This window comes from Falco cherrug, chromosome 3 (assembly GCF_023634085.1).
Source record: "Falco cherrug isolate bFalChe1 chromosome 3, bFalChe1.pri, whole genome shotgun sequence".
Taxonomy (NCBI): domain Eukaryota; kingdom Metazoa; phylum Chordata; class Aves; order Falconiformes; family Falconidae; genus Falco; species Falco cherrug.
Window position 1 is genome coordinate 95,374,954 of NC_073699.1, and position 72,089 is coordinate 95,447,042.

Consider the following 72,089-nt stretch of genomic DNA (forward strand, 5'->3'; position numbering starts at 1 on the left):
GTGGGTTTGAATAACTCACCTACCTGCAAATTTAAGTGCTTCTACTTTCTATAGATAGCCTATAACATAACCCACTTCCTAAGCATAGCCTGTAGTGCCCTTAATTTTTTGTGCTGAGGACTCTACCTGTGATGTGTAGTCCTGCAAAACACCGCAGTAGTACCCACGTAATGGAACTACCACAAGAGCCTGCAAGTTTTGAAGTCATGGAGAAGCACGCAATAAGGAAACACCTCTGTAGTACACAGCCAAAAATATCCCATTATACGTGAGACTGGGCTGCAGAGCTTCTGCAGTGCTTTGGCACTGGGATGCACCATTCCTGTTCCCCAGCTGCAGACAACAGCGTGAAAAAGCCTTTTCAGAGGTTTGGTTCTATCCATGTTTGTGTTAGCACTGAGTGCCAATAGTTACGGTAGCGCTGGGGAAACGAAGGAGTTCAGGAACCTAGAATGAGGCAAAAGCGAAAAGATAGGAACTGTAGCCTGTCAAGAAAGATTCATTCTTCTACATATGGCACTAGTAAACGGATCCTATAAATGTGTCTGAATTCCCCAAGATGATGTTAGTGGCCTACTGAACCGCTCCCCAGTTGCTTCCCAGGCTACGACTGGAGCTACAGCCTCTCTCTTGTATAACAGTACCGCATTGGTCCTTCCTAGGGCGGACAGGGAGAGCACCCACTTCCATCTCCATCTGGAAAACACCTTCCATAGGAATGGCAGAGAGTTCGGGGAGACCCATGTTCCCTCAAGGTGCAGATTGCAGAGGAAGTAAACACCGATGCTTTCCTTAAACTGCGAGTGAGGCTTGGCTTGGTAAATCCAGTTTACTGCCAGCACTACCCAGAAAATGCAGCAAGCTGAGGTGAGAGGGACCTGCTGCCTGCACAGAGCGCAGGCTGGGCACGCTGGCGGCACAGCCCCAGCCAGGTGTGGTGCGCAGCCCCAGCCTGCTGCGGTGTGCAGCCCCAGCCACACGTGGTGCGTAGCCCCAGCCACACGTGGTGCACATCACCAGCCAGACGTGGTGCGCAGCCCCAACCTGCTGCCTCGCAGCCCTCTCCCGCGCCACACCAGGTACTTCACCCAGACCCAGACCACGCCACCATCTATCCCAGGACAGTTTGCAGCAGAAGCTGAACTGAGCCTGTTCCGCACTCAGACGTGCCACACTGCCAGGAGCCCAGGGGACAGTGATTTGATCAGTTTCCCCTTTACTGCTGCAGTTACAGGCAAACAGCAGATCACCCTGTGACAGGTTGTGTGCTGGTTAACAGCAGCGTTTACCGCGTGTGCGTTCCAGTGCTGCTGGGGTTCAAATGTTCAACCCGACACAGCAACTCGGCTTCAGTTGTACGTGGAACTAGGGCTGCTATACAATAGATTTTTGCATATATGCTTGCGTAAATGCCTGATAATACAGAAATGTGTTTAAGTGGAATTTATACCTGGGTTTTGAGCAAGCAGAACGGCACCTAGCACCACTGCCCACGTTCATGCAGAATGCCGAGTGTAAGGCAGCAAATGGTGTAGCGACACTTCTAACAGACACCTGCAGAGCACCTCTGGTCATCTGGTCCAACCTCCCCTGCTCAGACGCCAGCTGCCCAGGGCTCTGCGCAGACACCTTTTGAGTATCTCCAAGGATGGAGACTCCACAACCTCCCTGGGCAACCTGTGCAACCTCAGTCACCCTCACAGTACAGTTATGTGTCCTGAGGTTCAGAGGCAGCCTCCCGTGTCCCTGGTCCTGCTACTGGCACCGCAGAGAAGAGCGTGGCTCCATCCTCTCTGCACCCTCCCTTCAGGTATTTGTACACACCACGTAAGATTCCCCTGAGCCTTCTCTTCTCCAGGCTGAACAGTCCGGCTCGCTCAGGCTTTCTTCAGAGGAGAAACACACCAGTCCTGCCATCATCTTTGTGACCATTTCCTGGACTCTCTCCTGCAGCCCTGTATCTCTCTTGTCCTGGGAGCCCAGAACTGGACACAGTACTACAGGTCTAACAGAAATTACAAGGTAAAACTTCACACCTGAAATAAATAAAAAAAAAAAAAAAAAGAGGAAACATAAAACTGAGAAATCTAACAAAGAAAAAATATTTAAATATCCAAAAGCGTAGAGAAGCAATACATTACTATCACAACTCAAGGAAGGAAAAAAAAAAAAAAAAAGTGAAAAACATCAGAAACTGAGCCAAGTACAGAAAAGAAGCATTAAGTCAGCATCATATTCTAAGCTGAGTATTTGCGCCGGGATGTTCTTTATTGCATTACTGTCTTTGCTTCTCCACAAGTGAATGGCAAAAAGATATAGATCCAGCATACCACTATGCTCAGCTCCTCACATTATTACAACTCCTCACAGCCTTCCAGCGGCAGCAGCTTTTGAGCAGTGGCAAGGAGAACGAAATTCAGACCAGCCACCTGAAGGGGAATGATATCACACCTCTCCTACGGCTGCTGTGCTCTCTGGCTTGTTTCTATAGCAGTGTTCACAGAAAATGGAACAAATCAACAAGACGGTAACAATGCACACAACGCAAAGAAGCTTCAAACAACAATGCAGGAAACCTATTTTATGGCTGCCTTAATTTCAACCTTAAATTATACTAGTATAGAACACAGACAGAAATAATTTAAAATCTCTAACACCAGGGTAAAAGGAAACTGAGCTTACATTGGTACCGTTTCATTTCAGATACAGAAGGGCTCTGTTGGACTTGGGGCATGGAATAACGGAGGGTATTAACATCCATTCCTCGCTCATCACGGACTTACGAAGGCAACTTTGGGCAAGGTACCATCTCGGCTTCATCAGTGAAATGGAGATAGGATTTTTCTGCCTCATAGGCAAAACTAAAATTAATCTCTATGAACTGCCTGAATAGTCAGGAGTTTTATATTAAATATTAAAATTAATATAAAGATTTTTAAACAGGTAAAATGTAAAAGAAAAAACCCACCTTCCACTAACAAATTCTGAGCTATTACCTAAAGCACATATAAAATCCCTCCAGAAAAAAAGTACGAATCCATTTAATTACTTCCCTAACTTGTGAAGTTTACTTATTATTTCCTGCCCCCCAGAGTATACATGCACTTCTATACCTCTTTTCAGAACAGTAAACAACTCAATTTCCATGACTGAAGCAGCAGTGGTCAAACATGAGAGAAGGGCTTGTTTTTGCCTGGGAGCACTGGAGGCATAAAGAAAAGAAATAATTAAGACAAACCAGGTTAGTAAGGAAGGCACTTAAACAAAAAAAGAGCACTTGTGAGAATTTATTTCCTCTTCCTTCAGTTCTCAAAAGGCAAGCAAAGGAGAAGAGAGATTTTCTTGGAAGATGGAATGAGGTCAAGGAGCTAACTCATACATGTACTCATCAAGACCCTTCCAAAAATAATGGAAAGTGTAAAAGGAAAGATTTTTTTTTTTTTTTTTGTGGAGGAAAAAAAAGGATATAAAAGAATCATCCATCCACTCAGTCATAACTGATACGAAGCAGGAAATATGGAATGTGACCAATCTGTAATAGTATAATGTGAGCCCTTAAATGCAGGAATAGAAACCTGAACCAACCCACAGCGCACCAACAGAACACGTTACAGAGGAAGTCAGCACCCAGAAGCAAGACGGGTAAGGAAGGAAGTCAGGAAGACAAGCAGGAATGACGTGTGCCTGTTTTAGCTTAAAATGTTTGGGAAGCACACGAGTGGTAAAACAAGATTAAGAAAAACAGTTTAATGCAGTATCAGGAGCCACTGTAGGTGTGGGGGAAGGGGCCGGGGTGGCGGCTCATAGCATTAATTCTTCCACACTTGTATTCACACACAGGTATCTGAGTAATTAGCAGTTCGACAATACTGACGTGCCGAAATACTGAAGAAATCCACTGCACAGTCAATTACTCTGGTATTCAAGTGTGCCAAATAAATGCAAAAATGTAATGGGAAAGCAACAGCAGGCACATACTGATGTAGTCACGCAGAGCTCCCTGGGTCCCCCCAAGGAGGCAGGCACAGAGCACGGCACTGGGGGAGGTCGCCAGCATCAGTGGAGACCTTGGGCAGCCTCATGTTTCAGTGTGGACATCAATCCCACAATAACCAATTCTTGTATCACAGTGTTTCTGCCGCGAGGAGAAAGCCGTGTACCACAATAAGTAACTAATTCACATTATATTTAGATAATAGATTTTATGGTGACAGAATGAATGTTTTTTTTCCTGTAGCTTCATAATGCCTACTGCAAAGAGTCCTGGAGCCAAGGAGTATGAAATGCCAAAGTGACTACTATCAGCCCACACAGCAACATGAGGGAGGGTTAACCAACACCCCAATGTAAGTGCTCTTACACAAAAAATAAAGAATCTACAGTTACTTTGTGGACAAGCCCTTATTCATATTTCACAGATAACACAAAATCAACATAGATATACAGTACAGAGGATCCTAAACCAAAATTATGTAATAAGAACACTTGGAGGATTGTGAGGTTCACTTACTTGCATGCACTATAAAGCTTATTAAAAAGCCAAAGAAACCCACAAACAGCAATTCAATGAAATGAAGGTTTTCTTAAATGTCTCCATGAAAGTATGAAACTGCCACAACAGGTGGAAAACTATGAACTACTCTCGTGTGTGCATTTTCTTTAACACACATATTGTTGATCAGCAAGTACTAGACTCACACCTATGAAAATAAAAATCTGACTCTTAAGCTATTAACACTAAATCTACAATATTCATTTCTGTATAAAAATAAGTTTTAAAAGTACACCTGCAAAACGAAACATTAATTTCTATAGGTAAGAAAATGAATAAAAAATAAATCAAAACTTCCCCTAATGTGCTTCATTAACTCAGTCTTGTATACAATAGAGAATAAATTAAAAGGTAAATTACCATGAACACTACACTCTCCAAAGAGAAAACACAGAGACAAAACTGCATTAAATAAACAGTTTGGCAATCTACATACTACATTTGATTTCCACTCAAAAGCTTTGGGAGTGACCTCATCTATTTATATACGATGCCAAACAAATTGTATTTACTAAGACTTTCTGCATGTATGGAGCTTTCACATAATTTGGTTTCCTGAAATTCAGTAAAGTTTAGCAATAGTGTTTACAGATGGCAAAACTGAGACTGAAAAATTGTTCAAAATTATGCTCAAATGCTAATTACCAAGTTCCACCAAGATAGTGAACAGAGCAGTAAATGTAACATAATTAACTTTCTTTTCAATGGTTAAAAAAACGTCCCTCTCTTAAGCTTTATAGGTAACGTAACCGCACTGGAAAGAGCAACCTCATCTAGTGAAAAGAATTCATGGGAATATAAGAGTTGATAAGTATTATGGGGAAAGAAATGTGTCAATCCCCCTGACTTGGTCAAATGCCCTCTTGCATCAAATTTGCAATTGTAACCCTTTTTCGTATCTTATCATAAAGCTCTGGCTGCAACATGAAAACCGATTGACAGGGCAGGCCATCCTTCTCTATCAAGATGTATCTGTCCATCAAACTCGCACCTCTCTGCCTTATCCAGGGCACAATCAATCATGCAGCAGCTGGGAATTTAAAAAGCAAAATTGTTACACGCAGTAATTTCTCCTAACTTGACAGCATTGGGTGTATATGGGTTGAAAAGCTTTGCTGACACACCAGAGTACTGAGTGCTGGCAACAGCGCCGTTACGTGGCACTGTTCTCCACGCCACTTGTCCCATTGTGCTAAGATGGCTACGTTATTCCATGTTCTATTTCCTAACATAATATGGCACAAGCTAGCTACCAACTCAGTAAGTAAAATCTAAGGCACATTTTGTGTCTGGGGTTTGACTGCAAGCTCCCTGGAACGGCAATTCTTCCTAAGTGTCTGAAAAAACATTTTGCACGTTTTGAATACTTTAATGAAGTACTATTTTTGGCAGAAGGCAATCCTGTGAGGTACTTCCATTCTTTGTATGTTCTTCCCGACTATGTAATTTTATGATCCAATTTACTTTTGTCCAAGGTGAAAGAACACACACCAAGATGCACCTAAGGGACACAACAACAAAAAAATCATGAGCACATGAGAATGAACTGTAAGGTGATTAGTATTTTTTTTAGTGTTCTTAAAGTGCTATTGTTAATTACATAAAATGAAAGAGATGGCAAGTGATTCAAAAGTAACTTCAATATGAAAGTAAAAGAGATAAACGGACTTAGTCTTCCTAAATTCATGATGAAAAAGACAGACTGCTAGTACATTGTCTCCTCCTGTCGTTAAATAAAGAAAATAAAGAAAATTGTAATCTGTACTCTAATCCTCTTCAGTTCATCACAGGACCACACAAAGACTGACACAATACATATACCAAATACATCAGCAGATGCTGTCATTCTTTACTCCAATATTGAAAAGATTGAAGAGCTTTGATTTTATGATATGAATTTAGAGGACTTCCATGTCTCTTTACACCACTATGATACGGAGGACCACAGGCCACTAAAAATTCTGTGTTTCACCACAGAATAAGCAAATAACAGTGTGTATTACACCACTGTTTCAGTCATGACTTTTTCATTTTGTGTTCTCACCCTGTTCAGGCCTCAAAGCCCATTCCTCCTTTGTAAAATGGGTGTTGACTGCACAAACTCAATCACTTTTTTGTTACTCGCAAGCACAAGTCAAAAAGAGTAACACTGTGAGATTTCCATAAAAAAAAACCAACACAATTATCACAATAAATACCAAGTTCTGTGATGATCTAATCAATAAATTAAAAAAAACCCCAACACTTTTATTTAAAAAGAGTGACAACATACCATATTCTAAACCCTCCACCTTTAAAAGCACAATTTGGTCAACCAGTTGCTGATTAGGTTCCATTAAATGTTAATACAGTATTACATTTAAATTACCCCGCCTAAACAATTAACAAAGAACCACTATTCTCAGATCAGCCATATGGGCCATATTATTAAAATGCCCAAATTAGTCTTCTACTGTGTCCCACTTGGAGTGCAGCTTCTCAGCAGTTTGCCAGGAGCTGCTGTCCTTCATTGCCTGGTAGGGCCATCTGACAGTGGCCTGCAACACCCTTCACGACGAATTCAAGTGCTCTGAAGAGAGGGCTCAAAAAAACTTGCATTTGTAGCAAACTGCAAGCAGACAATATGCCTTCAGCTCCTTTGGTTTTAATAACGTTTCCTTTGGAAAGTGAATCAGTTGAAGACTGTTCCAATAAAATAGTAAGTCATGGTCCAGACAAGGCATAAACCACTGTCTATACAGTTTGTGACAACGTCCTTGTTTTTCTTTCTTCCACACTTTTTTTCCAAAGACCATGCAGTGAAGGCAGTTTGATTTTATCCATATTCTTACTGTAAACATTAAGAAATATACCAAGGACAACCAGTAAGCCTGACCACACGTACCTAAAGAGGAAGGAGAGGAGGGGGGAAAAAAAAAAAAAAATCATTAGCATTTTATCTGTAGTGATTACATACCGATATTTGTGGATTAAAAAAAATAAAGCCCCTACATTAAGGAAAGAAGAGTTTTAAGAAAAAATTCCCCAACATAAATTAGCGACTCAGAAAGAATTTGCATGAATCTTTATCTTTACTAGCCTTCCACCATTCCTTTTCTCATCCTGGCTGGAGAGCTTATTAAGGTGCATTTATAGTTGAATAATAACAGAACAGTAGCTGCTCTTTCTCACATGAATAAAGCAGTCCTGAGGGGTTTTACTGTTTTTCCTTCCTAAGGTTATGAGAGCTATACTCTCAATTACTGCTCCAAAATGTGTTCTCACTCAGTGCCTTACATCCACACTTCCCAATGTAAGCTCCTTTTCGTTTCAGCTCTCCATTAACTTAAGCCTCAAGATTTTTAGCTGGAATAAAATCCATTTGGGCATTTGCCTGTAAGTTTTATTCTTAAATCTCAGATAAATGTATACATAGCAATTTAACTGAACGTTATTTTGTTTCAAACTAGCAGCAATTAGGATCTATGTAGCTACTCAGCTGCATTTATCAATGTAAGCTCTTCCTTGAAATTAATAAAAGGGAAGAAAATAAAACTAAAAAATCTTGCAGTTGAATGTATCAGGATAACAGAAGCTTGCAGTTATTTAAAAGGGCTAGCTAAAAACTTAAACTTGAGCTCATAAAAGGGGAAACAATACCGTTGTGGAGAAAATGCCTTCCGTTAGCCAAATCTTCCACAGAGAAAGTACCCAAACAATTTATTATCACACACACTAGATATTACGTAAGATTTTCATTAAAAACACCCCAAAACCCACCAACACACAGAACAGCCTGTCTTCCAGACCTTTAGAAAAATGGAAACTATTTTCTCTGGCATGATTAGCATCAACAAGCCTGCAATATTTACAACAGATTGCCAACATTTGTAGAAGATATGAAATGAAAAGCATTAAAGCCTGAATATGATTAATTATTGTTACTATATTTCCATGATCAGGAATATGACCTTTTTTTTAGAAAAGATATAAAAAAAATTTAAAACTATAAATACTTACTGTAATGTGAATGGCTTTGCAAAGAACAAAAAAGAAAGCACAATGGTCATTGCTTTTCTTCCTGTTGTTACTGCAGAGGAAAACAAATATTTACTACTTTAAGAATTCAGTTGCAGCAAAAGATTGTAATACAGGCTTCAATATTAGTAGATAACCTCATTCCATGATTAATTATCTGGCTAAACCAATGACCATCCTTGGTGCAAACACAGCCTGCAGATGCACTATCAGTCCAGTGCAAAATTGTGCTAGAAACATACATTGTTTGAAACAAGTACACTGTGTCAGTACTATCAGCTCCAGTCAAAATATCTGCAGCAGAGAAACTTCCAGAACAAGACTTGCTATTTAATAACTCCATGCTAATCAGTTCAAAATATCTGAGAGCAACAAACAATTGTTGCATGTAGCTGATGGCATAAACTAATCTGTTAAAGCAGAAAAAAGTGGTATCACTGTTTGGATACACCAAATCTCTTGCCATTTCCACCTCATGTTGTTACACACAGTTCAGTGGTGTTTTGGGCTTTAAAGTGGAATGGGACCATCACCTTGTCATTCTTTTGAAGTTACTGAAAATTTACCTAACAGTGCAGAGAAATACAATTTTGGTCAGAAACCGAAGAGACCAAGAACATCTGACTTCAATGACTGCATTAGGAAGTTTCCATCAAAACCATTAAGAGACCTTCTTCTGTATGTGGTATCACTAGGAGGAATCAAGGTAGTAAGAAGAGGTGAGAACACAATCCTGTTACCAAAATGGAAGTAAACAATCTGTTTGGGTTACTCTCAAATTAACTGTAGCTCCAACAGTTATTTGAACAATTTCAATGCTATCTGCTATGAACAAGAACACAGGGTTGCTAGCAAATTGTGTATTGGGAAATCTATAAAGTTTATCACTAAACCAAAAATCAATAAATGAGTAAAAGTTATAGAAAATTAAAAAATAAAAGTAAAAATAACAACGTAGCCAGGCACACAAGTTTAGCTATGGAGGTTAAGGGTCTGAGAAGGTGTTATTCCACACAATAGTGCAGGCTTCTCACTACAATTGTCTGTACCTAAATAGACCTACATTTTTTAGCAACAAAAATTATTTTGCTTACCACAAAGTATTTTTTACTATACAATACTGGAAAGCCTTACTTGTATAACTACATCCACATGAGTTTTCCTGTAACATACTGACAACAGGAACCAAGGACTACTGATGTATTTTCATGCTGTTACGGCTCCTAAAGCAAGTTTCATTCTCCCCAACCCTCCCCCCCAAACAAATTTTTACTTAAAAGCATGTTTTTCAGCGGAAGAAACAGCCTCCACCATTGCTTTACCTGCCCTATCCTCAACTTTTTGGTAACAATTTTCTTTACATTTTAAGAAATTTATGTGTATCGAATAAAATGATTTTCTATTACATGAAAAATTGAATGAGAATGAAAAAGAAAATTGAGTTTTAATTAGAAAACAGTTTACAGATGAATAATTTAAAAAATGGTTAAATTACTTCAGTTTTTCTAATTACAATTATTTCTGTTCTTTCAAATCAGTTATTAATTAAAATATTTATGTAACCATTTCCTTCTAAATTAAGTGCCTTTTCTTCTTTTTCCCCAATTAAGTCTGACAATTTCTCATTCTGCTAATAGAAATACAATTTTCATTAAACTCTTTCACCCCAGTCCCCCCCAAGAAGGGGGAGGGTGTATGGGGGGTGGGAGGGACAGTAATGAATGTAGCATTCTTCCAAAGCACAATAAACATTTTCACATTGCTACAGGCAAGACAGAAAGGGCTCAAGTGTTAGGACTGTCAAGGTCAGGCATAAGAAAATCTGGGAAGGGTTTGCCATTCCACAGCATTCTTAAACATTTTTTAGCACAGTAAGACTTCTTTTTTCTTTCTAAAGAGCTATTTTAATGCATGAACCAACCCTCTCGTCTGGGCCAATTTCCAGTCAGGGGGCATACTGAATTTTGTTAAAAACAAACATAAAACAGAAGCACTATAGAGGAAATAATTAATAGGAAAGCAGAGCAAGCAATCCAATCCTCAGGTCGGAAAACAACCGTCTATATCCTCCTCTCCACTGCTGGGGATGAAGTGAGCAGCTTTTAAGGGTAGAGGGAAGAGAGGAAAGTTGCATCTGGCTACACCTTCCCCCTCTGGTCCTTGTGACTAATATTTGTAGTTTAAAAAAGGTAACCTCAGGAAGGAATGAGCCTGCTGTAACTGTTCTTGATAGGCTACTGTAAAGACTATAGAAATTATAGAAGCAGCTAAACAGGCAATGACTGATTCTTGAAAATACACTCAAGTTACATTTTAAGTTTAGAAGCAGCAATTTTCTACAAACAATTTTATGTTCTATAGCAGCTGCATATAGTGAACAATAATAATTTTAGGGAGAGCCTGAAAACAGGTGTACAGGAAGATGATGAAAAATGACCAAGTGTCAGACTTCTCCTTTAGTGTTGTTAGATACATAAAAAATGTTAAACATTAAATTAACTGCTGTTAAAATGAATGGCAGGGTCATTTCCTCTTATTCCTGCAGTTGAGGATATTGTGATATGTATACAGTTGAGTTACTTGACTGTTTTACAAACTCATAATAATACAGGTGACAAGCATTCAGCTGTAACACAGTTTTGTCAATTGGCTGTAGCCAGCTTTGCCACACTCGGGTAACGCCGCATGCTAAAATAGGCCACGGTCTAACAAATACAGAGGCAAGCCAAAATAAACCAGTACAAATAATTTCTGAGTTGCAATTTCTGTTGCATCTGTCTTACTATCGATACCTTTGATTTAATCAGATTCTATACCGCTTCTTCCGTTAAGGATCTCAGGCAGGTAAAGTATAGGCTGTGAACACACTTCCTTCTCTGAAGCCATACGGTTCTCCTTCCACACAGAATATATTTTGTTTTAGTATTTTTCTTTGTTTCTAAGGCACACATCGGCCAATGCACTACTAAAGACCAAGCACCACTACTCAGTGCAGTGTTGAGACTCACTGTGCTCAGTGGCTTCCTCATTCATGGAGAGCCAACCTCAGCTATTAGGATTTCAGTCTCTCCACGTGATTTTCCCAGACCGCTGATTACTCAACATAAAGGGTATGTCCAGTTGTATATGTGATAAGAGTCAAGTCTGAATATCTATAGAGGTAAAAAATCTATAATGGTTGTGACTGCTTCTTGCTTCACATCCTCCTTTTTCCTCATCCATCTGGATACACACCTGGAACATGTCAGTGCAGATAGGTCTGACTTGCATTTATCGCTAGGTAATTATTGTATTATTAGGGGAGAACACCTTATCACCAAAACTTTCATTTGTGCGTGAACTATCACAGAAACAGACTCTTTCTTAGCCTGAGGAGGATTCCAGTAACTTCTGACATACTTTAGGGACTTACATTGTTCCACAGTCACATGTGGCTAGCAGACACACCAATGAGCGGCCCAAATCTTTTCAACCTATTACTGATCAGTGTTCTTTACATTTGTTTCTTCTGATTGTCATATGCTGTACTCTAAGCATTTAACAGAAAATACAAATGCTTCCATTTTTTGTGGGACAATTACATTAGAAGCCTAGAAGAAGATCTGAAAGCCTGGACAGTCTACTTTTGTTCTTAACAATAGGCTTGTGTCTGTCCTGTGAATACACAAGTTGCAATTTAGAGATAATACAGCAGCTGTTACACAGCTCACCAGAAGCTTGTTTAGTTCAAACCATGACTTCCAAAACTAATACACACCCTTTACTCCCTTCAGTTTAGTAAAAAGAACTGATGAGACTATCACAGTGTCAGAATTTGTTTCACTTGAGTTCCTTCTGAACTGAGTCTGGAGTGTACGTTTAACACGGCTAGAGCAGCATTCCACTGAAAGTGTATGGACATTCAGGAGCTTCGGGGGAGTTCTTTATAGTTTTTCTAGCAATACCAATTGTAGGAAATCTCTGGAAATTCTGTGCTTAGAGACTATGACACTGCCTACTATGCCTTACTGGAATCCCCTTACTTTTTCTTCCATGCTTCAAATAATAGCTGTCTTTTCATTACACCTTGCTATACATTTCCATTGCACTCCTCTGTTTTGAACGGTGTTCTTTCTGCACTAAAATATAGCACAGGCTATATGCACAAGATTACTTAACAGGCTCTTCAAGGTTGAAACAGTGGAACAGAAAGAACCAGGAAGCTCTCAGACACATAGTAGTAGTGAAGATTCATGCTACACAAACCATAATGAGTCAGCACAAAGAACAGAAAAAAAGCCAGAGTAAGAACAATTCTCAAAAGCTCTGTCTTAAATAATAGAATATGACTACTTTGTGTTTTTAAACCAAAAGCAGTAAAGATATCATTTGTTCATACCTGTCACAGCCAGAAGGGCACCAAAGATTTTAATCAAAGCTAGAACAAAGGATATGCCAAAATACCCAGTCAGGGAGAAAAGGAATGCATAACCGTAAGTCTGAACTGGATGCTGCAACGACAACAACAAAAAAGCCTGTTAGGAAAATGTAAAACAAACCCTGAGGTATTGCAAAATGACATAAACTACAGACTTTAATCAACTGCTTGAGCAATAATAAGCTGTTCAACAATGCATTCATGCAAAGATCCTTATTTAATTTTAGTTAAATAATGGAAAAATAATAATGCAATTATAAGCTCATAAGACTGGTCCTGTGATTTTGTTGTTTTTTAAAACATAACCGTATCTTATACATCAAGGACTGTAACAACTTGCTTAATGTATGAATTATACAAGTTAACCAGTTTACATGATGAAAACATAACTTTAGAGAAGTAGTGAGATTTTCTAAACCATACAGAGCAAAGTTTTCCAATGAGGTTCTTCATAGAAAAAAGGAAATCTTTACACCTACCTTTGAGCAAAATGTTACTGCAGGGCTTAATCCACTAGTGCATGTTAATCCAAATAAAATATACACAAACCCTATTGAATAGGAATACAAAACCTAGAATAGTTTAAGAGAAAATAATTACCAGGTGATACTATACAAAAGGACAAAATTAAATGCTTTCAAATGCCTGGTCCTATTAATAACGTTCAACTTCTCAGAGCTGAATCTGCAGTGTTTGAAGGTATTTTTACTAGTACTTCTGTAACAGCTGATGTACAGTGAAAAGTGAGTAAGTCATCTTAAGACATTCTTCCTCCTCACGACTACATAAAAACAAGTTTTCTAAGCTAGTCAGTTAATAATATCCTGAGGTCAATGCTGACTGTGGTAAATCCTTCAAATTCAGGATTTCACAGCCTAAATAAAACTACACACAACTATGTAATTTAATAGTTTGAATAATACGTTCAACATATTTCATTTTCTGCTACTTATCCTGCATGGTAAAGATCCATATTGCATTAAATGTGCAAAGGGTAGCACATAATCACCATAATCTGCCAGAATTGTTACATGAGTTTCATCTGTCACATGTGTCACTTCTGTTGACGCACATGGCGCCCCTGCATTACGGTTATAGGATACAAAATTTTCAAATATGACCAGCTCTAGCCTAGTTCAGTACTCAGACTATACTCAGCAATCAGGTAAACTCTTAATTTTGTCTGTACCCTTATTTAATGCATAGCTTCATACATCAACGAAAGAGTCTTCACCCTACCCTTTCCCATGTAAGGGCAGCAACCGGAGCTGGAACTGCCCATCTGTACACCCTCCCATGCAGTGGGAGGCATTCGGGTGTTTGGGGGACATTTAGTGGCCTTTTCTTGTGAAAAAGGGAGACAGTGAACAGAGCTACTGTATTTACACATTACTAGCTAGAACACGCTGATCTACTTTCAAAACTCAGTGTCAATTACAGGCCTACTTCTTGTGACAAATTTAATCGTTTTCTTGTTATACAATCTCAATTATTTGCAAAAAAATTATGTAATAACAATTAACAATGCCATGAGACAACAGAACACTTATCTAAAGTGGTTTTTAAACTAATAAAATATTATAAAAATATAAATTAAAATAAATAAAATAAAATAAAAATAAAGGAGGATGACTATACGTTTCAACAGCAGAACTGCTTTCAAACTCTTAAAGAACAATGACCTGATCTTCAGAGTTCTTATTTTGCAGTGTTTATACACACACAAGTTAGTCTCTAGTTCTTCATTTGCCATCCTGCTTTTCTCCCAAACTACCCAAAGACCTCACTTTCCACAACCAGGACTGAGCATCACATTGCTACTTCCCCGTTAGGCAGTGTGATGTAAGTCACCTCCTTAGAATCACACACAAGGCAAAATTAGGTATAACCTTCCAGAGCAGGTTACTATTTCAGCTGCAAGTCATCTTTTCTCTTTTCATAACTGCTTAATCCAGGGCAAGTTCCAAATTCGGCAATGAAACAGAGATCCTGTGGATGACAGGTTCCTTCACTATTCACTTCCAGGTCATTGTTCATTAAACATCATCTCTGCTTCAGAGGACCTCTTTAAGTTTTTACCCACAGTCTTCAGTCTCAGAAGAATGATTTCTGAAATTCTGCTTGTACTTCTGCACTAAATTCTACAGATAAAATCCTGGAGTGTAATCTCTAGGCCTCAAACAAACAAAATCTTAATATCCTTAATCACACACTGATTCTCTACAAGTAGTATGAGTATGCAATATGAAGACCAACATTTGTCAGACTAGCGCAGAATAAAAAGCAAAGTTCTGGAGATAACAGGAGCTTTGTAGGTAAGGCAGTTAACAGCTGCCAGATGACTGTTACCAAGATGCAAAGTGGGCAAGAAAACAGTTAAGAAATTGTATTTTGTTTTGGATTTCAGAGATTATAGCTATAGAAGGCTGCACTGGGTCAGATGAGGTCCATGTAGCCAAAATCTCTGCCTCCAGCAGCACTCAACAGTGAATATTACGGAGTACAAAAATAAAAACATACAACAACACTTTACAGGCATATTTTTCTACTTCCCAGAAACTGGCAGCTCAAACTTCTTGAGACAACCTACGTTACTTTCAGTCTTAAATGAAGCCTCATTCTAATGAATTTGTTATCCATTTATGAAGCTATTCTCATGAGAAAGCAGATTTTGTAGTTAAATGTAAAAAATATGCATAATATGATAAATTTCAATATTTTTTAACACGTGGCATATTCAATTAATGACTATTATAATAAAATATTTTCTTTTATTTACTTGAATTTAGAGAAAACGATGCCAAATTCAAACTTAAGTTTTGTCTAAAAAGAAAAAAATTATCAGGCCATAGAAACAGATAATCCACATTCCAAATAACATATAAAAAATACAAAGCCAAGACTTTTTCAAAATTAAGTCATCGAGTCAAGAGCACACATTCATCCGTTGTGAAAGAGTTTTATGGACTTCAAAACCTTCAACAAAGGCTGCTTCTAAAATACTAGCACACTTGAGTTCTAAGTCTAGCAAATAAGAAAACCAGTGTGTTCCATCTAACACATTCTCATTTATACCAGAACAGTATATATATTTCAGACATTAAGTGCATAATCATACATAAAACACTCCATTGATTTCAGGCCTGCAGAGTAGACAAACTATTGCTAGAAATGAGTGTTTCTATAGCAGCAATATACATGTGAAGTTGCACACAGAAAACAGCACCCTTGAAAGGTTAAAAGCCAACCAACCAAAGAAACAGCAGAAGTCCCCAAACAAACAGAAAACCCCAAGAGCAGCACAGCAAGAGCTCTTCTTTACATATGCAAGAGAAAAGCAGATTGAAGTTTCATGTCTTGTCATTGTATGCCTTGTCTACGATGGAACATGTTCTTTTAAAATTGCAAATCTGGTATTTACCATTTCTGAATTAGAACCATTGTGCAACTTCATAGCTTTTTCCTGTACATTTCCTATAACTGCATCTGCGCAGAGGGCAAGGGATATTAGGACCACACCTAATATAAGAAACAAACAAACAAAAACCTGTTCAGAATATTTATCAGCAGAGTAGTGTCGAAAACCACTCTGTACTTACCCTGAAAAAAATAAAAAAATCTCAGGAATAGAAAAATAATAATAAAACCCTCTCTGTATCGTACTCTAAATGTCAGCAAAATTATTGCATTATACCAGTATAAAGCGATGTCCACCCACACTCCCTCCACCAGTTAACCCCTGAGCACTGTGTATCTCTAAACTTGATAGGAGCATCGGGACACTGGTATAAAGAAGCCAGCTGTAGTTTTTGTAGTAACAAGAATGAAAGACTGGCAATTGCATTTATTTCGGTATTTGTAATGAAGGTAAATAACCAGAGAACATACTCTTTTGAGTAGTTAATTCTAGATTATTTTTTCCCAACAAAGGCAAGTAGAAATGTTAGATGAAATGGTAAAACAAACATAAAAGATTCACAGTGGAAATATTTCGTTACCGAAACACTAATTTTAAAAAACCTACTACTACTACTACTAAAAAAAATCAGGTACAAATCCACGGGTTTAGGTTACCATATTTGTTCACAACAAAGTCACTGCACAGTCAATAATGTAACCAGCTTTCCAACAACAAAAATTAGTAACTCTTTATCCATGCCAGTCACAATTCATTTCCCAACCTCCAACGATTCTTTCATGACTGCAGCAACTGTTGTATTTAATGAAGCACACAGGTTGAAAATACCGCTTTTCTTAAGTATAAAACATCACAGACGGTAACAGTCATCACAATCATGTTTACTGTCTGATCTAGTCTTGGCTCCTTAAAAACATTTTAAGTGTCAGGGAAGAATGAGGAGAGGAAGACTAGAAACAAGCAGTGTTATGTTTTCTTGGTATTATGTTCTTACTATCGGAGGTCTCAAAACAGGCATGCTGATGGACCAAATGGAGTATAAGCTCCTGACAGAGGAAAAAAATCCCAGCTCCCAGGATTTTCAGAATTGAAAGATTTTTAAGACCAATAAAGTTTAAGGTGGCATCTCCTTGGCAAATTTTTGGATATATGAGAACTTCCAAACCAGTGTTTTTAGTTTGGGAACCATTTCCTTTTCCAGGCTAGACTTACGCAACTGAAGCAACAGAAAAAGACTCTTCATTATTTAAAGTTATCAGGCACTGGAAAAGGTACGAGTCAATGGAAATGATAAAAGACATAGATATATTAACTACATAGATTCAGTTCTGGTCCAAAGGTATTATAACACCTCCAGCTTAGCAACAGCCTTACTGCAGATCACTTCTGTAAAGTGACACAGACGGAATATGTCTCCATCTGTCTTCTCTATCATGCTTGTTCCATCAGTGCTTAATGGCCCAGGCATATCCCTGGGCAAACACATGAGTTCAGGACTGGATTGAGATGAAAAGGTTACCTGGAATCTGAAGTGCAAGTGCACATGGAAAGGAGAAATGCAGGGACAAGACAAATGTCAGTATTACATACATACACAGTTTGGAGCATTAAGAGAAGAATTACTCCACTCATTGTGATAGCACTGCACCTGCCGAGCAGCAGCAGCAAAACCACAAACGGGACCGGTAATGCTATGTAGTATGCCAAGCATGAAATAAAACTCATTGGAAGAAGTGGTTCTAAATTAGTTCTAAAAAATTAAACCTGGAGGTCTTGCACCAGCAGACTTCATTGAAACACTACATTACATCGTGTTTTACGCTATTAATGTGACACTTGAAGTCATTAAAATACTGGATCTACCAGCGTTCCTCAATAACACATTCTCACACTTGCAATCCCCACCACACCAATGTGTTAGGACCAGTGAGTTGTTTGGAGTTTACTTGCCCATTACTCCAGGTTTTTGAAGGCTGCTACACATAAGATTGTAAGACACAGTAGAGGCAGCTAACCAAGTAATATCACTTAACAGTGAAGCTAAGGACTAAACACCCCAGTCTGCAGAAGACTAAACTTCAAGTGTACAAACAGTCCTAGGGTGGAAGAATTTGCATGCAATTGATATTTTTACTGTGTCTTCCCTGAAAATAGTTAATTTCCGTTTACACCTGCAATGCCAGAACAGTAGAAGTTCCCACAGCAGCAATGTTTCAATACTGTCTCCTTCTGCACACCCATCTCTTCTGGTTTCTCTTTTGGATTATTCACAGCTATTTAGGATATCTACCACTGCCTCTCCAATCTGATAACGCTATGAGATGCTTTGAGCTCTTAGCATCAACTCCATCTTGAAAAATATACCTCTTCCTTAGTTATAAATATATACCTGTTCTGTCAGAAGAGAGTTTCAATTTCTTGGCTGACTTTCATGTGTAAACAAAATCTGTGCAGATTCCTGTTTTGGCCCAGCAATACTGGGAGGTCAGATTTCAATAGCCAGGGACAGGGGAAGAGAGACGGGAGAGATGAGAAAAGAACTTGTGAAATTGTTCATCCAGATATTATTTTATGTCTGCTCATGCACCATTTTTAGTATTTGCATCAGAAAACAAAGAGATTATATGTTTTGTTTAACTTCACAGCATGGTTTTGCTCTCTTAGTACTATGAAATGTAAAAAACCTTTGTTCTTAATGAATTAGTCTAAGTTCTATGAAATCATGCTAGAATCATACTAGTTTGCGTGGAAACAGTTCTACGTAAATGTGCATGAATCACTGGCACAAAGTCAGGAATTTACAGGGCAGTAAGTAGGCAGTAACATAAAATTGCAACTTTAGAAAACATCCTTAAATTTAACATTTGTTTTGCTGTTTTGTTTCTGAAAATTTTAATAACCTTAAATACTTTGTTATTTCTTTGAAGATCCTCTGTGAAGATACAAAATTAAATTCTGCGTCTCCGCTTTCAGTTCTTATTCCATGATTTACCTCAAGAAAAGTGTAATTATTCAAAAGACTGTGTCATTTTGCAGAGTGAACAAAGTTTTTAATAATTCTTGTAATTAGTTTTAAACTTTGGCAGCTCTGAATTTCTGCAATACCAAAACCCAGTATATTTCTTGAAGGAAAGGAGCATCTATTTCCATAATTCATCCAAGAAATGGAAAACCTCAACCTTTCTGCTTATCGTAAGTTTCTTCTGGTTAAATTAAGTGACATAGGAATAAACCAAAACAGCTCGAGAGGGAACAGAGAACTACAGAAAGAACCTTCTCAGAAGGTGAGAATTTTGAATCATGTTCCTAAGGGGAGGTCCAGACTTTCCAATTCTAACTCTATATTCTATTTCCACAGAACTAAGTTCCTCCAAATGTTAGTGCTCTAAGTTTCAATATATACAAACTTGTTTGAAGTGCTCAAAATAGATTAATAATTAAATACAACCCTGTTTATTCTCTGAAGACGGTTAAAGTTTTTTATCTTGTGCTTTGCACATCTTTGAGGGCATCAGGACTTTGGGACATTTGCTGCACTTTACCTTATCTCATTCAGTTGAAGAATCACAATTTCCAAACCTTTTCAGAATTAAATCATAGCACACATTTAAAACAATTCAAATTTTACAAAAGGAATATATTAAGATGTGAATGCATTTAGAGGACACAGTCAAAAAGGGCTGTAATGGTAACATATATCTATATATCAGAAATACTAAAATATAATTACATGCTTACCAGCACCATACTGTACTCTATATTTTTTTTTCAAGTAGCCACCCAATTACACCACACAAACACTTTAAATGCACAGCAGGTTATATAATTCACATGCTTTTAAAATTTCTTCCACTATCAGTAGCACTAAAATTACATTAAAAGGCATGAGAATTAATTTATGAGCAAGGCAAAAAAGATACAGTTTAGACAACATCACAAATTGATCATTACTAACACTAGATGAACTAACTATATTGTGAGGGCAAAAAGTATTTTCCTTAAAACTGAGAACGTATTATTATTTTTAGGAACAAAACATCCAAATCAGTGCCTCCACTATTAAGAAACAAAGGTTTCACACTGAACGTCTGTCATAATGGTCGTTGCAAGTCGTCTCAGAATTTCATAAGAAGAATGCACAAAAAGTTGAATATTCGAAAGTTTTTCAAGGTTCAGTATTAATCCAAACACTGGCCAAGTAAGTAATATGGATTTTATAGATAACCAATTCTTCTCCCCTGTCATTTGAGAAAATAATTCCAGGAAGTTTTCAAACCCAAGCAGGTTAAAATATTTTCTTTGCCTCTGATTTCACACAGTTAAAGTTAGAACGTAGGCACTCCAGCTAAGAACTACAGTGAATCTGAGTGAGACCACCAATTAATATAAAATAAATGGTTCTGAAATGGAAAAAGAATTAAAGCTTAAGACTCAAACTGGAAAAGACAACTGATGTTTGGAAGTTTAAAAATGGTCAAACTGAATTTTGTTGTATTTATTTTAACATATCTACTGAGAAGAAAGTACTTCTTGAGAACAAGCATGAGATTTCGACCTAAAGGGTGGAATATGCAGAAATTCTGAGAACCTACAAAGTAACACTTAAAATAAAGGCCTCTTCTGCCACAGACAGAGTTCTGCTGCTGCAAAGCTGCAATGAAACATGCATTTTCTATATGATACCTGAAGGCACTCCACCAAGAACTCTCTGAACTTCTATGGAACTGTTCTTGGGAAAACCAAGTATTTTGTTGAACTCTAAAATGTAATATATCTTTACCTGTCAAGTTGAAGTTTGGCGCAACTGTGCTGTCAGCTAAAGTAAACCATATCAACCCAAGACTCATACACAGGGCAGCGGACACATCTGCAATATTATAACGTTTTCCTACAAAAGCAATAAAAACAACATGAATGGGCTGTTAACACTCTCAGAATTTCACATTTATCCTGTTTAGCACACTAGAAGCAAAAGGGAAAAATGTTCCAGTGTCATTCTTTTACTTAAGCAGAAGACTTAATGCCCTGGCCTTTCATGACTGGAATTTGTTTCTTCTACAACAGCAGCTGCTAAATGGAGGAGGACCTTAACAGACAGTATCTGATTCTTGTGGTCAATTTTAGTTTTACTCCTACTGACATAAAGCACATTGTCCCTGACAAAGCACCATCTCAGCAACTTCAGGACAGCTTAGATGTTTTCTTACGATTTTTCCCTCAGGCAAGACATTTTGGCTGCCTTTACTGATCAGAGGGAAGTAATTCCTGAACACTAACAGATGATTTGCGTACTTTCAGAACGCTACATCATCTTTTAGTTTGGGAGAAACAGGATGTAAAGGAGGGGGTGCAAAAAGAAAGAAAATTGGGAAATGGAAAGGCAGGAGTTAGTATATATGGTTTGAAATAACATGTTCCTTTCCCAGATGCTATACTTTCAATATAAGCTTCCATGGTAACTTAACTGAAGTGAAAATGTTAACTGAAATTTTTTAAAGCAATAATAAAAAGAGAATAAAATCACAGCTTCTGAGAATACAACACAATATAAAGTTTCATGAAGCTTTAAGGGAATACTAGTTGCTCTACAATAAAACTATATAGAATGACTTCTGATACAAGGTAAACAGTGTGTGTGCATGTGCATATGTAAACTTGTACCCTCCTCTGAAAGTTCAGCTTCCTATTGCAACTAGGCCAGAATTAACTACACAGAAATATACAATTCTAGATTCTGTTCTGTAACGCTTGCTCATGCAGAGATTTACTTACTTAATCAATCCTTGTGTATTGAACACATAGAAACTTTTATCACATACATGAGTCTTCTAAATCCAGAAATACTGACATACGTTTATTCACATAACTACAGACTTTATCTGTGCTACTCCAGATCCCTTTTTCTGTTCTTGGAATATGAACTATGACTTTTGGACTAGCCAAAGACATGTAAAGTCAGGTGTACTTCTGATTACATGTTCTAGCAAAATTTAGAAATTTTAATTAGGAATTTAGGAACAAGACGAGTAGGGGATTTCTTCACAAATCATGGCTGGATATTTTCTTTCCCATTTCAAGTTTTCTATTTCAATACTGGAAATATTTTATTTGTGACGTGATTAGGTTTAGAAAACATCATATTACATAAAAATTAAGAAAGCATCCACTAAAATTAAGTTTTGCAAGTGACCTGTGAAACTTTTTTCCCCACATTTTCTGTTGGTATAATTGTATTTGTACATTTTCTGAGAAGATGCTTCAGAAATACACATTTTTCCTCCATAGGAAAATGCTACCTGCCCCTCTCCATTCCAAGAGCCTCAGTGAAATTTAACAAAGTACAGGATTCCATACATGCCAGCCTCCCAAAGAAAGAGCAAAAAAAAGTCATCTAATAGCAAGTTTAACACTTACCTTGTATAAAAACCCCGCCTATCATAACTGGAATCAGTTTACAGCACTTGAAGATGACTTGAGTAGGGTAATTCAGATATCCTAAAGAGGTATTGGACAAACCCATAGTTCCCACTGTTAAAAATGCTATTATCATGTAGGTTTTGCCAGGAATTCTGCAAAATATAAGCACATGAATCTTGGTATTACAGACTCATACAGAGGAGATTTAGCATGGAAAATTTAGATAAAGCAATATGTTTTTAATACAACTTGACTATCTTTCTCACTGAATTTCATTCTGTAACAAAAATTTAAAAACGCACATAAATCACTGATTTCAAATTTCATTTATTTTAATTACTGCTAATAAACAGCATTCAAATACAAGACAATAAAAACTTCATGACTCATGAAGCATTCAAACAGTAATTCTTTAACCTCCTTCTAAGAAGTTATATTATTTACAGGAAAATCGAGACAAGGTTTCAGGTAACTTATCAAAGGAAATACAGAATGTTGGTATACCAAGATATTCTGAATGTTAGTCCTGTCATGGTCACTGTGTCAATTTTTTTGGTGAAGCTTTCACATGAACATTGACATTTTTAGAATAAGGAAAGTTGAAAAAAAGTACCATCGTTTTATAAAACTCAACAGAACTAAGAAAGAAGTGATTCAGATATCATGAACGGAGAGGCTTATTGAACATTTACAGATGTACTGTTTGCAATTTGATGAAATTATCACCTGACAACAGATGATACGACAGTAATTTTTAGCAATCACTGTGCTCACTCTGTGATTTTTTTACAGTTATTGTGCATATGTTCAGCTATTTTTTCACGCATACTCAGAGTCACATTAAGCAACATAAGGAGATGTCTTGCTCTAACGCTGTCTTATCCATAACTCATTATATGATGTAGGCATTCTGTGAGGAATGCAAGAAAAAATTACAATTTAAGAAAGAGATTTCAGCATAAAAATTAGGATTTTTTAATCTTCTACAAGAAGATGCCTAAATTATAGCAAATAAAATGTAAAATGTGTTTAAGATCTACGTTTCCAACATAGCTTACTTACAGGGTCATGCTCTGTAAGCATTAGTAACTACTTGGTATTCAAAACCTAAATACCAGTTACGGAACACTCAAAAGGTAACTAAGCAATATCATCTGATGCATCTCAAAAAGTCAGATAACTTGAAATACTAAATAGTGAGTGTTTAAAAGAAAAAAAATTAAATTAAAATTATATTGTTTGGCTATAGAAGAATTCTATTACCTAAAATCAGTATATGCAAAATCAGCTAAGGCTGACTACAGGTAAGGAAAACCAGTTATGCTCAGCTAGGCTATAATACTTTAAAGAAATTTTAAAATATATGTACAGCATGACAGCCTCTATCCAAGCTTTCAGAGGGCCTCAATATACAGTTTTCAGAGGCTGTAGTTGGGCAGGAAGCCATAGAAAGGCTGCACTGTGTCAGATCAAACTATCCCATATCCACACAATTCAAGACAGCAAGAATCTCCTGGGTCAGCTGCAGTGAAAACCCAGAATAATTTTGTGGCAGGGTGTTACGAGTGCTATCTTAAATGAAAAATGCAAAAACTAAGCACATCCTTTGAAGCAAATCTACACAGCCATATGGCAAACAGAGAGCAGACCTCTTGACACTCTCCACGATGCACAGCATGCTAGAGGAACCTCTTGGTGAGGAGGTGCCGTGGGGTTTGAGGAAAAGGTGTTCAGTGACAGATGGCTTCAAGTGATGTGAAGTGCAGTTGGCCCTATTCTGAAAGTGATAATCACAAGCAACACATATGAGTCAGTCTGTATCAGCTACCTCAAGGACAGAATATGCTCTGTAAGTGGAACAAAGTGACAGTAGAGTCAACAAGACTACTTACAGGTCTGAAATCTAAGCAGGTGCTTACAAAACATTTTCTATCATTGTCCAGTAAAGTCACATCATTTTAACTATGGAACTGCTACTAATGCCTCACAGTATTCACATTCAAACAACAGAAGTTAAATTTACCACAAATATCAAATGCTTCTAATTTGATGGACAGTGGGTAAAATGCTTGGAAAAACACATACCTTCTCCTTTTGTCCTGAATCAACTGCAATTCTATTAGTCCAAAAATGGAATAAAATCCAAACTGCACTAAAGTGAGGTACCAACCAAAAGGTTTAAAACCTTCCACTGAAAATATCAATTCCTATAAAAACAAAAACCCACGAAGATCACATACATACACCAAAATATTACATCAAAACAAAACTAACAATTTTTTTTTCCTTCACGTACATGCAAATCTAGCCTTCGCAGCTGATGGTTATTAATGAGAATTTACCTGCCATACATAACTTGCAAAGTATTTTAAAAGACAATTTAGGTTCTCCAAAATGCAAAGAGAAAATTTACTGCTGGTGTAAATCCACTGAAATTAATGGATTGATTGATCTGGGGAATACATTTGATCCATTATTTATCTCAAATTAGATGTCCTCCTGTCTGCTTTTCAGTTCATTTACTTCAGTAGACTGTTTTTATCCAGAATGTATAAATAGCTCACAATAAATCAAATACAAAGTTTCTCTTACAGACATATTTACTGGTAGTTTTCATCTCATAGGAAGGCATACCTAATGTTTTGAGCGCCTACATTAAATAGCACTTGTGAGCTTATAAATTTGCAGTCTGTAGGAACATTTAAAATCAGAGCAATTTGTTATGAAAAAATACATGCACTGTATAAAGAATTATGTAGATGCGTCAGTTATGGAAACAAAAGGCTACCTAATACTTTCCTTTTTGAGACTCGGCTTTCAATTACTGGTAACTGTCTAACTCTTTGGAACTTTATTTTAAAAAACTTCTCAGCTGTTTTTGAGAACTGCATTTGAAAACATGGTGACTTTTAATTATCAGCTTTTTAAAGTCACTGCTTTATTGAGAAGACTCACTGAACTTAAAAAATATTTAGAAAAGGAACAGAAATGTAGCTGCTCAAGATAAAAGGGAAAAAGTTAGCAGGAAGAGAAAAGTCTTAACGAAAACAGCATAAGAATTATGCTTCTGCTTAACAACCAACATCATTCACATTTCAGCTTTGTCCTGAAGGGAGAGCAGAGAGCACAATAGACTGTACGGCACTCATGGACTCAAGGAGATCTAAAGGTTTCAACACCAATGAAGACTCACATGTCAGTCTGTATTGTTCTACAATTTGGTTGTTTTCAATAGACTATGAAATCACATTTAAAAAATACATATTCAAAATAATATTGAAAGGTATGTCTTACACACAGAAGTAAAAGATGAGGTCCAACTGAAGGAAACCTTGCAGGCACATAAATGGAATTTTACATTATGCAATTACTGTTCTTGAATTCTGAAAGCTTGCCTTTGCAATCAGTATCTATTTTAAATGACTATACATATTAAAATACATACTATATTACGCTATTGAAAAAGAAAACTGGGCTAAGACACAAATTCATAGGCTTTACCTGTAAATATCCATAGATCAGATAAAACATAAAAACTCCAGAAACACAGATGAAAAACTGAGTAGGTTTGTTAAATTTGCTGAGATTCATGCCAAGAACTACAACATCATCTACTGATTTGATATGAGGAGACATAGTTTGAGATTTGGAAGGTACACTGATGGAAACGTATTTTCTTGATGAAGTGAATTTCAGATCCATGATTCCTAGCTCGCTGCCTTCAGTGCTATTGTTATCTTCTTTTTGCTCTTCTATTTCCGTGGGTCCTCTGCCTGAAAGCTGAAAGAAATGCTAGTTAGATAAGACATAACACACAGCCTTCCAACAGTAACAGTAAAGAAATGTGGCATTTCTTTATATATATGGAAAATATAAAGATTTAAAAGTTTTGTTGGAGTGTTTTTATTCACAAATTTTATTTATCTTTTCTGATGTTCAAAGTTAAGATCAGTTAACGTAAGAGGCCAACAGCACTTTATGAAAGCACTTTTGCTTCATGGCAGGAGGTAGTATTCCTCCTACCCTCCACAAAACAAACCAACCAACCAAGCCCAATACACCGGCTGTATGAAACCAGCTTGAGCTTCACAACAGCTCAAACTAGCCCTTTTATGCCAGTACTCACAGGAATGACTGCTTGGGTGAGAAGTGATCTCTATGATCAAATCACAATGAAAGATCCAGTACTGAAGCACTGTGGTTCTGTCTACTCTACTTCATTTCCACAGTGAAATATACCAGACTAGTCCCCTGCATGGGAAGCCTTCCTAAAAACTATGAATTCAAGCCTATGATTGGTTACAAACACCAAACTGGAAGAAGTTATCCCCTCATTCTCACATTTATTTACTATTTCTCAAACACTTCTGAGGAAAAGAACAGAAGATGGAAACAAGAAGATTAAGTAGCCAGTCTCAGAAATTAGATTAGTTATCTGATGAGGTCTATGGTATGGCAATCCCTTTAATATTAACCACATACAGCCATTTCCACATGTAATAGAAAACAAAATTAGATCACTGAAGCCTGGAGAAGGAATTTAGCAGCTTAAAAGATTGAGAGGCAAATAATTCTTTTCTCCAGCTCAGCAGAGTATGATGTTTCAGTCTTCCCCCACGCCCCCACCCCCCCAGCCTCAAGATAAAACACACTGGTCAGTTGTCCCACGATTTTTAAGTGTAGGTCAGCATCTAGTTCAGCAAGCAGTCAGTAATTACATTGTTTGTCTCAACTATTTCCTGGTTTGTTCTCCCCAGCTCAAAAATACTTTTCATCACACATGTACAAAAAGTGCTTTTCCCACTGTTTTTAAATGGAAGAAGTGCCAGTACACAAAAGTTTGATCACGTAATAAACGTAGCAAATGTAATCTGCATGGACATTGGTAATTTATTATACAATAAAAAAATGGCAAGTTTAGCTGAAAAATGAAGGATTCATATAAAACTTGCAATGTGGTTACGTTTCCTTTTTTGATAAAACATACTATCAGGTTCGAACAAGGCTCCTATTGAAGTCAGTCCTGAAATAATAGCTTGGGGACTATTATAGGAGTTTACGGACTATAATTATTATTTGTGTTTAAATTCAGAGCTCTTCAGTTGAAAAAACAAAAGTGAGAGGTAGTGAGTTTACCCTTGTGGACTGTTAGCTAATCCCAAAATGAGGTAACCATAAAAAAAAAAAAAAAGGAAAAAGAGAAAGTTTAAGTAGACTCTTTTCAGTAAAAACAGAGAAGTGCCAGTGTCATGCAATGAAGCACTAGTGAGCCTTCACATACAGTACCATACAGAGTTCTGATCACTCTCAAAGAAAGATTCAAAGAACTGCAAAAAAGGCTAAGAGGATGGAGGAACAGATTGCCCATGTTATGAACTGAAATAAGATGAAACTGTAACTTGTCTAGCCTGGCAAAACCCCGTTGAAAAGAAAATAGACTTGCTTACAATAAAAGTATCACAGGTATTACCACTAAGAAGGAAAAATAATTCTAATTTTAAGGACAGCAGAATAAGAGCAAATGGGCACGAAGTGACCACGAACAAACTTTACTAGACGCTACCTTTTCATCCGTAGACTACCTGTATTCTAGAGCAGCCTAAAAATGAAAGAAGGAATAACTGAACTAGTTTTAACATTAAGTTTATGAAAGCAGTTATGTAGAGCTTTTAATACTGGGTGTGATGACTGAGCAGTCCCCTTTAATCCTGTGTTTATAGCATTGTACCACTAGGGAAAGCAGAGTAAAGGTGCCTGTCGAGATACTCAGTGATCCTTACTTGGTCACTATGCCAGGACTACTCTCCCCAGATGAACTGCATGCAAAGTTAGGACTCCCAAGTACAAGTCCAAGGAGTAAATCACCATACAGGAAAGACACTGTATTTAGAAATCTACCCATTGCTGACATCTTAGCTGAATGTGTAATTTCATGGGTACCTGCTCAAATGTTTCCTGACCAGTGTACGCTTCCTCTTGACAGGCACAGAGCATTTGTTAATGTCACACTTTTCAGCAGGAACAAGAGCTGAGACTTATTTTTCACCTAAACTGTAACATGACATATGCCCAGCACAAGACACAGCCATGTACTGTCATGGACTTCAAAATGGAGCGAATTGTGTAACGCATGGTTTTGTACATACATTTTCCACTTTGTCCACTAATTTTGATATTATTTGTGTGACAGCCATGTTAGGATTGGGAGAAGTAGAGGGAAGAAGAAACTGTAGCAAGTATATTTATCTACTGAGCCTGGCTGGGATTAAGTTAATTTTCTTCATAGCAGCTTGTATGGCGTTGTGTTTTAGATCCGTGACCAAAACAATGCCGATAACACAGTAACGTTTTAGCTATTGCTGAGCAGAGCCTGCACAGCATCAAGGCCTTTTTTGTTTCTCCGCCTGCCCCAGTGAACAGAATAGGCTGTGTGCAAGATGGTAAGAGGGGGCACAACCAGACAGATGACCCGAACAAACCAGAGATATTTCATGCTATAAAGCGTCATGCTCAGCAATAAAAAGCAAGAGGAGGGGGTTTAGGGAGGTTAGTCATCTTTTGCTCAAGAACTGGCTGGGCATCAGTCTACCTGTGGGAGAAGCGATTGACTTCATACCACCGGTTTTGTTTTCTGTTTGTCTTCTTCCACTTTTCCCCCACTGCTTAAACAATTTTAATCTTAACCCGTAAGTTTTCTTGGGTTTACTGCTTTTCCTCTTCCTCCATCCATATGAGCATGGGGGGGGGGGGGGGGGGGGGGAGTGAGCAAACAGCTGCATAGTGCTAAACTGCCTGCAAGTGTTAACCCACACCACAATTAACACATTTTTTTCTGACTTTCAGGCATTTACATTCAAATTATTTCCTCAGGAACAACATCGGTTTTTACAATCTGTACATTTAACTTCTTGCAGATTACTGAGTCTACTGCTAAAGTAAGAAGAAACAACACTGATAGCTCTAGTTACACCCAAGGCCATCCATAAGAAGATGATGTATAGTAATTGTTTTTTCTCTATTGTGTTCTAAAGGAAAAAAAATATTACTGTGTTCAAGAAATCCTTCAAGGAACATTATTTAATAGCTGAAGAAACTTTAAATGTATGTATCCATTTGAAACACTATCCACCAAGTAATTTCATTACCAACAGTGACAGAACTCTTCTGAAGTCCACCATGACTTCTCAGAATTATTTTTCTAAGTATCAAAAATGCTATTCACCCTCCTCTCACCAAAATAACTCAAGCAACTGATTAACCTTCTGAACAAACACGCAGCAAAAATCTGATTTATGAAGAGTCAAGTGGCTTAAGAGCTGTCCTGATGTGAAATAGCATATTCCTCTCCTTTTTTTTACTCCTGGGTAAAAATGTATACGCCACATTCTTTAATCAGAGACTTTTTGTTCCTTCCCCTTTGAAAAAAAAACAACCAACTATGCAGAGCAAGACTTTAACTTAACACACAAGTAAAATAATACAGTGATTGTATATAAAGTAATTTTACAGTAATAAAAAGAAGCAAAGAAACACGTAACTAGAAAAGCAAAATTTCTTTGTCCTCCAAAAAGTTAATGACGTGTACCAAACATGGCAAAATCATTACAAAGGAGCTGGTGTTTTTATTTAACCCTGAAGAACATCCATTAAAAATATCAGTTTGGCAGAAACTAGCATCTCTGTACTCTCAGAAAATTTGCTCGCATAAGCCATGCAAGGCAAGTTCCATGCTGGCCCTGGCCAAGAGCCATTTCCTTTGGAACCACTTCCACAAACGCCTGGTGGCAGGACAGCTGCTGGCACCTGACAGGGATGCTCCCGGTTACAGGGACACAAACATACACCGGTGAGAAACTCGAGCGGATCCTTTACTTGGTGGTCCCTGGCTCCTGCCCCGGAGGCAAAAAAAAAAGAGGGAAAAGGGACAGGGACCAGCACGACCCTTGAAGCCTCCTCCGTGCCCACCCGCCCGCGCCCAGCTCTCCGCCAGCCCAGCCGCCCGGCGCTGCCCCACGCCGCACCCCCAGGCCAGGCCAGACGTGGCTCTGCTCCAGCACCTGCCCCGGGCAGCGTACCCCGGAACCGCCGCAGGCCGCCATTCCTCGCCTCTCCCCCGGGGCAGGGCACGTCTCACCGCACACGGGCCCCCAGGGCCCCCATCCCCTCGGGCCAGCCGAGCCCCCCGCCAGGCCGCGCCAGCCTCCTCCTGCTCCGGGCCCCGGCCCCCGCGATCCTCACCGTCGTGGCCATGGCCCCCCGCTACCAGGTGACGCTCCCCAGGAAGCGACCCCGGTGCGTGGGGGAGGAGCAGCCCCGCCCCCGTACCTGTTCGGCGGGGGAGGGGCACGGCGGCCGCGGCCAACCCTTCCCCTCCGCCGGCCGCCGCGGCGCCCGTCCCGCTCGCTCCCTCCAGCCTCACGCGCCGCCGGAAGTGGCGGCGGGGGTGCCAGGGGTCCGCGCGAGCTCCGAGCGCATCGAGGGAGAGCCGCTCGCTCGGCCTTCCGCTACTCGGCCTGGGGCGAGCGGAGCCGCCCGCCCTACTCCGGCCTCACCCCCGCTGCGGGTTCCCCAGGAACCGCCCACCGCGGCGGGCCGGGGGGCGTGGGGTGGCCGGGCTGCCCGCTCCCCACCTGCGGCCGCTGGGGGCTCTCCCGAGCGGGTCCCTCGGGCCGGGTGACTCCGCTCAGCCCCGCCGGAACGCAGCCGGGGAACGGGTGTCCTGGCGTGGGGAGCCAAGGTCCCTCCGCTCGGGGGGCCGCACCTGCCAGCCTCCCCCCCCCCCGCGGGGGTGGGCGCGGCGCCTCAGGGCCAGGTGCGGGGGGCGGCCGCCGTCCGCTGAGGCGCCGCTCCGGGGCCGCCTGAATGCTTGGAAAAGCCCCGGGAGAACGGGAGTTGTGTTTCGCACCGCGGTGAAATCGAAATAGTTTGGAATCCTTGACAAGAAGTTTTGTTCCAAGGTTTGGTTAATGCTCTGCTGTTCCAATGTGAGTAGCAAATCGCCCACCAGAAGTTGCTGCCTTCATAAAAGTCGCAAAAACGCGTTTTAATCCACAGGGAGGCCTTCTTGCCATCTTTCCATGTGAGTCTGCAGGAGGAAAATATTTAATAATGGCAAGTGGAAACGTAAACGAGAGCAATAACAGCAAAACGCATAAAGAACGTAATGGCCAAAAGAATCAGGTAAAAAACATACAAGAGAGGTAGCTAAAGGCGTTTTGGGGATAATATATGAATTAGATGTAACTTGAAAATACGTAAGATCTAGTTACTAATCATATCAGGCTATAAAATGAAAGTACTGCGTTTCTGGTAACAATGTGCAGAAGTACTTAACATTATACATAAACATATATGTATTGCCCTGTAGTGTTTGGGGAACTTGAGGTTTTTATGTTTGCAGTGTTTTAAAAGTTTACCTTTTCCAATGCTAGCATAGTAAATCACTATGTATTATGGATAGTAGCAACAAATGCAGAAGCATTTAAAATATTTTAAATGATATTTATTAAGTGACAAACACCAAAAAGAAGGCATGTGCTTGAGGTTGACTTTAAAATTTAAAGAAAAAAAGAAATCTGAATTCCTGCAAACCCTTCAGCAAAATAGCTGTTCCTGAAAAAGGGGTTAGTGATTGTTGAAAATATGGAAGCCATCCTCTTGAGAGGTTCTGGCGCTTCTTGGTTTGGGTTTCTTCTGTCTGGGCTGAGTATTTGCACATTTAGCAAAGAATTGTGCTTTTTTTGCAGCAATATTGGGACGGTGCTTTTCACTGTCTCCATGAGAGAAGCAACTACCCCAATAACTCAGGTAAACAAATTGAATCTTGCCTGTAGTCAGCTGGGATTGTCTAGGTTCCTGTAAGTAAATTCTCTAGATATGTCATCTGTAATGAACTTTACTATTACGGGTGTGAGTGGAGAGATAACTTGTCCACAATATTTTTTTCCAGCTAGTGCTAGGTGGGAAATAGGTATCAAGAGTGCAAAGCTCCCAACTTTGTGAAGTTTGGAGGCATGTTACAATCTATAGGAAGCAAGATGTGGAGTGGAGTGTGTCTGAATAACTCGGTGGAAGCAGGCAGATAGGAAGAATCAAACTGCACCACTAAATGGGATTGACAAGCAACCTTAACTGGAATGAGGAACCTGGGAGTGTGGGGCTCTAGACTAGGAAGAGCACTGAGGAGAGACACTGCCAAATGTGATACTGATATTCCCTAACATCTGAGACTTTGCAGTCTTGTTGCTTTCTTATTGTCACGTGTTTTTATTCAGAAATGTAGAAATTAGACAGTGTAATTTCATCTTGGAAGGTCTCTTGCCTACTGGTAAAGAACATGCATTTTTCCACATGCAATGCATTTTTCTATTTCTGTTATCCATATGACATCATTCAAACTGGGGGAAGTGTAGAGGGGGGTGTATGCTGTGGAATGTTCTGTTTAAATAAAGAAGAATGAACAATGAGCAGGATGTTTATTATTGATCTCTCCGCTGTTCTTGCAGTCTGCAATATGAACACGTATGGATTACTGGTAAAGCTGGAAAGCAAATTGCATTTTCTTTTATCGTTTTTGAAAATGAAGTTAGGGCTTATGAAAGGTAGTGAATTCAGACTCTGGGGACAGAACTTCTCTGTTTATCCAGGAAATGGATATTGTACATCACAAGCAGAGGCAGTGGAAAGTATTAAAGATCTCAAAGCTCTCATGCTGCCTGTCTGTACTTCTTCTTGACCAACTCAAGGTACTAACAGGTAAGCTTACTCTGTGCACAAACTTAATCCTATGTCTTTGTTCTGGAATACATAACTGAAGATACACAATAATGCTGTTGACTGTAGTTTTATTGACAAGAACTTTTGTTCACTACGGTCTAGCTTAGAAATGCCAACTTCTTATTAGGTTTTGTTGTCTAGCCTAGATCGTTTTCCAGTTCTTTGAATATGAGCCTTTCTACTTTTTCAACTGTAGAATGGTGTACCTGTATCCACGCCCTATATAGTAGGTTGGGAATTATGCGTAACACCTTTGTTCTGTTTTTCTTGTTTGTGGAAGGGAACACAAATATGGAATGTTTTTAACAGGGCACATCTTGCTTTATGCTAGTGGATTATGGGAAGTGATATCTTTGTGATAACATGTTCTTATTAGGAAATATTTTTTACTCCTTCAAATTCTCATGTGTGTAAAACTTACCCAATACAGTTATGTTTCACCATGAAACATGTACATAGGTATACCATTAGTGACAGAAGTATCCACAAACATTTTCATCTGGCTGATAAATAAAATGAAGTTAATGAAGGAAAAAGATGACTTTTTTGTTATATTTCAGCATGAAAGGCGAATTAATACCACTTTCAAAAGCTTGAATCCACCTCTCAGAGCTTTGTGGTTTTTAGCTTTGTATAAATAATTTTACAATCTGCTATGCTGACTTAAACATGATGTGTACAAATGAGGATGCAGTTTATGAGTCTTGATACAGCTAAACCCAATGTAGTTTACTGGTTTATTGTCTTTACCAAAAACGATGGGGAATTACATGCAAAGCCTCCTATTTTTCTATGAATTGTGCTTTAGGGTTTGCATTCAAGATGACTAAGTGTTACGCAAAAGTCAGTATTTTGGTTAGATGAAAGCACATTTTGGCTGTTGTAACTTATCTGCTGAGTTTAGGGGAGTTAGGTGAACCTAGAAACTTGACTGACAAAAGCGAGGCCATTTACCTCTGTAGCATGGGGAAGAGGGTGGAAGAGCAATAGTTCCCTTCTCCTGTTGACAAGTACAATGGTGTTACTGATAATTTAATACTGTATGTTTCACCGTAAGATTTTCATGCTGGCTTTATACAGGTTTTTATTGCTGTTATTCTGAGATGCTCCGGAATGAGAACCAAATAAATAAGGCACATGTAGAAGAAAGACTTGATCGGCTTTTTGCTGGGAATATTTTTTAAATTAGGAGTAAGTGCTCATCCAAACTGGGGATGGCTAGGTAAGTATTGCAATATCAATACATTTAAAAAAGCATGTATTTTACCTTAAAATGTATATGTTGTTTAGGCTTCTCTAGTAAATGTTTTCTGAATCCTTTCCTGTAACTTTCTGTACTGAAATTCCAGCTGCAATGATTTTTCTTAGCCTAATTTTTAAAACCTTTTCTAACGTATTCCTGGTACGAATGCATTTTGCTGCCTCAGAAACTAAATTGCAGTTTTAACAGTAACAAAAAGCTCTGTGATTATGGAATACCCAGTTTGAAATGTGTGATACATCACTTCATATTCAGGGGAAAGCTATTGTATCTGGAATTATAAAGTTAAATCAAGGTTCTGCCTCTGACATTACAAAGTACTGTAATAGTGATTTTTAAATTTTTAAATTGCACTTAAAGCATGGAACATATGACCAGACAGATAATCTATCAAGTGTTGCTAACTGTCTGGATACAACTTCATTATTTCTGTGTTGTCACTGGTGCATATACAAGCTAGTACTTGGAAATGCAAACAGTAGGTAATTTTTTCAGAGAGACTGGATGTGCAGATATATGTTCTACCACTTGTTTGGAATAAAATCATAGAGAATTTTGCAGTCGTAACTGGTTGATAATCAGAAAAAATTGTGCTTAAGTGAGGATGTATTCAAATTCTTTTGTACTTTGTGAGCTGAGGAGGTTAAAGTAACTTTACCAGTCAGTTTAAGTCACAAGCAGGCTTCTTTAGAATAACTTCTTTTTATTTGTAATCAGTTCTGAGCAGGTGTATGACCTGAAATTGACAGCATTACATTGATGACACTCCAGAGCATGTGAGTAAAGCTGTCTCACTTGTGCCTGCAGGTCTTTTGTTACACTGGAGACAATGGCAGAGTAAGTACTAGTGAGGCAGGTTGATTGATAGAATGTTTTCCATATAAAAATTTCTCACTGTCCTATCACATGATTTTTGTAATAGTTTAGGGCCTTCTAGACTGTAAATAATAGGGTGTGTCATGGCTGTGAAAAGTCTGAATTCAGGCCCTGCTTCTGAGAAGTGAAGAGGTGATAGATGTTCTTTCTTGAAGTGCAAGATTGGGATGGTTTGCTGAGTAAGCATGTGGTTTTTTTATACGTCCTGGAGATACATGATGTCTGCTTTGAAATGTTGAGGGATATCTGGGCTTGAGAACCAACCTAAGAACAAATGCTGGATCAGATCAAAGGTCTGTTTAGTCACTCTTTCTGATGGAGTCTGTGGAGCTGAGGACACATTAAGCAGTTCTCCTAGCGTAGCCCCCTGGCTTGTGCTAGTAACTTGTGTGGAGCTTGTGCCTAGATTGTTTAATGGCCACTAGTAGACATCTCCTCCATCACTTTGTCTATCTTGCTTTGAAGGCATTTAAGTTCTTGGCCTCTCTGATGTTAAGGAGCTGCCGAAGGGAGCTTTAACACATTCTCAGTGTGGATATATCTGAGACTGAAGAGGACTGTAGCAGTCATGAAATGGGTAAGTGGAGACATTATACAGAATTTTGAGGTACGTGAACTTGGAAGGTAGGTGTTTGATAAGCAAGGTATGTTCCTGGAAGACAAAACAAACGGCATTTTCGGTGTCAACTGGGTACTGGAAAGGAAGGATTGATATCTCTCAAAAGAAGGAAAGGCAAATACGAAGTCCATTTTATGCTTCTGATTGGTGGCTTTGGAGAGTAGGTTTGGACAGACTTGGCTGGAGAATGATACTTTTAGTTAAGCATCAAAATACGTTATATTGTGTTGAAATATATTTGAATAAAAATTCCTGAGTTTCTGAAGTTTGTTCATCATTACATCTTAATTCCTGTTAAAAAGGCGGTTGAAGTAATTTTTACACTTCTGTGGTTTCTTCGGCTGAATTGGTTAATGATATTAGTTAATAATTTCGAGTCAAAAAACTCTGTATAATTCGCTGATGTGCCAGGAAAATAAAGTCAGCTAGGAATTAGCCACAATTGCAGTTAAAAGCAATATACTGTATTTATTACTAAAGATTTGGTACAATAAATAAAGGATTTTATATGTATTCTCAAATTTTCTGAAGGCAAGAAAGACTGTGGAAAAACTCTGTAACATAATGTAATCTGAAGAAACTAACATGTTACGCATGGGAAGGTTTTGAAATGAATTCTCACATCGCTTGTTTTGTACTCATGGGTGTTTTTATGATATTTTATAGTGTCTTATGAGTATCTTTCAAACATGAATTGATAAAACAGCACTCCTGTGAAGCAGTTTTGTCACTGCTTTATGGGCATCAGAACTGGTATGCGACAAGAGACAATGATATGTCCAGGTTTATATGGACTTCAGCGGCAGAGGTAAGAAGGGAAAGAAGGGAATGCACATCTCCCTCTTGTGTTAACTCTTCCTCATGTTTTACAAGGATTGAGAACTTGTCATCAGTGTGCCAGAGCATTTTAATGAAAAGTTCCATTAAGCCATCCTAATCTCTACCCTGTTATCTGAGAATGGATCCATATGACACACTATAGCAAAAAGTATCTGCTGAAAATGCTTACGATTGAGCCTGCCTGTTTCTCCTTGCCTCAAATCAACATAAAGTTATATCTTCAATGCATGAAAATATGTTTTGTACTGGAGTAGTACTAGAGTAGCCGGACAGTCATTGTCAATGAATGTTCCCTACATGTTGTTGGGTGGAGACTTTTGAACTGACATGTGCCATGTTCAGCTTCCTCTGGTCCTGTTGGTGAGACCTGTGGTTCCATTTCTGCAACAGGCAGGTGATCAAAGCTGTCAAAGTCAGAGACTTATTTAACTGCCAGCTTCACCACCTGACATCTTTTGTGCTACAAAGTTGCATTCTGGTTTGGTTTGTAGCATTTGGTGTCATCAGTACTGTTTTCTGTTAGAGGACATGGGTCTTATCTCTGGTTTCCCACAGTGTAGAACTAATGAGGTAAGTGATGTGTTGAGCATATCCTTCTTTCTCTACAATCTCACCATCGTTTGCCGTATGTTAAAAGGCCACAGGAGAAATCTGTGTGGGCTGATGGTTATTGTCTAACATCCAGATGTCTGCACCAGTGGTGCTGGACCTGCAAGAGCGTGGCTTTGCTTACAAGTATTTGTCTTACTTTGAGATCCTAGTTTTCAAGACCTTACCTACTCTGTTACGCTAAAATGGCATGAAGACAATGAAAACAACTAAAACACCTTTAGAAACGCGATTTGTTCAAGTTTTGGAGCTGTACAGAAGAGGAGTAGGGCAGCTGCAGAGCAGACATTTGTGTCCATGTGCCCCCCTTTCTCCCCCAAGAAAAGTAGTTTCCCTCAAGAAAGGTATGCCTAATCTTCTAAATGCTGCATTGGCTTTTGGTTTTGTGTGATTTCAATGTTACTATGATGTACAGAGACAGCAGGCAGAGTTAGTTGATGCTTTTCAGTGCTACGTTGTCAGTGCACATTTACTGCCTGTTCCACTTTCCACAACAGTGAAGAGAACCTCTGATTTCTTGTGCTAATGGTCTGGTCAAACCAGTTGGTGATACTTGGGTAAGGCAGCAGGGTGCTGCATGCTTTCAGACATCCACATGATCACTGTGCAGCTACTGGCTGGTGTAGACTCCTGAAGAACCATCTTTTTCCCCGTCTTACAGCAAACGGCTGCCTGTGTTTTCCAACTAGGTGAAACCCTGTGCATGGAAATAAATAATCAGCAATACTATTGGAGACTGCTACCTTAAAGTTGTGAGTGGAGAGACAGGTTTTGATTTTTAAAAAAACAACAACCCCCACCCACTGCAAACCCCAAGAGCCCCCCACCACATTCTGCAAGCTTAACAGTATCACAGATACAAGCAGAAAATGTTTGTTATGTAGATATTTCAATGTATGAAGAAGGTATGCAGAAAAGACCTCTAAGCATTTTATTTCTGTAGTATTGTCCTTTTATAGCAGTATTTTTTTTTAATTTCTGCACATTTGCATAGTAAGTATCTTTTTCCCATTAGTAAGAAAGGCTCCTAATTATGCTTCAATCTTCTTTATTCTTACTACTATAGCATCTAGATTCTTCATGCAAGACAGGATTTAAGTTGTGTTCGAGTTTGTGTAAACTTAAATAAACCTCTCTGACCAAGGAAGGTTGTAATTTGCAATAACTTAGGGAAAAAGAGAAATAAATACTAATTCCCATGATGTATGGCCCATTTCAGCGGGGTCACTTTTTATTTGGGTATGTTCTACTGGGCATAAAGAGAGTGCAAGCATATGATACATAACTTTCGAGTACACAGCAATTATCAACTGCTAACGTGTGGTGGATAGCTAGGGCTAACATGCCATGAAGTGAAGCATTAATCTCACCGCATCCAGTGCAGACGGCTGATGAGCTTTCTAGGAAAGGTATGGAAGTGGTTTCACTTCAGTTTCTGTTTCTCCTTTTCCTTTCCTGCATGGCTTTAGTTTACATAGTCTTTCACAACTTAGTAAACCTGAATAAACATTACACAGTGTGCTGCTTAAAACTTGACCTTGACTCACAGATATCTGAGTCCCTGGACTGTGGATTACACTTGGAATTTTATTGCTTCAAGAAACACCCGGTTAAGAAGTATGGCTAGATCCTTTAGTGTGCTGACAAACATTACAGCTCTTAGCTTGTGAATCTGTGATTTTAAGTACCAACCAAACAGGAATCAACCTTTCCACACATTTTGGTAAATAACCGGAAGGACAGAATTTGTATGTATACCTTCAGGCAAAGAGCACAGTTGATTCTTTGAAGGTTGAGCTTTATCAGCACTATTGGCGTTATGTTGATTTCTTTTTATTAGGATTAAGTATATCGGTAAACTTTCTTTTCTCCTTCTAAAGCATTGTATATTGTCTTCTTGAAATACAGTAAGATTCAACGTATCCAGAGTCTATCTAAAATGCTTGAACAGAAGAATATTTTGTGGCATAATTAATGCAGCTGGCAAAGATAAATTGATAACTAGAAAGTTATCTTCAGTGTCCTAAATATTGTTTTGTATTTGACTTCATTGCCTTAATTAAAAATTCTTATGGATGCATCTCCGGCACCTAACTAGACAGGGACAGTGCCAAACTTTGGGCTCAACTCATTGCGTAAACATTTAGGAGAGGACAGGATAAAAACTGTTTTAAGTTCTAGAAGATAGCAAGAAAGTGCAAAACCCATAGCAGAGCCATGAAAACATTTGGGTATTATTTATATTAAATTCTGAATGTTCTCTTTTATAATTTCATTTGCATCATTTTGACAGCAACTGAGTTACTCCTGTAGGCATTAAGTAATTTAAAAAGCATTACATTTCTTTGAGTGCTTATTGAGTCGTCATAGGTACTTCATCTTTTATTTCATTTTTATTAACAACTCATGCACAAAATAGAAGGTAAAAGTTTACTGATTTTGCATGAAATTGCTAATTCCACAGTCTGTGAGTACCCATTACACCATGAAGCAAAGAATACAATTCTTTTCAACCTTCTACAAAAATGAATACATTATTTTTTGAAAAATCACCACAATTTTTGCCCCTTAATTTTTTTGCTGGGAATAGTAATTGCAATAAAATAGCGTACTGTCTCCAAGTATGCTGAAATGTTAGACTATTTACTGCCATAGTAGAGATACATAAAGAAACTAGTTTTGCTTTACTGAGTAAACAACCAGGAATATTTTGATTATGAATATGTAAGCGTCATTTATATGTGGTGTGGCTGACTTTTTCCTATGTGTCAAATCTATACAGATTAAGAGTCTGATGTAAATGTCAATGTGGATCCAGGTATGACAGCTCTATTTATTTCTAAACATGATGTACAGTGCAGTGCCTGTTTCTGTAACCAAGTGTGCCTGAAAATTAAGTGTGGCATATGCATTCATTTAAAGAAATGGCCTACAGTCTGCTGAAGACATCACATAAAGAAAAATATCCTTTTCAAGAATAGAATTTGTTACTTGGCTATTTTAATGTGAATTGTTTCTTCTTTGCAGCATGTCTACTACGTCTTTGGTAGCCAACCTGATTACCCCACATCATAAAAATTTAGTACCTTTCTACTGCAGTAGTTACTGGGTTATTGTTCATTTTGAAGGTATAATCAAGTCCATAAATTGCTAACTCTGCTGCTGAACTTAGGCCAATAATCTAAAGTCTTTTGGTTTTTTTTTTTCCCCCATGGTCCATCTTGCAAGCTGTTTTCCTTTGCTAAGCAGTTTAAACTGATACTTACAAATAAGTTAAGTAGCATTATACCATGGTTGTTATTCTCAGTTTATTACAGTTGTATTCCAATTGCTTGGTTATGTTGAAGGTAGTATATTTTTGTGGTGGTTTTGGTGTCTAGTTTGTTTCTTTGTCTGAACCTGCATGGTATTATTATTTGGGGTAACCTGACCAATTCTGCCAAGGCCTTCAGCATTTTCTTTATAGACCCAAATCACATTGTAACATGGCTAGGTTGCAGTGTAGTTGGGCTCCATTAATTATATTGTTTAGTGATACCTGGAGCAGTGACATTATTAATGGTGTGTAAGAAAGCTGAAAATTATTTAGGGTACAGAAGCTGGTGACAGAAAATCCCTCTGTGAGCAAGAACCAGCAGGGTTCACTGTAAAGGATTAAAGGTAGTGTTGAACAATTTCTGTTTAGATAGAAACTAGTGTCCTTTAGTTCCTGTGTATCCAATGCATTTAATTTTGAAGATTAACCAATTCTTTTTTTTTTTCATATTTACAAAAAAGAAATAAATTTTGTAGATTTACTAAAATTAATAACTGTTGTTCTTATGGTATTGGCTGTGGCAAATGCCTGGACTGGTAAGTATGGTTAGTATTACTCTATGTGAGCATCAGTTGCAGCTGACAATTCTGATTTTTTACAAATTATTGTACAATTCCAATACAATCTGGTTGTATTGGAAGAGCACCTGCTCATATGAAAATAATAATTTCATGGTCCTTTGCTTGTAAAGATATTATGCTTCAGCTATCTTAAAGGCCATTCCTTATGGGAAGTAGCTAGAACTCAGTTTGGAACCTCCCTGTTGGGAACTCACTCAGCAGCACAATTGTTCCAGGCCTCACTAACCAGAGTCATTGCTTTTGGCTGAGGTATCTGGGCATATCTCAATAACTCTTCCAATACCAACAGATATTTTTGATTTTTTTCTTTTAGATTGAAATAAATTTTGTTTTCGTAACTTTCCTTGGGGTTCTTCAGTTTCTTGATGTTTAGTGTTTTACATGGTGGAGTGTCCGTGTAGATATTTAAATTCCATGACTACAAAACTGAACTGAATTTCAGTTTAAAGGGATAAAGTGTGGTGGTAGGTGTGACCTTAAGCAATGAACAGTGATGTTTTGTGACTTACACCATCCATTTATAATATTTTCCATTACGAAAGACTGAAAACCATTCTGTTTGCTTGTTTCCTGAAGTGAAAAGTCATCTGCATAGGAATGTGGGTTTTTTTAGTCCAGTCATTTATCTGTACTACTTTGAACTAATATGGTGTTTGATAATTTCTGCAGATGACGTAAGCTCTCACAAATAGTCTTTCAACACCATGCTGTTTTTATTCTAGCTCCTGTTCATAGGTGAGAAAACTGAAGAAGTGAGTGAAGCATTTATAACGCAGTGGGCAGTAGTACTTATACTGTTAGGGCTCATTAATTCCTTTCCCAGCCCAGTGATCATTGTCCCAGAATGCTTCAGCTTTGAGGAGAGTTTGACTTTGTTTCACAATCTAAAACGTAGACTGATTCCTTTTTTTGTTTTGTTTTTTTGTGTGGTTTTTTTTTGTTGTTGTGGTGTTGTTGTTGAGGACAGGCAGATTTGTCTTTGTTTTCAGAATTTTGCTGTCTCAGTGCATTTTCCACTTTTTTTACTCCTATATTTATGCTTCTGTTCTGTGAAATTAAATATATATTTTTTAGAACTCTTTAGGCACGTAGGATAGTAATGGAAAAAGTTTCATCCAACCAGATTTTAGCTGGATGAAATTAAAGAGTTAATCAGGATTAGGAAAGCTTCTCTGATCACAAATGTAAATGTGAACAGTACTATGGGTTAAGTAAATTTCCCTCCTAGTAGTTTGTGGATTGAAGTACCTGTTTCAAAAATGGAAGATGAAGCCTGTGGATTAAGTCACTCGTTTTAAGGAACCAAACTACTAAACAAGCTTTTCATATGGATGTCAATTTTTGTAATGCTTGCTGAGGAGCAAGGTGTTTGTTTCCCACCAAACTGAAAGAATCTGAAAAACTGATCTTTGGTCTTGCTCTTTCTTTGGCCATGTGCTCAAATGCCATTAGGCTCAGCAAATGTTGCCTGAATTTAATATTCTTTGGCAAAACTATTTTTCATTTCAAGCAACTGGATTATCGGCATGAGGTTACTAAAAATGATGAGGTGTTTTCACTTGATACTGAACTGGAAGTCTGGGAGGAGGACGAATGGTTTCTGTATCCCTGCTGCACACAATGCTTGGCAGTCTCTGCCTGGACTTCTGCTAGATTTAATTTTGCCGTACTTGAGCCTTGCTTGGCACTCAGAGCTGCTCTGCAGACCTGGAGAAAGACTTTTTCATTCAGCTGTTCTGTTGCAAATACTGGTTTTATTTTATTTATTTTTTTTTTAGGTGAAAGTGCTTTTCAATCTGCTCCGTGCTATGCAATTTGATTCCATGTTTGCTTGGGTAATAGATTTGGGTATATTATTTGTTGTTCTTCAGTATCAGAAAGTGACTTAACCCGATTTCAGCTTTGAATGTATTCCCCAGTATTGCTTGTTCGCTTAGGTGCTTTGGACATTTGGCTGGTTGAACAAAAAGGACAGAAAGATTTCTGTGCCCTGGAGAGATGCTCCTAGAGGCAGCTTTTGTATATTTTTCTGGTGGCAACTAAAAGTGGATATAACACTGACAGACACAGGGTATATTGCTGTATGTTTGTCATGAACATACAAGAAAGTGTGGACAATCTTGAAGGAGCAGAGAAGAGTAACTCAATGGTTATATTCCTAATGTAATCTCCTTGTTATGTAAGTATGTCGCAAGCCTTCCAAGCTCGCAACTGCTGCTATTGTTGACCTGCTGAATAGAATTTGAGGAAGAGAATACATTCACCAGGAGTAGTAAATACTTTCTCTTTATGAAATTGTTTAATTTTATATCCTTTCCTACTGCTGGTAAATCCTCTGCGTAAATTTAAACGTGGTTTCACAAAAGCTTATCTCAGAAGTGTATTTACTGAAATGTCAGTTGCAATTTTTTTTTTCTTAGTGTCTGTTAGAGGAAAGGGTGGAATGTGAGAGCTGCAATAGTACTTACTCTAGACCCTCTGAAAATTGGATACAACAGTAGTTCTTAATAAACCTTTTCAGTTAAACTAAAACTGTGTTCAGATTCTGAGTGTCAGAAGTGCTCGGGAATGGATTGGGAATATTTGCAAGCCAAGAGCCAGTGGTATCCCCAGGGTGGTGGCTGAATATGACTATTAAGAGAGATGACTTCTACCAGAAGTCCTGTGCCCTTCCTATCAGCGTGATGGCTGGCAAGGAAAAACATACTCTTTTTGGCAAATTCTGTTGGCAACAACAAAGGGACCTTGTGTCCTTGCATTTCTCAACAGATTTTGATTGCTATATGGACTAAAGTATGCTGGAATGGACGATAACTAAATTTTCCTCACTGAAGTAAGAAATCTCGGACAGCCATAGTACATTTAAAAATCTGTGTTAAACTTGCATGTAGGTTTTGTAATTCTAGTTGTTTCTAATAGTCAGCATAAGGATTTCTTAGAGCTTCTCTAAAGGCTGCTTTTATTGTGCTCAGTTTTTATAGTGAAGCTGCAACCAATTGCCTAGACTGTCTTTAGTTCTCATTGCACTGTTATGTTCTGCTTTGAGGTAATAGTGAACAATTTTTTAATGAGGAAGGTAGCATTAATTAATAATAGAAAAGAGTTCTAAACATACAAAACATCAAGTGTGAGCCCACTGTGCGTGTAACTTATGTCTTTATGGGTCACTTTTAAGTGTGCATGTCCATGCATGATTTTTTTTTATACTAGGACTTGCTGATGTCACATCTGATTGGTGAATTATGTATACGTAAGAGATTTGTGCCCAGCAGACATCATCTACTCCTAGTCTGTGCCCATCACTTCCATAGAGAGTGGTCCAAGGAAGTTTTGACTTGTGCAAGGAGAAAAAAAAAAATACTGCATGTTCCTATGTGACAGTATTATACTGTATGACTTTCACTGCCTCTTGCTTGACTAGCATGTTAATAAAGACATTTAGGTCAAAGCAACCTTGTTAGACTTGGTATGGGTTATTTCCTCCTCGGTGTAGTCCTCCCATACGGTTGTGTCAGTTCCAGCAGTGCAAATTTTTGCAGCTTGTTATTTGCTAGAAATGCCAGCATAGCTTCATAGGGAATTGACACCAAGGAAACCAGATTAAACAGTATGGTGCGATGCAGACATAGGCACAGAAGTAACGCGGTATATAAGTCTTCCATCCCTTTTTGACTATTAATTGCCCCAGAAGACTGTCCGTGTTCTATCGCAAGGATGGAAACAGAGAACATTTATAGAAATTAATGCTGTGTGGTTAGCCAGCACCAGGACCCTAAGAACTTAAAAAGTATGAATAAATGTATTCCAATTACAGACTAATGCAGGTAATGGGTTTACGGTACTTAGAGGGCTGGATCTGTTCCCTGACAGCCTGCAGACATTAGGGGCCCCTCATGACCAGCCTGCAATGTAGGCATTATGGAGTGATTTTTACTTTACTGCCTTTTCCATCAGATCATCCCCTTTCTTTCACACACAAGGTTAATTCACTTCTTGATCACATTATTTCCTCGCTGCTCTTTGACAATATAAAAATTCTGAGTGGACAGCTCAATCCCTCTTCCATCTCAGATTTGATTGTTATGGTATTGCCTGGCGTCCCTCAGAGGCCTCCAGCAGCCTTTGCTGCACTTTATGACACTTAAATGGCTGGGCTACAATTTCTCCATCTATTCACGAAATGCTGTTAATAACTCATTTCCAAAGAGGCCCTTCTTTATGTCTTGGCATTAAAGGATTTTTTATTAGGTGCCAGGATAGGTGACACACAGCCCCAGTAACCAAAGAGTTAATTAATCTGTTGAAATTTATTGCCTTTTATACTGCACTCAGTGTGACAGTCCCTAAGAGAAACAGATACTATATTTACAACCAAGCTGAAATATTCAGTAATATAGTCTGCATACTGACCCACTCCATCAGTGTATGCCTTTTACTGGAGTACCCATTAATCAACTAAGATGGATTTGTGTAATCTGTCTTCTTTCTTATTCTGAGATTCCAATAAATATTGAAATAATAATTTATTGATTACTCTGCAATATAAATGTGTAGTAAAGGCACCCAAGATATTTGCATAGTAATGCATTTCAAAGCTCTTTGGTGTTCTGTAGGTATGAGGAAGAGAGAGATTGTAACGGTGGTTAAGAGAGATGGAATTCCGTCAGAATGCAGAACACCAGGTTCAGTTTTAGCAGGATGTGGTGGTCCTCTGAGGTCATTTTTGAGATTGGTGAAGTATAAACTGTAACAGGTTTATAGTTGTTCTCCAAAACCTCTATATGAAGGGTAAGCCTATGTTGTGCTGTCATTTGGGTAACAATAAATACAGGGATGCCTGACTGTTTTGTTTCGTAGACAGTGTTTCAATTTTTTTTCAAGTAAGGTGTTTATCGGAAGATACTGGCTTTGTTCTTTCCAAAAATAACAGTGTCGCTGCCCACTATATTGAAGTCCTGCTGTAAAAGATGTGTATCCCTATAATGTATGTAACCCAATGGGGCAGATAATCTGATGCAACTCTCCTGAGAGGTGATGTATGGAAGGCTCTGTTAAGAGACGGATTATGAAAGCTTCTGCCAAAATTAGAGAATTTCTGGGAACTGCTATAATTTATAGCAGTCTTTCTTTAGCCAATGGGATGCAGTATACCGTGTATTTTCTATAGCACTGAGATCCAAGGTTTCCACACACTGTAACCATGCTCTGTACTGTGGCCTGGCATGGAGCACAAGGCAGTTTTTGTTGACTCTGTGCTGCCTACCCGTGGTAATTTCTCACTACCTCCTTGTGATTTACTCCTTTGTCTTGTTTATCACTTTAGCGGTGGTTAAAGGCCGTGGCAGAAACCCGAAGCAGCTCTGCATAACTACTGAGATGTCATGTACGAGCAGAACAGTTTGCATTCATTTACGGAGCATATCTGTTGTTTATGACCTTGTATGGTATACGGGACTAAACAGGACTAAAACAGTGATAAATTTTAATTATGTTTTAAAGAACTGCTACATCAAAAAGTTAGTTGGTCAATCTACTTGGAATATTACCTGCTGAATATTGGTCCTTGTGAGGTAGTCAAAATTTACCTCTTTATGCTGTCTCTTACTTTCTTCATTTCTTCCTGATGATAAGAGCTAGAAGCAGCTTTACAATAGACAGTAAGACTGGTGTTTCTGCCAGAGAAAGTTTCAAGAGAAAAGTTGAGCAAGTTTTTTGGATCACTCTTAAAGAGGTATTCTTTTACTAACTCCAGTTTGAATTTTTGCCCTTACTTCATAAAGGAGGCAATGGAGCAATAGTTAGATAAGAGGATTTCCTGGCTGCTGTGTCGGAAAAACAAATCTTTGTCTTTTCTTTGAGAATGCCGACAAGAAAGAAAGCTGCTATGGCAAATCTTCTTCCCTAAGGAATTGGAAAAACCGGTCAGTGTGGCTGATGACCTGCACTTCACTTTCTAGCATGGCTCAAATTTGTTTTAAAGTTTTAGTGGCCTGTTAAGGAGACTGTAGTGTCTCAAAAACTGAGAAGGATCAATTTGTGTAGAATTAACACAGAAATTCATCCCTCTAATAAAGTAGCTTCCTTATTAAGAGCTGAGTTACGGTTATCAGCATGACTGTCATATAGTGTATTAGATATTTAGTTTTGCTTATTTTCTATTCTGTAAATGCAAGGTTTTTCCCTCTCAATATGTATATGGATAACTATGTGAGACTTTCAAAGGACCTGGTTTTCTGTAGGGTAAACATGTCTATTTTGGCCTGAAGATTCAAATGCAAAATTTCATTGCTACTTATTTTTCCTAGATCCCAAGTAGGTTACGAAGACTGGAATATTTGGGCTTTTTTGATTACAAAAAAACTTTAATCTGCTTCTGGGTGCTCTGCTCTCCCAATACCTTGGTACCAACCAGTATTACCTATTTGTCTAGTATTTAACGTAGCATTTTCTCACTCATGAAAACCATGATCATGAGTGGAGTTTTGGGGGATAATTATTTTTTCCTTGAAAAGTGCAGGAGCCTTTAGTTGAGTTCAGTCACAAGTGGTTTATGCAGCACATTTCAAGTCTCCATAACAATTTTTCATAGTTTTGGGTAACTGCTTGTGATCAGAATGACTGAAGTATAGATAAAATTGTACTGCACAGGATTTGTTTTCTAGTGTCTTGCTGATAAGGTTAACCAGATGGTGAAGTATAATCATCTAGGCAGTACCATAGATCATCACACACAAACAAAACAGACAAAAATGGAGGAAGAGGATGAATTTTCTGTTATTTTTCTTTGTACAAAAATTGAAAAAGATTCAAAACCTACAGAAAGCCAGCCTTTTAAGACTAAAGAAAACCAGTGCCACTCTTTTCTGTCTATAGCACAATATCCCAAGGAAGTCTAAACCTGTTTGTTGATTGCACTTTTTTGTCTTTAATGAAATATTATCTATTGTGAATTTGATATCAATTTTTAGGAGTGCATATTCTGTTCCATAATTCCTGATGTTAAGTATCTTAAGATCGGGCACGGGTTTAAAATGCAAACTACTTAATATGACTTTTTTTTTTTTTTTAAAACCATGTTTGTTTGAGTGATCTGAAGTCAACAATTGTATGAAGATCACAGAATTAAGCTGCTTTGCAGCACGATCTGGCTTTTTATATTTGTATAATGTTATAAATATACAATTTTTTGTGTGTTTTTTTTTTTTTTAATTGTTTTTTCTGTGTTCTCCGGAACAGGGACTTCATTGACAGAGATTCTAGTGATAATAAAAATACCAGCATGGTCTTAGCGTATCTAGTGAGACCTCTCATTTTGAATAACTTAATAAAGTTATCAGTTGTTTCTTTAGTCAATAGCGTTCCCCAGGGCTGTCTAGTGATTACACAGGTTTGATATAAAAATGGTTGCAGCACACAGCATTGCAAGATGCACATCACTTAGTAACTGTGCTTCTTAAGTCATAAATTGTGTATCACTTCACTGTACTGATTGGATATGATAGACTTTGGGTGTTACAAGCCATGTTGCTGCTTCTGCTCAGTGTAGTGGGAATTTGGGTTCATTGAAGCACTATTTGGAATGCTAGATCAGGTCTGATAACACATATGTGTAAGTATGTTAAATATTGTGAGACTGGGGTTTGCAAGCTTTTCAGGAGTACGAACTTGGTTTTGACTGTGAGTTTGTACAGGAATTAAAATCCACTGCCCGACTGCTGTTTCAGTGCAAATGATAAACAAAACGACTGGAAACAAACTACAGCAAGTGTTGCTTGTGCGAGAAGTTATGCGAGTTGGCTGTTAGGAATGTGCTAGGATTTGACTAGAGGAGAGGAGTGCGAACAGAGGAGTGTTGCAGAGGTAGGTGTGAGAATTATGCAGCTGCAGATTGTCTTCCATTAGCATATTGATAGTCTAGATTGTCAAAGAATTTATAGAGGTTTTAAATTTGGTAATTTTTAAGCTGTTAGTGTAGATAAGGGACTACTTATGCTTCTAGCATCTTTTTGTGTTTCGTTTGCTGTTGGGTCAGAATTGTAGCTATTAGAATGACTAAGTAGTAAGTTCTTTCAACATGGTTAGTACATTGCAGGCAAGTTGTTACTGTGAACAGAGAGATGGTCTGAGTGGAACATAAGCCTTTTTTATCATGTATGTTATGATAGTTATTTAGTTGAGTTGTCTCTGTGTTACAGATGCTCATAACTTGAATAACTATGCAAGTGTAACCAAGTACCTGTGGGAAAACATGAGGAAGTACTGTCACTACTGTCTCATGATGATTTCTGGGAGGAAACCAATTATTTAAATTTCATAGATGATTGTATTTCTGGAAATATTTCTCCACTTTTATGCAGAACTTTTTTTCATTGCCTTTTCTACTCAGATTAAAAATATTATCTACTATAACTTCAGATGTTTGGGTGTCTTCTAGTATTTTCAGCGTTTTCTATCTATTATTCAACTTGTAGCTGAAGAATCATGTTCTAACCAACTATTTTTGCAGAAAATTTACTATTTCTATTTCTAGATATGTGTCTATATATGACATTTTTATTTTTATTTACTTTTAGAGAAATTATAGCAAAGTAAGAGCTGTTGTGGGTAATTGAACCCATCATTTAGGCACTGAAGTAGGTATATATTCTGAGTGAAGACATTAACGAAAAAGCCATTCAGTGGCTTAAAGATGATTTCTGCTTCACTCAAAATGTTTTCATAACCCTGAAAGAAATGAAGGTTATATATGTGTGTGTGTGTGTATATATAAAAACACCTTTAATGTTATGCCTGTGATTAACTCAAATGTATATTTTTTTTTCAATTGATAATCATTTGGGACCATGTACAGCTATGGTGTAAGGAAGTGTTACACCATCCAAAGTCAATGGCAGTTGTGCACTTATATGCCAGACCTGACTATGGCCTCTGTCTGTTTAGCCATACTATATTAATATCATTTGGATATTCCCAGAGGTTATGTATTCTTACAAGCTACATATTATGGTTGGCAACTTGTGACAGGTGTGTTCTGGTTCCCATATGCCTTACGCAAAACTGCAGGAAGATATATCGGCGCTTTTCACATCAATATGCCAAAATGTCAAGAGTTACCTCTCAGCATAATGACCCTCAGAAATACAAAAGAAAAGTGCTTGGCATCATCCCTTGTAAATGCAGGCCTGTCTGAGAAGCTGTCTGTAGAAATACATCTGCCAGTCACTGCAGAGTATTGCGTCTGAGGGAACACCATGCAACACTGTCACAGCTTAAACATTGCACCTTCCTTCCATGTAATGGTGCATCTGGCACGAATGCCAGTTGACAGCAAAATGGAATGACACTCAAGGTGAGCCTGTTATTTGCTGTTGGCTTTTATTAAGCCACCTTCTAAAAGCATAGCGTTAAAGCTGGGTGAATTGTAATAAATCATCTATAAGCCTATAGATGGCATCTCAACAGATCTTCACCTTGCTTAGGTTTATCTCATAATTTTAGTAAGTTTTGATGTATACATCTGAACTGCTTTTTTCTGGTTGTTGTTTGAGATACAACCTTGTAACTGGATGCTATATGGTTACATTAGATCCCCTTTGAGAAAAGAAAAAAATCCTGCTGTGTGGTAGTTGATCTCTGTATCTTTCCCAGCTCTGAGTTGGTTTTGGGTTTTTTTGTTATATTACTCTATGGTTGCTACTAATTAAAACCCCTTTATATTACCTTAAGTTTAGAAAACTGAAAGGCAATATGATAATATGTGAAACATTTAATTTACGTGTGTGTCTACAGAGATTAAACTAGTGGAATCAAATTATAGTTTACATTTGATATCATCAGGAATTAGAAATTGAATTATACCAAACTATAACATCCATGAACTTGGCAGAATAGTGAATGTCTGTCATTTAAAAGTCAGGGGCAAACCTGTTAATGTTATCTGTAGATCTGGAATTAGTTTTTAAGGTTTTTTGTTTGTTGGTTTATAATTTATTTTTTTAAGGTATAGTTTATTGGTTTTTCTTGAAAACTGAGAAACTGATGCATGGAACATATAAAGGACAATCAGTGTCATGGCTGTTTAACAGAATTATTAGTAACATATTTCAGATTAAATATTAATTAATAGAGCCTTTTCTTCTTGCTTTTTTAGGTTATAGAGGTGGATCTAAATAAAAAACTTTTATCTTTTCCAGAAGTTGGCTACTCATGTGACTCAAGTTTTGAGCATTCTACTCGAGATCTGCCTCAAAAAATGTAAAAATCCTCATATATGAAGAAGTGTTACTTGTTTAAAAATAAAATTTTAAGAAATTGGAAATATTGTTTGGAAGTAGCATGTGAAAGTTTCAGATTGTTCAAGTGTGAGATTTTATCTTTTTGATTTGTTGTTCTTGTTTCAGTTATGGTAATAAAATTCTGTGTTTATTTGGGGAAATGACAATATCAGCATTTAATACGTTCTGATTGACTATTTTTCCTGCACCAAGAAAATCCTAGAAACTAGGTACAGAAGGGCATAAACCACCTGATAATAATGTTCCTCATACATGTAGAAATTTAGAAATTCAGGGTTCAGTTTGCCCATATTAATTGTTGCTAACTATCACCTTTTTGCCTTTATTTTTGTCAAGTAAATGCCCCACTGTGAGGTACTGTTTATTATTGTTGAAGTTGGCAGAAATTTTCCCCTAATTCCTCTTTATTCAGCTGGACTGTGTGTGGGGAAAGATTGTATGTCATCTAGTAATATTAACATAAATATGAGCCATGTTGGGGAAGTTAAGATTCAGTAAGCAAATCATCGGAGACAAAGGAAATTTACAAAAGCTTGTTTTAATATTTAAAACATTTTGAATCTTTGTGCTTTGTAAAAACTTTTAATTCCTTTATGTAACAATAACAAGTGATGAAGTCAAGCTTACAGAAAAAGTAAAGTAGCATTTTGTTTATAGGTTTATTCCAAAAAGTCGTATTTTGAAAAATTACCATTGTAAGAAAATCTTGGTGATGTATAAATAGCATATGTTTAAGGAAAATTCTAACATTAAATTCACTGTAATTCAGTGCAAGAGAAACATAAAACTGAGTATCATTTAAGTCCCATTTTGGCCTGTAACATACATTTCACCTACAAAATATGTTTTCTTTTTAATGTTTCTGAATATTTCATAACTTTTTCAATGAAAAATGATTTTGTTTTTATCAAATTAATGATTGCCTTGAACTTCCAGGACAAAATTGTTATGGAAGTCAGGTGGTGTGTAGTTTGTTGCGTGTGTTGTTTCTTTTTTTCCCCTCCTGACTTGATTCCTGCTCCCCCACCACCCCCTGAAAAAAACAAGTGATGTATAACCTACTGTTCATATTGAGAGTGACAGTAATTTAATATTCCAGAAACAGTTCTAACTAAGGTTCTTTTAAATAATTTGCTGATACAAATGTTAATAAATTAGCATTCACAGCACCCCTGTGAGTGCTGTGACAGAACTGGTTAGCAAAACTGCAATGGAACGCTTCTGTCAGGAAATTCAGCTTTTTTAAGATCAGTCAGTTTCATGAATTTGTTTATTTTCCTGAAAATTTATTTTGAAAAACAAGATAGTGGCAACATCCTGCTGTAGTAGGAGACATTTTGGTTTTTAAAAAACGTTATTTACTTCAAATTTTATTTTATTTGTTGTGTAGACAGACAGCCTGAACTAGAGGGGTGAGATGCAAGGCAAGGAAGTTTGTTCTTACACAAATAAAAAAATCATCGTAGAAGGACAAGAGACAGTGCCTGTTGCCTCTACTCCATACCAAGGTGTACTGGTCCCATATTTCCAGTAACAGTACTCAGGACTCATTGGCTGTGTTTGTATTTGCCAGTAAAATGGAAAAAGGCCCATTCTCGTGTTCTGGAGGTGTAACTGCATTGATAAGGAAGGCAGTATAACTTTGGCTCAGAGTCTAGAGAAAATTTGAGTTGTGAGAATGTGCCTAAACTTGAGCTGCACAAGACAGGAAAAGTAAAATTGCAGGTAGGGGTAGGATAGCTGGACTGCGTTTAGTTCAAAGTTCTCAGGGATTCAAGAGGAAAACCACTAACATGGAAAACCAGAAAGAAAAATGGAGTTGGCAGATGGTAACTCAGCATCAAGGAACAGCCATTCCAAGGAGCAACAGGGACCAACCTTTCTCTACCTGGCTGATGCTTGCCTAACTGGAAAATACTCATTGAGGTATGTTATTAAGGATGGTGACAATTTAATGCTTAATTAAATTGTAGTGGCTCATCTGTCCTAGTTGTCTTTTGCGTATGTTAGCCAATAAATAGAATTTTACACTTCTGAGTTGCATGTAAAAGGTGCCCAAGCAAAGTGAATCAGAGAAGGGAGAGTTACAAAAGCAATTTAATAGCTTTGTGTCCTTAAAGCTAAACTTGTTCTCATCCCTCCCTTGCTCGCCTTCTCCCAGAACAGGCTGCCCTTATCCACACTGTGTACTGAGAACCCTGTCCTGTGCTGGCCCTCAGACCAAGTCTGGGCATCATCTGGGAGAGTGCTGCTTGTTGTGGCATGAAGCCATGGTGGGCAACACGGAGCAGCTAGATATTATATTATAGATGATTGTAGGTTAGTACTCAATCCTGTGCTTTGGCTGTGCTCTGTTTGCTACTGTAGATGTAGCTCTTCATTCTAAGCAAGACTTGCTCTTTTTTACCACAATCTTTTATGGAACTATTTCAGTGACAACTTATTTTTTTTCTTGCTGCGTGCACACAAGATTTCACTTTGTGCAAAATCTTCACTTTTCTCCATCCATGTTCTTGCCTCCCAGTTCTCTATGGGCTGCTGCAGAGCCAAAATGGTATGCTCTGTTTGCTTTCAACTGCTGGTTTTGTTATTGTTTTAACACTAAGTTTTGATTGACTTGCTACGATTTTCCCTGAACAAAAAAACTCCAGAATATGAACCAGTAGTAGTAGACTCTGTGCCTGAATAATAAATGAAGCAAGGCAAGTGAAGGAATAAGGAGAGATATTAAAGGAATTCAGAGTTATTTGGCCACATCAACTTGGGGGAAGGAGAAAGGATCCTTTTATGAAGAACTTTGGTGCTGTGAGTTCATACCAAAATCTAACAAAGTCCTAAAGCACAAAATAACAGAATAAATATTTTATCATGTCTTTCCCCAAGTTGTCATCATTAACCAGGTAGTTTTTTGGCTTGAGTGAAGTGTGCTGCACAGTGAAATTATTCTCTGTTTTTTATTGTAGCAGTTAGGGCTGATACAATTTTCATTGAAGCGGCAGCTGCAAGCCTCCTAGGAGAGGCAATATAATGTCCCAGGAAAGTATTCGTTTGGAAAGCATGTTGTTTCAACTCCAAGACTTAATGTTGGCTTTTGTCAGGAATGTATTACAGTCATTGGGATTGGACCAAAAAAAAAAAAAAAATTTAGATTTGGGGGGAATTTCTCCATGGTGCAATTCAAAAAGAGGGATGAATGTGGGAGAAATGGTTCCCAGAGACAAGTAGATGGTCTTCAAACTAGGCAAATGGCTGGGCCTAGTCTGCTTATAACAAACTAACCTGAAGCATCAAATAGCGGTTTATGTCTATCATTACTTCTGCGTGCATTTCAATAGAAGAACATGAGTTGGCATCATCCCCAAATACTTCATTATCTGTTAGAGCTTTAGAATCAGAAAAAAAAAAAAAAAATGTGGATCCTGTGGAAGTCCTGTCATTTCCAAGTTAACTCCCATCAAATGAAGAAAAAATGGAAGTGTTCCGTTGCAGCTTTTCGGCTCTTTCTTTGTTGTTTCTTTGTCCACTCTTTTTTTAGATGTGTGTAGGTGTCCCTGTGGATAACTGTTAACGGTTGTGCTCTAAATCATCTCTCAAGCAACTTAAATGCTGTTGTAAGATATTGTGGTGATTCTTAAGATGAGTTTCTTTCTTTGGTGTTTTATCTAACAAATCAGTATTAATAGTTCCTGCAGAGTCTCTGGTTTCTGCATTGTTTATTTTGATGATCTTATTTCCTTGGATAAGGTCCAAAATAGCCTCTGACCGTATAAAACCAGACAATTATATGTTCAACTCTAAAATTTTATTATTAAATATTTTTTACTGATTTCCCTAGGAGCTGATCTTTCAGTTCAGCTTGGTATTTCCAACTGACTTCTCAGTACAAATTCATATATTAAATAATTTCTGTATTTACCTTGTGGTAAAAAGATAATATATGGTCTTGAATGAACACTGGCACTGTTAGTGTCGTTAGGTTCTCAGGTGCAGTATGTAGAAAGGAGATATTTTGGTTTGGGGCCTTTTTTCTTCACCTTTTTTCCACCTTATTTTTCTTCTCTCCTTGTCTTCTCTCTTCGTCTTCTTTTTTTTTCTTCTTTTCTTTTTTATTATTGAGCTTGCAGTAGGTGTGATTGGAGCATTGTTGGAAATTACAAGGTTAGTCTGTGTCGACAAGGGAATGACTTTTTTCAGTTATGCTATTAAATAATCTTTCAGTGTCACTTTAACTTTTGTTTTTTACTGTTTCTTTCTTTTGAAGGATGCATATTCATTATGAGAACACTGAGTGGGACATGTTTCTGAGACCTATACTACTACTTGCTTATCAGTAAGGAACCTAAACATGAAGTTCCACAGACCAGATATATGACCTTCACTAAAGAGTTTTCTGAAAATTACTTCATCTCTGGAATAATTTCTGAAAATATATTGTAAAAATGTTTAGATGTGTTTGTTGTAAAGTCAAATTAGACTTTTTTTTTAAATTATTTTTAATTCTACAGATTATTTCAATTAAGAAAGTAAAATCAGAGTTTAGTCTCCTCCAGCTTTGGCCAGAAGAGGGAACCATCTCACTGTATCAGCCGCTTCTGTGCTGCACTTCAAAACTTTTTTGCTTTTGTTATTTTCCTGCATTGCAACTAGTTATGAATCTAAGACTGTCTAGCCATCTCAGGACTCCTTCAGAATCATAAACACATTTATTTACCTTAGGGTTTATTAACACCTTGTAAATCACATTGAGCTTATTGTGTTCTGCATTTACTACCAGGAGAAAAAAACCCAAAGTCACTTAATATTGGCTTGTTAACTTGATTGCTTTGCATGTTAAGGGCTTACATCTACATTGTTTATGTACTGATAAAATAGTATCATTTTCAGTAGTAGTATCTTTGAGAAGTGCAGTGAATGGAGAAAAAAAAAAAAGTGAATAGGATAGGTTGAGTCATCCAGGGTGTGTATTAATGCAGTTTCTGTTACACAACTAGTCCATACATCCAGAGGATTTCCAGATTGCAGAGAAAGGGAAGTACTCTGGAATGACTGATAGAGTTAGGGGCTTTAAGCATGGGAATCTTGCTGCCAGAAACAATTGCTCTTCACTGCATGGAAACCTCCTTGTACATAATTGCAGATACTGGGTTTCATTGATTGGAAAGGTACAAGAATTGTATTTTTCCCCAGCACACGGACATTATTCTTAAAATATACTGGAATCACATTTATTTTGCTTGGGTTTTGGCATAAGGAACCTCCATCCTGTTCCTGAAGTTGTTATAAGATTAGCAGGCAGAACCCCACCAGGTGTTCTCAGGCTTCCATCAGCTGCCTGAGATCGTTGCAGCCCCTTCTGTGCAAGTGGATGGGTGGAGGGAGAACGAATTCATAAGTCAGGTTTTCCCGTGTTGGGGGAGGATGTGGGGTGCAGATAGGCAGAGGGATACAGTGTTGTTTCCTTATTATTTTTCCTAATACCCCGAGACTCTCTGCAAAGTGGTTCTGGCACCTGGGAAGTGGAACCTGCCATGGTGGAGTATTTTGCAAACTTTCTAGCTTTAATCTGCAGTTTAAGTAATCCTAGTGCCTAAATACCAAGGTAACTCGAAAAAAAACAAAACCCATCAGCTTTGAACTGGTCTTTACTTGTTGAGTTTCATTGTGTTCCTGAGATTATTCACTTGTCAGGATGCCACTTTGGTCTGGGATGAGTTGCAGAAGCCCTTGTATGTTGTGCCCTCAGGACAGCAAGGCTTTACATTTTAGGTGACACTGGAATGCATTAGTGTGCTATGTCAAGGTGTCTTTTGTTTGTGATTTTGTTTTCAGGCTTCTGTTTACTAGTCTGCCTCATCTTTAAAACTGCTGGTATGCATAATTTGAGTGATCTACCATTTTGTAGGGTTGATGTGTCTGAACTGAAAACAGATAGCACAGGTTGTTGGCTGATAAAATTCTGCCATTGCATTAATTGCATCAAAGCATCCCAGATTCCATGAATAAGTAGTCTTTGGACTGAGTTTTTGTTATTCAAAGTCATATATTATTCATAGTACCAAAATCATGAAACTTATTTTAAAAGACATTTAATTTTTCAGTTGTACTGACTGTATCTCCCATGTACATTTACTGGGGTCATCTCAAGCTGTAATGCCTGGCATTCAGAGGAATAAAATTACTCTTAGGTTCTTAAACATGACTGTAGATGTATAGCTTTAAGCACCTAGTTGTAAAAATGTTAAACATACTGATAGACATAACATTATGAAGAGAAACACTCTTAGGAGGACTATCCACTTTAAGAAAATGGAGTCAAGGAAAAGGTTATGACGAGTTGAAAATACTGTACTGAGCATAAGCAGGAGAAAATTTAATTGTCCGAGATGTACATTTCCTAGGGCACACGATTAATTGTAGTGGAAATATTCAATTGCTTGTAATTTTGCAGAAAATTCCCTCCTGGGCTCTGAAATTTTACATGCTGAGTCATAGCCTAACAGAGCATTTTCTTAGAAAGTTCAGCTAATTTTTTTTGTTCTACTTATGGGAATAAAAACAGGTTTGGGGGACAACTACAAATGGCTCAAGGTGACAATGAAAACTTTAGATTTACATGAGACTAGTAGAGATCAGAATTATTTTTTTGAGTTTAGGTGTTTGCACGTGCAGGATATTTTCAGCATCTAAATTGAAATGTTTCTAATCTTTAATGCTATATATAATTCACATTTTTACTCTTCTATAACATTTATAGTATTCTACAGTGGGTTTGGTTTATTTATTGAAAAGCATCCACAGTAGACTTGTGGACAAGTTGTGTACTTTTAATGGTGAACTAGTCTTTTATTAGTAGGATATTATGAAAGTAGCATGATATGATGTAGAAGTCCCTCTGTTCTTGGTGTATTGTATTGGAGTTTATTATTTGCTATCATATAATTCTTCTCCTCCTTGGAGAGTTTGCCCATATGGAATAATTTTTATTATCTACTTTGTAAGTTTTCACAGTAATTTTACTACAACTTAGTTAAAAATGACCTTGGATGAAGCTGGTGGATATTTTTGGTCCTCCTGTGGTTACCTAAGGCAAGTTTCATTGTGTATCCTGCATCAAATCTTGGTGGCAAATCTCTAGTTAATGGAAGAGAGAATTTTGCTTTAAATGCCTGTAATTGTAGTTGTTAAATACACATATGTTAATATATAGTTAATTTTGTATTTCTCTGTGCTGGTTGTAGAACTCTAGTTGCAACTCTGTGATCTGATGTTTTTGCAAATGTAGGTAATGGAGGGTATAGAATCAAGGTTGTCAGTATGTAATGGAGAAGTTAAAAGTGACTGGATTTGCACAGACGTTAAGGATGGAGAGAGTAGCTGTGTTCACGGTGGGGGTTATTTTGCCTCTATTTTTCAAGGTTTTTTTTCCTTTTTTCCTCTCAAATGGAGTGCTGTAGAGTAAATTTTGACCTGATGCGACACCGTGATTCATGAAGCCTCTGTAACCATCACTTCCCTTCACCATCTCTTTTGTATCTTTGCAGCACGTATAGCCATAAATACTGAGTACCATACTGGCTTACAATGATATTTGCTCATGTTCTGAAAATTCAGGAAATTCACACACTTAAGCTGTGACTAAATTTGTGGAAGTAAAATACTATATAGTTTGGACTTAATTTCTTTCTAAACTTTGCTAAAGCAGTTTTGCTGGTTAGAAAGAAGGCTCAATACCTAGATATATATAAAACTGTCTACGCTCTGCTTCATCTGGGTTTAAATGGATATTGAAGGTGTCATTAGCACAAAACAAACTTCTTTCCTCATAGAATGTTTGTTACACACTAACCACTGCTGAGAATGGAATAAATACAGAAGAAAAAAAGAGCAAGTGAACTAGAGTATTTATGGTTGTGTGACTTGTTTTTCTGTTTAAAATAAGGAACGGTGATTAATAATGGAATCAGAAACTAACATGCATAAGTAGCTATGCAACATGTAAATATATGATTTACATACTCAAACAGCATTTGCTTCTCTTTCTATGCTGTTAATTAATGATAGAGTGGCTAGCAGAATTTTTTTTTAATAAGCCAGTAATTCAGGAGAACGCATTTGAAAGGCCCCACTATTTTGTGTGCTCTGCTTTTTGCATGCTTGCATTGAAAGGTCTTCAGTGTAATTTTTCACAGGAGGTGAATGATCTCAGCTCCTGTTGAGCTCAGAGCAGTGGGTACTGATTACCTTTCAAAGTTATGCTTTGGGAGTCCCAAAATGAGAATCCAGATACTGAATTACTCAAATTTAGCAAATGGTTTTAAATGCATAGACTGTGATATCTGTCTTTCAGTTCCTTCATTTACAAGGAGGCAGAACAGCAATTCCCCTGTCTCATTAGGGTGTTAAAAGGTTTAGTTGGAAGTCTCTAGGATACTTTGAAAATGTAGAACATCATCAAAGAACAATTTAATATAAACCAGAATCAATTGTGTCCTGCTTGCTGGCACCAGAGAATAGAGAGGCTCTTCTTCCTCTTTCATGTAGGAGGTGGCAGTTTTGCAAGCTCAGAGGAGAGTGGGAGTGTGTAATAATGTTTCTCAATTCAAATGCCCAGTATAGCCACTGAGTTAAGGGAAATCCATGCAATGAGTTCTGGTTTCCTCCCCTCCTTCCTTGGAGAAACGGAGACCTTGGAGACACCACTATCTCCAATTATTCTGTACAACAAACTCATCATATAGCTTCTGTATTCTTTATTAATTCACATTAAGGTTCAATGAGAGAAAGCATTGACCAAAGTCTAAACCCTTTGTCTTAAGGGCTCAGGGTGGAATTCATCTTGCCTTTAGCCTACAGTGTAGAATTCTGGCCCTGGCCGTGTAGTTTCTGGTCTTAGTCAATATAAAGAAATGGGCATCTCTAGGATATGGTTAATCTTGGCCCTCATCTTAATATGAGATAGATTGAGCCTAGAACTGCCATTGGCTGGCTCATGAGCAGACATCTGCACTGTGAATGTTTAAAATTAAAAAAAGATGGATCCTATCCTCACTTTCTGGAAATCCCCTGAAGCTGGTAACTGGAGAACTGCCTGATTTGTGCATCTCAGCTGGGCTCAGGTAGAACATGGATGTTTCCTTGCTCAGACTGACTTGTCTATCTGCAGAAGGGGAACCGCAGTTGTCTGGGATGCTTCAGAGCCAAACAGGATGCCTTTACTGGGTGTAGCTAATTAACTGATTGAGTGGGAAGGTATTTCAACTTAATTTTATAGTGGAGTGCCTTTGTTCTGTCTGTGTTTTGTGCTAGCTGCTTACATCTTGTACTGGATTTGGAGCAGTTTGCTTTTCCTTCATGTTTATAGGCCAGTAGTTGCATATCAAAACCTAGAGTCACTTGTGCATTTTCAGGGTGGGCTCTGAGCTCTCTCATGGCCTGAGATTACCAACAGGAACAGGATTCAGTCTGTGGTAATCTTGGCAAGATGTACACTAAGAAAAATGTGGCCGTTTTTATGTCTACTAAAGAAAATTGCCCATCAGGTGTGCTTGCGCTCCATTTAATCTTTCTTTCATTGATTGACTTAAGCACAACCACTCAGTTGAATAACTAAAAACAGCAGAAAAAAGGAAAAAAACCACCGCCATAGGAAGAATTGTTTGTTGTTGGAGTCTAATATGAGGTTTTTTTCCAAGGATAGAGTCCTATGCAAAATTTCTGTGAAAATATCCTTATACTGTGAAAGTTACCTAAAAGAGCCTTCTATTTAAAAGCCTTTTGTTTAGTGTTCAACTAAAAACCAAACAGACAAACTAGGAACTCTTCTGAGAAAAAGAAATGTGAACATGGGAGGATATTCTGTGTAGGGCTTGTGGGTGCTGCTCCAGCATGTATGTGAGAGGCTAGCTGTCATGGAATTAATAATACAAGGTCTTAAACACATGATTACTAAGTTGTGATACAAATTGTCTGTTTTCCCCATTGTATTTTACGAGTAGTCCAGCTAACGTCAGTCAATATTGAGAGTCCTTATGCAACATTGCATGCTGCTCATCTGCTTAAGGGCTAGATCCTGCTCCGGTTGTATGCCTTGCCAGGAATATGTAGGTAATGGAAGCTACCACTCACCACGAGGTCATAGTGGTGGCTTCTACCTCAGCAGAAGTCTGTTTCTGTGAGAGGCACCGTGCCCCATGTTAAGCCTCTTTTATTTCGAGGTGAAAATCATTGACTATGTTGTTGTTTAGTAAGAGAGAAAGACAGAATCTTGCCCTTGGAGGGTAAAACAAAAGCAATTTTGATAAATCAGATGAGAGTTGATGACAGTGAGCTGTGAAATGCAAAGATAGCAGTTAAATGTTTAAATTGAATCAAAAGAGGAGTAAAAAGTTTGAAATCGTAAAGAATTCTTTTTCGCTCCTCTGATACCTTATGTTGAATAGCCAGATCATTTTATTATTGCAAATACTGTGGCAGTAATCTTTTACTGCTTGCAGTATAGGCCTACAGCATTAAGTTAGTATAAAATTACATATAGTTTAATATATCTGTACAACACCTTTAAACAAGCTTCTCTAGGCAGGAAGGTTATCCGTCTTATAAATCTATTATTTCATTGTACATCTTGATAGCCTAGCATTGCTCCTAGCCATGTTTAAGCATTAAATAGTGCATTATTATTTCACATAAATCAACCAGAGATGTGTGAATTCATAAATTTTGCATTTGCACAGACAGTATTTTAAACGTTTTTACGGCTTCGTGGGAACTTGGTATAAGACCCTGTACACAAATCAGTGCCCAGGAAATTTCAATAAAATTTATTATCACAATTACTGCTTTTCAAAGTCATTGCTTGCATGTTTTAGAAATGTTTTAACAGGGTCTAAAAATAAAAACAAAACTTGGAAACAAGGTCTTTGGTCAGATTTTGCTGGATAGCTCCTTTGCTGCAGTGGAGTGGGTTGTTTTTTTCTGATGTTCCCTCAGTTGTCATCTCTGTTGTTTCTTCTACTTTAGTTGCACTTTTTTAATGCTCTAACTTTTTCTTTCTTCCTGTTTTTTATCTCAGTTCTTCTAGACCACTAAACTGTAAAGAATCACATGCAAGCCTGATTATATTCATTCAAGAAACTCCACTGATAGGAACTTAAATATATTTGCTTGAGGTTTCTCAAGTTTGAATTCTGTAGATTAAAAACCTTGAAAATACCTTCTCAAGAGATTTTATTTTCATACAATATGTAATGTATTTATTAAATGCAACATAAATACTTTGTTAAAATGACTATGTCAAGAAAGGGTGGGAAAAAAAAGGAAAGAACTAAGTATCATGTATTATGCCATTGTAACACATGATAAGGTAGCTTTGTATTTTACAGAGGAGAAACAAGCGTGCTGGGGCAAGAGGAAAACAGCTGAATTATTGTTGCTTCTGGAGCCTATTATGTTTTCAATGTGAAGTTTTCAAAATTTGAACATTGCTTTATTTTTCTGTATTTAAGTTGAATTTTGTGAATTCTCCATTGCAGTACAATCGAAAGGTAATTCAGGGAAACAAGGACAGGGAACTTAGCTGCGTGGTCCCATGCCCATTCTGCCACAAGAATTACCTTGACTTCTTTCAGATAACCCAGAGAGCACTGGGAAGTACTTTGTAGCGAAGCATGCCCAGCCAATCTCCAAATGAATGGAGATGGGGGGAACACGGGAGAAACCACTTTTGCACTTTGCAGAGAGATATGGGTGTCTGTTTCTTCCACTATTTAGCTTCTTCCTCCTGCCTCTTGTACGTAAGTAAAGAGGGAATGCCTTACAAACCTCCACTCCAGACTGTACAGCAGCAGGCTGAATCAGACTGGGAATGTTTTACTCAGAGATTGGACAGAAAATTTGTTGCAGAGCCAGCAGTGGAATCTGCATTTATTCAATTCTGTTTTCGTGGGTCCATCTTCTTTTTCTTCCTTAATGCTATTCCATGTTAAAGTGAATGTGAATTTTGCCATAAAATTTAATGAGAGTAGAATAAGATCCTGTTATTGTCCTTTGTGTCTATGCAAAAATTGTGTGTAATTATTTAAGTAAGGAACTAGAGCAGGTTTGTTTTGTTTGTTTTTCTTTTGCACTCTTCCTTATGGCTTGGAATCTTTGTGTTCCTTTCAAATTGTTGTAATTGAGGTGGAAATACCTATGCACATCTAAATTCTACCTTCATGCAGTTAACTTAAACATTCTCAGCTTCAGTCATTTTAGCTGTGGTCAAAAATATGGTTAGATTTTTCTCTCACCAGTTTGGAAAGCTTTTTATCTCACTTTCCCACAAATAAAAAATACCCAAAGGGAATTTGGTCAAATGGTAAAATATTTCAGGTTTCGGTAAAGGCTTAGCATGAAAACTTCTACCCCAAAAGACAGGTGAACTGGCTAGCACGGGAGAATGTTTTGTGTGTTCATTAGAGCAGACAACTGGACATATGGTAGATTGCTGGCTTGTCTTGGAGCTACACATACAGTACAGAATTAACTTTCTACAGGGTGGAGATGTGGAGCAAATTTGGTGTACATTCTGCTTTTGGGTAACTGGGCAACTCTTCAATGTTCTACTGATTAAACGGGCAATAAGAGTGATAAAGAGAAGACTTTGGTCCAAGATTTTATGCAGTCTTTCTAAACTGGAAGGAGGAGTCTTAATTTAAAATATTTAGGAAAAGTCAAGTTTGACTCCTCTAAATGTTCTATCCTGAACATATTGATGTTTCCTTTTCACTTTTCCCCAGCAGGTATGAGATTGCTAGGCAAGAGAGAGAGAAAAAAAAGTATTAATCAACTGCATATGTATGTTTGAATTGGATTGTTTTTATTCATAGGAAAAAGCATGTAATATCTGCGTGGATGTCACAGTGTGAGCACTTACCTGTGAAGGAGTGGATCCAACGAGGAAGTTATAGAGGGAAATTCACACTGTTTGGGGAGAGGGGTTGTGAAGGGTGTTCTGAAATTGAACAGTGAAAATGGTAGTAGTTCTCTCGACCATAAGTTTTCATAGTTTTGTTTGCTGCCATTGAAGTTTCATTACCTTTGTAACTTTTTTTTTTTAATCTGTGTTGTATTGGATGCACTGAAGATGATCTGTGCCTATCTGACATACAGGTTATTATATTAAGTCCTCCATTGCTTGGAACTCTTGAGGAGCTGAGATAGACTGAATAGAAGAAAACCACAGTTAATAGTACTGCCATGCCCAGCTTCAATGTATTAACACTGCATCACCAGCGGTTCTGAGGAAGAGCACTATACCAGCTCATGGAAAAAGCTTGGATTTGGAAACAATATAGTTTTTATCTGAGTGAATAGTCCCCTGCAGGACCTGGGCAAACCAGGGCAGAGCAGTATTGCTGTCTGGAGAACTGTATTTTCCACTGAATTTTTATTTTAGTGAGAAATGCTCTATATGAATAAAAAAAAATGCTTGAAAATTAAACTTTTCCATTTTTGGTAATTTCAATCTCTGCCATTTTTTTTTCCCACCCCCTGGAAGATACAGACAAAAATTAATTTTCAGTGTTTTGTGGAGTGAGGATTTTTTTTTTTAATTTCTTATTTTTAGCAAAGATTGTTTTGAAACAAGGGAAATGAAAGGGTAGGAGTGACAGACATTTCACAGAGAGGTGAGTTCTGGAGTTTCTGTTGAAGGGGAAATATATGAGCAGCTGAGCATTTGAGTAGTGATTATAAAAAAAACTTACTACCCCTTGTCAGAGATTCTCTCTCTTTTGCAATATAAAGATGATGAATATATTTTTGATACGCTATTGACCTGCACAGCCATCTGTGTCATGGAGTGCATGTTGAAATCCTGACAGTGGAGTTTTCTACTCTGGCAGCATCTGTAACTGTATTAACATAAATGGAGTTGGGTTGCTATCAAAATGGGGCAGTGATGTAGAGAAGGCGGCTGTCTCACCTAGGTGGCCATTTTACATCTGTGTTGTGCTGCACTGAAAAATTTCTCAAAGTGCAGAATCCCAACAAATCAGGTCCCTGTTGCTTTTGAAGACAAGGAATATTTTGTGGTACGGTTCATTACTGGGCAAGAACAACAAAGAAGTTGAAGACTAAGATTAATGGTATCAGCAGATCATTGTCTAAAGATTAATCTTTTTAAAATGATGAGAAAGAGATAGACACAGTGAGCCTCTATCTGCCTACAGCTACAAAGAGTAATAATAAACATTACTACAGCAGGGCTGGCTCTGGAATACTAACAGAAGCATATCTAGTTATCATCAGTAAACACTAATGATGGTTTTGTGTTGTGTTTTGGCTATTGATGACTACTGAAAATGGTGTGGCTTTCCCCCCCCTTTCTAAAGCAACAATTGTGCACTTTCTTGTGATGTCTGACTCTTTAATATTCATTTGTTTGGGATCAATTCTCACTTTCATGGTATTGCCACTGTACTACTTTCTGTTACGAAAACTTCTGCATTATTGCCTGGGTCTAAAACTATCGGGGATTTAAAAAAAAAGGTTCATTATAGAAATTACATTTGCTCAGTAAACCCAGGAGGCATTGTCTTTCTGTTAGCTCCTTTATAACTAATCCTTAGTGCATGTATATTTTTGTGCGTGCACACTGTTTTTGTATTTAGCAGAATATGTATTTAAACTGCACAGGAGGTCCGTGTAGCAACTGCTTAAATCTGTTTATTTTTCAAAGGCTATACGTCAGCAACTGATGGTGTAGGAATGGTATGTATAAGCTAAGACACACTAGTATTCTTTCTTTTTAATCTCAGCACTATTTGTCCATTTCTTATCAATATTAGAAAGTTTGTGGTTTGAAAAGGAATTGCAAATTTGTGTTCAGAATTATTGGAGCTGAAAAGTCTGAATATCTTGGAACGCATTTATACCAAATGGTTCTTACTTCTCATAAGCTTACGAAGGCAATCAATGGTACAAATGGTCCACTTTGATATCCAACACTGACAATGACAGTGAGAATCCAAATGTCAGTGAGGATCAGATTCTGCAAGCCTTGCTGAGGCTGAGCAGTATATTACTGCAGGAGCAGCTTCAATAACTTCAGTCAGGCTCCTGGGGTAGTAAAATGTTGGTATGATTTAGTAGTGGTTGCAGTGGGTGTCTATATAATACTATGACACGACCAAGCATGGAGATTATTTTGGTAATTTGCTGCCATGAAAGCAGGCTTCTGTTTTTGTGTTAAGATGCAATTTTGACTCGGGTTTAAAATCTGAACTTGATGCATCCAGATGTTTATGTGTTATGAAGTTTGAGTATTATCTACATTATGTCCTGGGGGCTGAATATTGCTCGCTATCTTTCAGAATTAGGCGTAATGTTAGAATACACAAAGTTGCAGCATTATGATCAACTTGAACCCAAGTATGGGAATCTGTGAATGAGTGTGGTAGGGTGAAAGTGATTAGTGTGGTACCTGTGTACATATAATGTATATTATTTTTCAGGGTTTGCAGTGTTTCCCAGGTACAGGAGTGCTGCTGATAAGGATAACAAGGTAGGAAAATTTCAATACTTGGTCCACAGAGGCAGCATTGCAGAACCATCTCCCTTCTTCAGGGCTGGTTGAAGGGCGGCTGTTCCCTTTGAAATAACCTGAAGGCTAATTGCTCTGTTTTTGAACAAGAAAAAATCAAACTTGAATTGTTATAGTATGCTGAATGCTTAGCTGTACGTGACTAACTCAAAGGAGATATCTGATAGGAAACTTTACTTATTTCATTTTACAAGTCTGTAAGCTTATTTAGGATGGAGATTGAATTGAAAAGAATAACAATTATGTTCTTTAAGTGATTTCAGTAAAGCTGCACAATACAAAAACCAGAATGATGCAGTGCTTGGGCAGGTCTTTTTTTAAGAATCTTTTCTAACTGGAAGAAAACAAACAAACAAACAAAAAAATTACCGGAAGTAAACAAGAGTGTTTGAAGAGCTCATATCAGGTTTTCTTGCCTTCTTTCAAACTTGGTTTATGACTGTTACCCTGGTTCTAATTTATATAGTCCACTACAGCTCAATGCAGAGCTCTGTTAAAATACATAATTGGCTTCTCTGCAACAGTGCAATGTTGCCATAATTTTTGTACTCTGCTGAGAATTGGACGGATTGGGTTGGACAGTCTTAAATTGTCCAACAGCATCCCTGTGGTAAAACCTTGTGAAAATTTCAGTTTAGGTGTTACCCTTTGGGTTAGAAGTTCTTTGGATGATCCCACTAGCAACTGTGAAAGCTACTTCAGTGTGTAAGTGTTCATTGCCTGAGACATTGTGTATCACTTTTAAAAAATACTGAGCATTTATATTTGGAAAATATCTCCCTAATTGTATATATTGTTCTGGGTCATTATTTTCTCATTGTTTAAATTACAGCTCATTTATTTAAAAGAATACTTGTCAAAGGAAAGCTTTAAGTACTGATTCAAGAAAGCAGTGTTAAATAATTGAAATGACTGTGATAAAATTGCCTTAGTTTAAACAGACCAGTTTTATCAGTCTGTTTAATGAATTGTGCTTTTATAGGGTGAGATAAATCTAATGTGAATTCAAGTGGTTGCACTAGAAATACAGCTCTAGGTGGGATCTCTTGGTGGATTTAGCTAGCAGAATTAAAGAAAAAGGCAGTTGTACTGCATTTCCTTTCAAAAACACTTCATGTACTATAAGCAATGCTGGTGTCTTACAGAGTGTAGTAATACCTGTGTATCTGTAATGCCTGGGTATTTACATATGGATTGAAAAAAAAGCATCTTCATCATTATTTGGAAAATATTTATGCCTCTGGATGTTGGAATAAACTTGGAGCTGCATCCAGTCCTGGAACTGTGCCTACTGATAATTTAGAAGGACTTTTTTCTCATTGCGAGAAAACCAGTATATCTGCTTTGGAGCCAGGCTGGAGACAACCATTGCTTGGTGTCTGACTCGGGGGAATCCTGGGATACTTTGGGTTCTGTTGTTTATGTTTGTCTGTACTGTTAGAACGCAGTTTGCATACAAGGAGAGAAAGAGTCATTACATACTAAAGCTGTTGTCATTAGAATGAAGGTTCATAGCGTGTCATCAGGTCTTCTCTTGGCTAATCCACTTAAATAACCTACATAGCAGGACCAGTACCTGATTTGGGGGGTTAAATAAGGGTTTCCTGTAGGACCCAGTCTCATTGCAGTTTAAGGGACGTCCTTGAGGCCTGTTCATATTGATTAGCATGCACGGTGCCATGAGTTTCAATGGAAGTTCTAGGAGGGTTGTATTCAACATGTGAGATGGGGACATGTTCTGCTCCCAAAATCATGGTAAAATTCTTGTTGTCTAGTACATGAAAGAATATGCACTTGGTGTTGTTTAATTAAGGAGATAACTGAAGCAGTGACTAGCATTTTTTTATAGCTGGATATATGCACATTAAGTGTTTCTTAAATGCTGTCAGGCTGATTTTGGGAACAGCGTACCCCATCAGCAATCATTGTACACATAAGTGATGTCTCAGGATACAGGGTAGTGCTCTTGAGTAGGGCATATGCATGTCCCTTCAACAGCTTTCAGGCCTTTATAGTCAGTTTAAGGAAAGACGTATGAAACTTCCAGTGTGAGCAGAATTTGTCAGACAGTATGCGACTGGCATCCCAGGAAGTTTTACTCCAGGTTCAGATGAATCCATGGAATTTTTTTCTTGTTCTCAACAAAGACTTCACCACTAGTCTTCTGTAAACAGTCTGTACTGTCAGCTCTGCAAACTCATTTACAGCACTGGAAATTATAATGATTACTGAAAAAAAAAAAAAAAAAGTAGTGAACTGGAGTCTCATTGGTTTATACAAAATGCTGTTTAGGGGAAAGAAGTGTCACAAGAGACTTCTCAATGATGTTCCTTTGCTCTAGTCAGACAGGCTTATAGATGTCAAAACTGATGCTTGTCTTCATGCCTTATATTTTTAGTCTATTATCCTTATGTTAGCCATTCCTACTCAGCTTGTCTTCTGTGGCATGTCTGTGCCTACTGACTGATACCAGTGTGTTGACAAAAGCCCCAGTGCACCTGAAAGAAATTTCTTGAGATTTCAATTGTTTTGTTGATCTGGAGGGTGGGGAGATGCTCTCTCTTGCAGAAGCTGTGAAACAGGGTATTTGTAATTTAAGCTGGGTATTGATCCTTCTTTTCTTCCTCCCCAAAACAGTCTATCTCCAACATCTGTACTTTCCTGTTTTGTATCTGTTGCTGGCTGAAACTTCTCTTGCAGTTTTTACTACAGACTATCAACTTGTCCTTCTCTTGTAAAACTGACAGGATTCAAGTTTCACTTAGCCAGGAGTCTAGGGAAGTAAGCCGAAGTTTTAAGTTTGTTGAAATCAAGCGGCTCTGAAGAACAGCTTGGTTCTGATGGATACAAGTAACACAAAAATATCAGGTCTACATAGCTGTCTTTCATATGGTTTTTATGACACAGGAGTGAATGAGAGAACAAGGGGAAGTGCAAGTCTGAAGAGTGAGGGAGGTGTTTGAGGTGGAAGAGGTTAATATTTTTACCATTCAGAAAGTACTTCTATTTTTATTAAACAATAGACTTTTCTGTCTTTGTTTTCTAGCCATTTCATCTTTCTATACAAACTTTTAAATAGTGGAAGGATATATTAAATACCAAGGAAAATTATTTTTAAAAGCTATTTAAAAAATTAATTTAAATGTAGACAGCCATAGTATTATAGCATTAAAACACCCCAGGGTCTTTTTTATTGGTCCATTAATACTTGCCTCGAGTGGTAGAACACACCTGAGGCAAGATTTAATGAACTAATAAAACATGCCCTAGAGTGCCCTAATGCTATATTGCTAACCATTCCTATTACATAAATGCACTGTTTGCATACCTCCTTCATACATTTCAGAAAAATTCTTCAATTAAGTGAAGACAATACGACAATTCTTATCCAGAGCTTCCATCAGCATATTTTGGAGTGATTAAAATGATTATATGAGAGATTCTCAATCAACCAATACAATATATTGTGCCCCAAACTTTATGGACTGTCTAGATGGTGAATCCTCTAAGTCTGGTTATGTGTTAAATCAGTGTGTTTCCTCGCAGTTACTGAGAATTTTCTAAAATAATCCTAAATAATTTGAATGTAATGCTGTTCTAGTTCTTTTCTCTTGAAACCACCCCACTTGTTGTTTGCCTAAAATCCGCCCCAAAGCAGAAATCTGGCAGAGGAACTAGTTGTAACTTCAGTCCTGTTAAAATGATCCGGGATGTTACTACTACGATGTTGTCCAAAATCTTTGACATGGTTTAGTCAAATGATGATTTTAGTCCTTATTAAGGGGGTAGATTTTTAGAGTTTTAAATCAGTTTTAATGAAGCTAAGCTGATTAACATCAGCTGATAGTCCACCTCTTTTGCTTTCCAGCACATTCAAAAGGATCAGAAATGTCATACTTGTATTAAATCAGACAGTTCAGATGGAAGAAAGTTTGAAGGATGCTTATTATATATTTCAGTTGTTAATTTAAAGCGTTTGACTGGAGTTAACTTTTGCACTAATGATTTAGAATGTTCATAACCATGAGCAAAAATTGATAAACATACTGAAGTTGATCTGTACTTAGTAACAGGAAAAAGAATCAGAAGATTGGTTTTGAATGTCATTACATGCAGAATAATAACCCTTCATCAGAGAAGTAGACTGAACTTTGTATCTTATTTTGCTTTCCAGCCTTGTTGTGAGGCAGGATGATACTCTCTTAAAGAAAGAAGATGAAGATTTATAGACTTAAATGGTAAAACCAGCTTATGACTTTCACATATTTGAGAACCTAACATGAAAGAATTTTTGCATTAATGTGACTTTGTGATGGTCAGAGCCAAGCTAAATATGACATAAGTGTATGAATTTGGCAGAATCCTTACTTGAAAGCTTAGGAGAGGAGAAACAGAAATCCCATGTTGTTCAACTGATACATAAGAATCAAAGAAATTACCTCTTGGGCTTTTTTGGAGAGGAAGATTTGTAGGCCAGGCTCGATCTTTGCAAGTATATTTGACAAGCTGAACATA

General features: G+C 37.7%; 1 protein-coding gene and 1 long non-coding RNA gene across 16 annotated transcripts; one reads left to right on the forward strand and one right to left on the reverse strand.

Moving 5' to 3' along the window:
* Nucleotides 1–4,382: 4,382 nt before the first annotated feature.
* SLC35B3 (solute carrier family 35 member B3) lies at nucleotides 4,383–31,279 on the reverse strand. Of its 4 annotated transcripts, none has more exons than XM_055704119.1 (10): nucleotides 31,147–31,279; nucleotides 26,323–26,601; nucleotides 24,471–24,598; nucleotides 22,819–22,973; nucleotides 21,185–21,292; nucleotides 16,408–16,505; nucleotides 13,466–13,558; nucleotides 12,948–13,059; nucleotides 8,552–8,621; nucleotides 4,383–7,436 (listed from the first exon to the last, which is right to left on the reverse strand). In XM_055704119.1, the coding sequence occupies exons 2-10, from the start codon at nucleotides 26,521–26,523 to the stop codon at nucleotides 7,286–7,288; spliced, it is 1,116 nt and encodes a 371-aa protein (XP_055560094.1). In that variant the 5' UTR covers nucleotides 26,524–26,601; nucleotides 31,147–31,279; the 3' UTR covers nucleotides 4,383–7,285. The 4 variants fall into 4 exon arrangements, with proteins under 4 accessions (XP_055560094.1, XP_055560095.1, XP_055560092.1 ...); XM_055704120.1 differs by lacking the exon at nucleotides 24,471–24,598 and adding an exon at nucleotides 24,907–25,028 and having other exon boundaries at nucleotides 31,147–31,277; XM_055704117.1 differs by having other exon boundaries at nucleotides 31,060–31,167.
* A 127-nt stretch (nucleotides 31,280–31,406) lies between these two features.
* On the forward strand, nucleotides 31,407–52,017 carry LOC114014705 (uncharacterized). Of its 12 annotated transcripts, XR_008731244.1 has the most exons (8): nucleotides 31,419–31,778; nucleotides 31,876–32,001; nucleotides 32,568–32,678; nucleotides 33,468–33,576; nucleotides 34,678–34,819; nucleotides 35,576–35,695; nucleotides 36,200–36,311; nucleotides 37,020–52,017. It is a non-coding gene; the product is annotated as an uncharacterized LOC114014705 (long non-coding RNA). The 12 variants fall into 12 exon arrangements; XR_008731250.1 differs by having other exon boundaries at nucleotides 31,407–31,778; nucleotides 35,576–37,161; nucleotides 37,948–52,017; XR_008731241.1 differs by having other exon boundaries at nucleotides 31,412–31,778; nucleotides 35,576–36,311.
* Nucleotides 52,018–72,089: the final 20,072 nt, after the last annotated feature.

What these genes read in the sequence shown, in the direction of transcription:
- SLC35B3 (XM_055704117.1), bottom strand. An exon ending in ATGGTTCTAATTCAGAAATG is followed by an intron (nt 13,559 to 16,407) that starts GTAAATACCAGA and finishes AAACTATTCTAG; the next exon opens with GTTTTGTATTCCTATTCAAT. An exon ending in CAGTAACATTTTGCTCAAAG is followed by an intron (nt 13,060 to 13,465) that starts GTAGGTGTAAAG and finishes TTGTCGTTGCAG; the next exon opens with CATCCAGTTCAGACTTACGG.